Source organism: Coffea eugenioides, chromosome 7 (genome assembly GCF_003713205.1).
Source record: "Coffea eugenioides isolate CCC68of chromosome 7, Ceug_1.0, whole genome shotgun sequence".
Classification (NCBI taxonomy): Eukaryota; Viridiplantae; Streptophyta; class Magnoliopsida; order Gentianales; family Rubiaceae; genus Coffea; species Coffea eugenioides.
Window position 1 is genome coordinate 40,169,304 of NC_040041.1, and position 72,089 is coordinate 40,241,392.

At 36.7% G+C, this 72,089-nt stretch overlaps 2 protein-coding genes across 2 annotated transcripts; one reads left to right on the forward strand and one right to left on the reverse strand.

The window, feature by feature from the left end:
- Positions 1–28,993: 28,993 nt before the first annotated feature.
- Positions 28,994–35,396, forward strand: LOC113777642 (protein MODIFIED TRANSPORT TO THE VACUOLE 1). Its single transcript, XM_027322797.1, has 5 exons — positions 28,994–29,379; positions 30,238–30,981; positions 31,240–31,395; positions 31,784–32,716; positions 34,977–35,396. Exons 1-5 carry the CDS (start codon positions 29,173–29,175, stop codon positions 35,016–35,018), a joined length of 2,082 nt encoding a protein of 693 aa, XP_027178598.1. The 5' UTR covers positions 28,994–29,172; the 3' UTR covers positions 35,019–35,396.
- A 1,759-nt stretch (positions 35,397–37,155) lies between these two features.
- LOC113778422 (pentatricopeptide repeat-containing protein At3g57430, chloroplastic-like) lies at positions 37,156–39,426 on the reverse strand. The gene has a single exon (XM_027323828.1). It carries the CDS (start codon positions 39,238–39,240, stop codon positions 37,480–37,482), a length of 1,761 nt encoding a protein of 586 aa, XP_027179629.1. The 5' UTR covers positions 39,241–39,426; the 3' UTR covers positions 37,156–37,479.
- Positions 39,427–72,089: the final 32,663 nt, after the last annotated feature.

Sequence of the window (72,089 nt, forward strand, 5' to 3'; positions counted from 1 at the left end):
TCTACTCCTCCCCCCAATCTTTTGTCCGTCCCCCTTTTTAGACCTCCACGAAGCTTTTCTTTAGCCTTTTTTCGTAACCTCCACCCCCAAGCTCTCTCTCGGTTCCTCTCTCCGCCCTTTTCTTTTTCGCCGTCACACTTGCCCCCTTCTTTTCTTTCTTTTTCTGGTTCCTTGCCGTCAGTTTGATCTTTTTGCTCTATTTTTTTCTTTCTGCCCTGACCCTCTGCTTTCTTTTTTCTCCGTCCGAAGCCTCCCCCATTTTTCCTTTTTTTAGCCCCCAAAGACCTCTCCATTTTTTCTTGTCCACTGCCAACCCTTTTTTGCTTATTTTTTTCCAAAAACAAATCCTATCCTACAAGTGTCTAGATGGTGAGGTGTTGTCAAATACAAAAAGGGACACATGTCCCTATGCATGATCCCCACTTGCCATTTTCCTTTTTTTTTCTTCTTTTTTTTTCTTTTCCTTTTCCTAAAATTTAGTATATAAAAACTACTTTTAACCTTAAATAAAATGCAATAAGAGACCCAAAAACAAAAATAAATAAATATACTAAAAAAACTAAAATCGAAAACATAAAGCTAAACTTAAATCAATTAAATAAACAAAGTTTTAAAATCAAAAATTTGGTGTCTACATATCACTTGAGTATTTAGACATAAAAATACCTATTTTAAGTCTATCCTACAAATCTCTAATTTTCCAAGTTTATTGTATCCTCGAATCGATTATTAACTCCAAACGCGTATTTACTATTTTCAATTAACGAGATTCCAAAAATTAAATTTTGAAACGAGTCACTTTAAAAATATAACGAAGCTATAAATCCATATAATTAGGTCTAAAAATGTTAGAAAATAATATTCCGAGCAATTGGTCAAATAAATAATTAAATGAGCTTGAATTAGGAGTTTAAAATAGATGAATTTTGTGAATCTTCACATGAGTCTTGTATTACTTCCTCAAATCTCCAATAAATTTGTATCAGCGCGTCTTTCAGAAAATTATCGACGCGCAAGCGGTATACACTTACTTAGAACTCATTCACTTTTAATTCCTCAATTAACTTTTCTTTATCTACTATTGATCATTCTTAATTCTCCAATATTAATACACTCCCGATCCAAATATAGCCTCGAAAACGTGTACTCATTGTTCCGAAGAAATTTCGAAAGGTGAATTTTCCAACAAAACGCTTTAAAATATAAAAGAGGCTTTATTCCATATAAATGGATTTTTAAATGGTCAAAATAAATAATTCGGAGAAAATGAGTAAATAAATATTTAAGTAAACTTGTAATATTCGATAAATAAGAAAATTTTCGGGTCCTCACATCCTCCTCTCCTTAAAAGGAATTTCGTTCTCGAAATTCACACCTAGGACAATATCATTCTCGTAATGGTTTAGTCTACCAGATCAATCACTAACTTACGCTTTCCAACCCATGCTGCACAATTTCTATTCATTCAACTAGCAATCAAACCTTGATTTTTCCTCATTAGATATTTTAATTTCCAGATCATAGGGCAATATAATCGGCCTTATGTCTACCTCACATAGGTAACGTCTTCACTCTTAATGTTACAATTGCCGCCACTAATTCCAATTCATGAGTTGGTTACTTTCTCTCGTAATATATTAACTTTCTAGAGACATACACAATCGTTTTATCCTGTATCGTTAGTATACATGCTAATCTATCCTTTAAAGCATCTGGATATATCACAAAACTACCTCCTCCGCCCGATAGGACTAACACAAGTGCATCGGTTAAATACCTTTCACTTTTAAAATTCTTCCTCACATTTAAAATCCCAAATAACCTGTCAAGTCTTGTCCTCTTAGAAAATTCTTTGATCAAACCAAAGGAAAGGTTCGACTACCTCCAAGAACTCCAAATTTCGGTAGGATTTTCTAGTCGTTTCCTCTTAAACAACTTCCACTGTAGCTGAGTCAATAACAATTCCTTCCTTAGATATTGTATAACCTAGAAAGGCTATTTCCCTCCAATCGAACTCACATTTATCGAACTTAACGAAAGTTGGTGTATTCTTGAGGTTTGTAAAACAGTATCAAGTATCTTTCATGATCTCCTCAAACCTTAGAGTATACCGATATGTCATCAATAAATGCTACCACAGATTAATCTAATTACTATTTAAAACCCCGATGCATTCAGGTCATAATCGCTGCTAGTGCATTGGTCAATCCAACAGCGTAATTGAAAGTTCAAAGTGTCCCTATCTTGAATTAGAAGTGATTTTAAACACATTAGTTTCTAGGGTCCTCAACTGGTAATAGCTCTATTTTAAATTCAATTTGAATAATATTACGGCTCCTTGCCATTGGTCTAAATCCCCGGCTATGTCTAACACCGTTCGCATCTTGTTATAAATCTAAAAGTGTAGGGTAAGATTTGAACATACATGTAAGTCATAAAACCAATCAAAAGAGGAGTAAAGTTTCATATGTCATAAGGATCATAATAGGTACATCAAGTTGGGATAGGTTTATCAAACCATTTCAAAATGGAATGGGAAACAACAAGGTTATAGCAAAACGTGCCAAGTTACCAAGATACAAAATAACAAAAGACTTTCCCTTATACAAAAGATTAAATCTCCAAAAGTGTCAGTCTAGTCTAGGGTAAAGTTACAACTTCTATCCCTCGAGTAAAGTCAAACCATCTCGACTTGTGAAACCTTTACTATTTGGGTCCTCTTTACAGCTATTAGTATTAATTACTCTCATCAGACATTCGATTGCTTCGGGCGAAACTAATTGGCTATTAAGTATTTCTTCCTTTTGTTAGGGGCACTGGGGCAACTTGAAATCTGATTTTCGGTGCTACCACAATACAAGCACTTTTCCGATTTCTTCCAACATTCATTCTCTGTGTGGTTGGGCTTACCACAGTATCCACAAGTCGTACAAGAAGTCATGGCCTGACCAGCTTGAGAAGTTTCTTTGTATTTCATTTCCAGTTCTACGTTCTTATATAGCAACTCAATTTTCTCAGCATATTCTTATTTCCACCGCCATTCCCAGTAGTCAGCCAACTTCTTTTGAAACTCTACCTTCTTTTGAAGGAGGTCCACTTCCTTACGCATTTTTTCCAAATTTGTCATCTTACCGGTTGGTTCAAGTCAAATGCTAGCCTGCCAGGTAAATCAAAGGATCAAATAAGTAGCTATTTACAATGGAAGCTCGAGCCATAATACTCTTTCATTCTTTTGCTCATAGGTTATCTCGGAATACAAACTTTAATCATTCTCTGCTTAACACGGGTAAGCTCTTAAGTCTCCATGAGATTACTATCAATAATTACAAACTCAACAAGGAAAGGGGGCCTTATTCCTTAATATAAAGATTCCATGTCTCAGCTCACTCTTCAATACTTATCTACAAGATCATTCGAGAAGAAATCATAACCTCTTGTTCTCACTAGTGCCTTATTGTATCCTCTCAAATCAATCTCACTATTTCGAGGTTAGATTTTCCATGTGCTTAGATGGACGAACTTCAAGAATTGCTCAATTCCTCACACCTTTCTTGATGCTTAGGTTGGTTGATTGGTTTAGGGTTTTAGCGCTCCACTAATCATGCTAGGACATCAATCGTCTGGTTAATAGCAATAACAACGCGATTATTTTCATTCGTTTCTAGGGTTTTGATTCAGTCCAGCAGCCGTTCTATAATCGTCCCCTTGAGCTTGGGGTTGCTTAACCCCTCGCCCTCGATCCTTTTCACTCTTTTGGTCACCCATAAATTTAACATGTTTAAAGGCATGATATAAAGTGAGTGCACATAAACGGAGTTTGAAAAGTGATACCTTTATCACGCCAAACAAATACAAGAATAAAAGAGAAAACACCAAAATAATCGTAAATGGGTACAACCCAATCATGGATTTGAAATCATGAAGCAGTAACGTCAAGCATGCCATGAATAACGTTTAATTGCCTCAAAAGGTAGGAAACATAGTGAAACAAGATACAAAATGCAATGGCCTTTAAGCGAGCGCCACCCCGTCTATGTTTGGCAAAAACTATTAAAATAGTTTAAATCACTAGTTTAGTGATTGGCGGAGCCAAAAACCTTCACTACCTCCGTAGGATCATTTTCATTCTCAGCACTAGGAGTTTTAAATCTCATGTCCCTTATCGAATATCTTGTCATTCTCCACTTGTTCAACCAAGGTAACACACCCAACCATCGACTTATTCATCATGTCTTTAATTTCGGCACTATCCTAACAAGTCGGGTCTTAACTTTTTAAAACTTCTCACAAGGAGCCTCTGTCTTCCTCGCTCCTTAAGTATCTCAATCTCCACTTTAGAATTCTAGTAGTCTGGGCCTTCACAGTTGTTCTCAGTTTTCGATTATCCTCTCGAACTATCACTGTTTACTCAGATAGCCATCTCCAGTCATTGACCCCCGTATCATTCCGTTATTTGGATACGAGTAAACCCTCTGGCAATCACATGGGGTCCTAGTTCAGCAAGTTAGATTATATCTCCAATGAATTTTCCTTAGGCTTTTCTCAATAACGGATCACCGGAAAGCATCCCCGAGACGGTTCATTACTACCGTTACCTTCCATAACTTACAATTAAAATTAAAACTTAAATGGGTCCTAGAATACGAAATAAACTATATTTGGTCATCTCATACTATTCCACATATCTTTTATAAGATCGATACTCCCGGTTGTCCATTAATTCAAATCTAGGTTCTAAATTTCATCCCCACAAGCGGTCACTTAACTTTCCAACCAGTTCCACAGTCCGGCATTCTAAACTTTTAAACCTAGGACACACTACAAGGATTTGAAGCCTAGGCTCTGATACCAACTGTGACGCCCCCACTTCTCTCTAAGGCGAACCAAAGGGTATCCGCCGGACGCCTGCCTAGCTCTCGCCAGGACTAAAGCAATTTCTGTTCAAGCTTAGAGCGGTGCTAAAAGCCCACAACCAGATAATATAATACAATTAGTGCGAAAGCGTTCAAGTTTAACGATATATAACAATCACCCAATCCTTACATCGGGTTTCCATAATACAGTCCAAAATATACAATAGCCAAAAGTCTAGACAAAAGAGTTGGAACCCTATTACAAGAGTACACAAAAGAGAATTTTCTCCGAATCTCATTCCAAGCTCAAATCCTGTTAAGGAAAATAAATCTACAGGGTGAGCAAAATGCTCGTGAGGCCAAGAACACACATGCAAGCACATTGTTCAAGTAACAACCCCAATTTAACAAGTAAAACAACAATATTGCAATAACTAACAATCCGAGAGGAAAAGTAAATAGAAATAATTGAAGAATATCGGAGCTCTCAGGAGCTAATTCCACTTGCTTTGCCAATGTTATTCGTATACCTTCCCGCGATGACACTCCGTCAACCGGGTCGGTATTTCCATTCCGTAGATCACCACTTACTTCCCTCCATCCACCTGCACCTCCCGGGCCAGCAAGACATTTATTAGGCGATACTCCTCGAGTATGCCAAGCAAGACGTCTCATTAGGTCGAGTTTCATTATCTCATGGCTCGCCAAGGTTCCCAACCAAGCCCATGCCGGCTCGAGTCCAAGGTTGGCCTATGAGTTTGGGCGTCCCCCATTTACATTTGAGAGTCGAGGAGATTTACTCCAACGATGTATGCAGCCATAGCATACCATTTCATTTCATTCAATCATTCAATCATCTCATTTTATTCAATTAAGTCATTCATAATTCATTCATTTCATTTCAATCATGAGTCATTCATTTCAAATAAGAACGGGTGCGGTAAAGTACACACTCGACTCCATTTTTCAAAACCAAGTAGGCTAAGCATGTAACTCCGATCATATCAAAACTGAAAATTTTCCGAATTCCAAAGGAAAGGAATTTTCAAGCACTCCTTATTCCTTCGATATTACTTGAACATTTTATACTTGATTTTTCGAAATGAAAACTCGATCGCTCTTGTACTTTAAGAAACTCTAATTGAACCTCGATTTACGAGTAACTGAGATTCGTTTTCATGAAATTTTCTTAGATTGTACTAACATACAATCTTTCTTGATAATTGAGGCACGAGAATGATAATACATTATATTTTGCTCAGGTGCACTCGAGGACCTTCAAGAGGATCCTACAGTGAACACTTGAACTTCCAGAAAATATTTCTTCTTGATTTGCTCGGTGAGTGTCAAGTGTATGGCTACTTGAACTCTATGGACTTGATTCATGCTTGGATTACCTGATTACATGCTTAGCCTACTTGGTTTTGAAAAATGGAGTCGAGTGTGTACTTTATCGCACTCGTTCTCATTTGAAACAAATGACTCATGCTTAACATGTTTTGCCTGGTTTATATGACCTGAAATGCAGGCTTAAACCTGTCGAATGCTTTATTACATGACATGGTATGCTATGGCTGCATACGTCGTTGGAGTGAATCTCCTCGACACTTACATGATACATGGCGGACGCCCAAACTCATAGGCCGACCTTGGAACTCGAGCCGGCATGGGCTTGGTCGGGTACCTTGGTGAGCCATGAGAATCACATGATAAGTTTGATCTATTTGAGAGATCTTGCTTGGCATACTCGTGGAGTATAGCCTTATAAATGTCGTGCGGGCCCGATGCGGTGTAGGGTGGACGGATGAGAAGTAAGTGGTGATCTACGGTTTGGAAATATCAGCCCGATTGACGGAGAGTCATCGCGGGAAGATATACGAATGAACTGGCAAAGCAAGTGGAACTTAGCTCCTGAGAGCTACTATATCCTTGAATTGTTTCTGCTTACTTTCACTGGCTTTATTAATTACTTGTAATTATCTCTTGAACTGTTATTTGGGACTGTTATCTGGACTACGTGCTTGCATGTGTGTTCTTGGCCTCACGAGCATTTTGCTCACCCTGTAGATTTGTTTTCCTTAACAGGATTGGACTTGGAGAAATGTTGGAGAAACCCCTCTTGGCGTACTCTTGTTTTTAGGGTTTCCGTTGCACTTTGGAGCTAGACTTGTGATTGATGTATATTTTGAATATTGATGTATTTCGAGATCCCGATGTAATGATTGGGCAGATGTTGAATATTGATAAGCTTGAATGCTTACGCACTGATTGTATTTATGATATTTAATCGTAACGTCTAGTATTGTATTAAACTTGGACGGAAATTGCTTGAGTTCTGGCGAGAGTTGGGCAGGCGTCCCGCGGATACCCTTTGGTTCGCCTTAGGGAGAAGTGGGGGCGTCACAGTTGGTATCAGAACTTAGGCTTTAGATCTCTGTAGTGTATCCTAGGCTTAAACGTTTAGGATGCCGGACTGTGAAATTGGATTGAAAGTTAAGTGACTGCTTGTGAAAATGAAAATTAGAACCTAGGTTCGAATTAATGGATGACAAGGAGTCTTGATATGGTGTGATACATGTGGGATAGTATGAAGTGATCAAATCTTGTTTATTTAGTGTATTTGGACCTACCTGAGCTTTTACTCTTGAGTGTAAACTATAGAAGGTAATGGTGATATTAAATTGTCTCGGGGGCACCTTCCGGTGGTCCACTATCGAGAGAGAGTGACCTAAGAGAGTATTGGAGAAATGGTCCCATTTGCTGGACTATGACTTCATTTGAATTTCAAAGGACTTGCTCGAGCCCAAATAGTGGGGTGTTAATAGTGGTCGATCATTGGAAGTGGCTATCCGAGGAAACTAGAGTGATTCGAAGGGATGATCGAGAACTGAGGACAATTGTGGATGCCTAAACTAGCTAGCTCTGATGCCAGCTGATACGAATCTCGTTGGTGAGAAGATTCGCGACCCAAGATCGCTTGTTGGATTTGACGTCGGGTGCAAGAAACGGTGGCAGCGGAAACCCTACGACCCCTCTAATCCCCGTGACTACGAACTTGTTGATAGTATCTCAACCCGTAATCAAACGAATTAGTGAACCTCAGGCAAGTGTAGAAGGCGCCACAATTCAAGTGCGATTCTTGAATTGATAAGCCGAACAAGAACACTAGAGTATAATTCTAAGTTGTTCAAGGTTTGCTCGAAAGCTATGGAGAAAACTCTCTCAATATTTTTATCATAAAAGTGTCTCCCCCTATTGATGTAATATGGTGCCTTATATAGGCTACAAGTGAAAAACCTAATCTAGTAAGAAAATGGACTAAGGGTGTAGTGGATATGGGCCCTAATAAGGGAGGCCTAACCCCCGACGGATTGGGCCTCACGTGGCTTTCCTTCCTAGGCAGCCCACTCTAGCAAATAGTAATGAGTAAATTAGCAATCCTACCCTTGGCGATTCTACGTGCAATATGCACTTAGCCAATTATTCAATCTAATCAACTAATGTGGAAATAACTAACTATGATGCTAAAACGGAAATTAGGGTTTGGAAAAAAAACCCTAATCCTCAGGTGTCGCTTCAATGCTCATTATCGGACCGCGACCACCTTCACTTGAATGTATGAATCCTTCAAAGGACTTGTGTATGGCCTGAATAAGTACATTGAGTTGCTCACGAAGTTTCTTTGCGCGAGCCCGAATAATGGGTCCACTTGGGGCGAGCACGTGATCCTCAGCTCCTCGATTACCCGAGCCATTGGTGGCCTGCCCACGTACCATGATGCTATCATTCGTGTGCGGGTCCGATAAGGGGGATGATTGGTGGATGGATGTGACAGCCCCACCTTCCCCTAAGGCGAATCAAAGGGGTTAGCGGACTGCCTGCCCAACTCTCGCCAGGACTAACGGTTCAGTTTAGAGCGATCTGATATGTTCCGAAACTTACAAATGCGCGTAAACAGGTCAAAATCACAAAATAAAAAAAATGAAACCAGAGTCGGCCATGAATAGTAACCGACACGTCAAAACTCAATCAAACATCAAGCAAATATTTACATGTTGAAATTAAGCATATACAATCCAAAGTGGTATACAAAAGTTATTCAAAAGTTGATACATATACAGTTTGCCAAATCAAAAGAGAAACGGACCCAAAAGTACATTTAGGGTTTCAATCAATGAGCTACACAAAAGATATGTCCATCTAGCTCAATTCGGCAACCAACTATCAAATCCAGTCCAAAAGGATTTATTTTTCTGTAAGAAAAACAAAAGGAACAGAAAGGGGTGAGCTTGCGCTCAATGAGGTACCAGACATATAGCAGAAAAATCATGGCATTTCACATTTAACAAATCTGGTACACATGCCAGATGTAAAGTAAAGGAACCAATGATTCAAATAGAAAGGGTACAGGTGGCTCTCAGGAGCCAAATTCCCATTTGCGTCACCGAATCTTGATCGAAATAATAGTTGACACTCCGTCAACGCTAAGTAACCAATACCGTAGACTCCACTTTCTTCGATTCCTTCCACCTCACATTCCCCTACCCGGCCCGAAATCCAATCAGATCAGAAATGGTAATACTCGAGTATACCGGAATCAAGGGTCTCAATACCCAAAGATTCCAAAACAGACCACCGTAGTTTGTTATCTAATCGACCAGGCCCTTGTCGGCCCGACTCGAGTAACTAGCCACAGGTGTTGAGCTCAGAGGTCACAGAAAGGTCGTTGGATACAAGCTTCCAAACGACGTCAGAACAGATACAGATACAGATACAGATACAGATAACAGATTCAGATTTGCACCAAAAATTGGCATATGAACAGACAAGAGAACGAGTGTGATAAAGTACACTCTCGTCTCAAACAAAATAAACAGATAGTTCAGTCGTTCATATCACAAATTGCATGTACAGAAACCGAGTTCAACAACAAGTGAGGGGAGTGGTACACTCACCGGTTCAAGTACAGATACTTCAAAAGTTTTCACTTCAGATTGGCTTTAATCGCCAAGAAACCCTAAAATAAGCAAAGTAAACCAATTGAAGGTTTCACATCCAAAATCGAGTAAACGGAATGCACAAGTGAGGCTCGACTACACGTCGTAAGCCTTTCCATGGTAAGTACTGGTACAAAAGAATAAAATATGACTTTCAAAAGACCACTCAAACCTAAAGAGCCTAAGCGGCCTAGAAAATTGGACAGCATTTCCCCTAAATTTGCTTACTTTTCCAGCCGTCATGGCTTCATTAGTTTCCTCAGCCAGTCCCAAAGTCATACGAAATATAAATTCATCACAACAGCCGTTCAATAGGCTCAATGTCATTCAAGTACAAAATTTAGCTAGGAAAATGACCGAAAATGGAAGTCAAGCCCTAAAAGATTCAAATAAGCACAATAAGACTCGATTATGGGTCATAAACCAATGCCAAATACTACCAAAATAAGGTTCCATAAGCATACATAAGCATTAGAGGAAACCAGAAAAATCCGGAAATGGTGTTAAGTGTTAACCCAAAAAAACAGTTTTTGACATCATTTTACGGTTTTGGCACCAAAGGCACTACGATTATCAGATGAAGGTGAAAGATACACCGTTTCGAATCTAAGAGATAGGGATACAATGTTGAAGAAGGAAACTCTGTCCAGTTTCGAGTGTAACCAGGTCAAAAATGTAAGATACTACACCAGAACCGTAAAAACAGGTTCACAAACCGCATTCTGGTTCAAACATCATAAATCAGGGTACCTAAGTCCAAATCCAGTAATTCCAAAGCCATCTGAAAGCTAAGATACAAGGATACATTTCATCAGAAGACCTCAACAACCAATTCTGAAGCATTCCCAACCAAAATAACCACTTACAGACGCAACTATCAAATTCGGGTAAAACCAGGGCAGCAAGGGTAATTCCGTCTTTTCTCAAGCGACACTACTCCGATTGACCTTAAATTTTACAGGCATCTCTAAAATATCATTCCCTACAACTTTCATGTTTTAACACAAGGCCAATTCGGCCTCTAACTATGAGCTACAGTGCCAGGCAGAATGAAGAACAATGAAACCCTAACTTTTCAATTTTCTTTCCAAAACAGAAATTGCTTGCAATTAACCACTTTTTCCACCTTCTAGCTTCCTTAAATATCATTTCCAATCATCATACATGACCACATAATCATATTCATATGAAAACAGAAAAATCCCCAATAATTAAAAAACTTCACCAATTCAACCAAAAATCAAGATATAATCCATAAAATTGCATCTTATACCACCACCAATCATGAATTAAACATCATTAGAGGGAGGAGAGAGGTCCTTCACTACTCACCTTAGTAATACAAGAGAGAGAGCAATTAGACACCTTAGCTTTCCAAACAACTTCACCAATCACCTCACCAACCCTAAGTGAAGAGGTTTTATGGAACAAAAGTAAGTTTAAGTGGTTATTTTGATGGATTTGAGCTAAATGGAAGCAAGAACTTGGAGAGTTTTCTTTCTTTCTTTCTTGAAGTTGGCCGGCCAAGGAGAAGAAGAAAATGGTGAAATTTTGGTAATTTTTGTGATTTATTTGGTCAAATGGTAAAAGGTGAATAATGGTCATCAAGTCCAACCACTCTCTAAGTGACACTTGTCACTATAATTAATGCATCTCTATCACTTTGTTTCCTCTCTCACCAATCCAAATAGCAACCTCTAATTATCTCTTAGCACCCGATAAATTAAATCCAGTATCCAAAACTTAACCTAACTGGCCGAATTTTTCCGAACTTTTCGCACTAACGGGTCCCACGTCCGGTATAAGCTTTTAATTTCTCAAAAACTAACCGATACTAGAACAATCATTTTAAAACTATATTTACTTATAAAATTTATTTTTAAAATTTTTGAATAAAGAAAATGTGGAAAAACGTGCAATTAAAAGAAAATAAAACCTAGAAATTAAGAAAATTACGGGTCCTCACAATGGAGATAGTGTGAAGTGGTGATCTACTGGATTTTGATAATGTATTCCAAGGTTGATGGAGTGTCAACGGTTGCGAGTTAAGCGGCTAATGCAAGAGGAATATATCCTTCCACTTGAAAGTGCTACTTATTTCCTACTTGCCTGTTATTGTTTTGCTTAGTGGCCATTTTCTTACTTGCTCTAAGATTGGTACTTTGCTTGCATGACACTTGGAACCTCACTGGACTTTTAGCTTATACCTATATTTGTTTTCCTTAACAGGGTGCGGGGATGAGAGAGACAAGAATAATACTAGTTTTAATAGGAAATTTTAAACTTGTATTTGGCCGGCACTATATTGTGGCATTAGTTGTTCAAGTTCTTATCTTTTGGCTTGTACTTTATATTGTCTATTTGGAGGATTTGTAGTATATAAATGTTATATTGAAGAATTTTGGTGTCATTGATTTGGTAGTCAAAGAATAGTAAGTTCGAAAGTTATAGTCCTCATTTTAAGTAATTGCCTCCTATTTATACTTAGGGAATAGATTGAACTAATTGTATTTTGATCCGTTTAGTTGTGCACCTAAGTATGAATATTTTGTGAAGTTGGATGCTTTGTAATAATTTCTTGGGGAATTTCGTACTTACTTTGGAGTTAATGTTATCTCCGAAGTTAATGTGAGTGAGTGAATCCTGACGAGAGTTGGGCAGGCGGTCCGCTAACCTCTAAAGTACACCCTAGGGGGAGGTGGGGTCATCACGCCTCCTCTAACTTCTGACGTTTTGCTTTTACATGCTTTGGAGTGTGACTCTTATGTTTGGACAGCTGCTCCTAATAATTCTCAATCCGATCTAGGCGGTTAAAGATGGATAATATTTCTATCTGCATCAATCGCCTCATCTCTCCTTTCATGGCGTCCATGATCAACTTTGAGTCAACTAGATGGGAATTCGAATCTTCCTTGCTCGACATAGTTTCCTACAAAATAGGTTAGAAATAATACCTCACATTCTCAACCTTATGTGTATACCTCAAGCACCCATGTTTACACTCACTTTTTATAGTCTCACACTCATTCAATGTCTTGATGTCTTGAATTCACTCAAGATTTGGTTTCTCAAGGATTTAGTGAATATACACCAGCCAATAAACAGCTCAATTATGGCCTAGAAAGTGAAAGAATAAGGCTGGAAATTTGGACAACAATACAAGAAGGAAATTTCAAGAACTAACGATGCAAAATTTTCAAAGAAGGAGGTGATTTAATGTTGGAAAATTCAGACTCCAATTTCATAATTAAATTAGGAATTAGACATCTAAAGATTGTTGAAAAATAAGGCTATATTTCCCTAATTCGATTTGGAAATAATCCAATACAAGGAGTATCAATATGATTAGGATTAGGAAAGAAACAAAAGCAATCACAAAATTTGCAAGATTCAACTAGGATTATGTGACAGCCCCACCTTTCCCTAGGGCGAACCAAAAGGTTCGGCGGGCAGCCTACCCATCTCGCGCTAGGACTCACTCATACAATCGAATAAATTACTTCCAAAGTATTTAAATATCAATTCCACAGCTTATAACATAACTAAGTTCAGCTTACAACTGAACAAACAAAATACAATCCAACGTACTTAAGGTACAATCAAAGTTCGTCTTACAAACTTCCAAAATATCGAATATAAAATTTAACAACCCAAAACCAGATACAAAAGAAATAGGGTCACATCCTAACTGACAGCGGCTCCACTCGGCTTCTCAATTCCTGTTAAGGAAAACAATTGGAAAGAATGAGCTAATGCCCAGCGAGTTCCCAAAAAGGCATACAGTCACATAGAACAGTTCAAATTACACTTCAAGATCACAATTTAAAGCGAGTAAATAAAGTGATTAACAACATTAAGGGGTAAAATATGAGTGGCTCTCAGGAACCAATTTCTACGAATCATGATCTTATTTCACGTAGTCGACACTTCGTCGACTTTCAAGTTTTATCACTATGTAGAACTCCACTTACTTCATTTTCCTTCCAACGACTCCTACTAGGTCCGAACTCCAAAACACTTGAAATGGGTATTGTTCGAGCATACCATAGTTTTCATTTCAAAAGGAACAAGTCTAAATGCCAAGTCCAGTGAATATAAAACACTCTCCTATGACTCGTCAAATCCCCTCGACCAAGTCCCATGGCTGGCTCGAATTGACAGACTTACCTATAGGACTTAGGAATTTCCAAGAATTAACATGCACACTCAATCACTTATCGTCAATGGGATAACAACCCAGGCAACATCACAACACTTCAACAATTCAAAATACTATTCATCTCAATCACAACATCAAGTTCACATTTGCAAATTCAAGGCAAATAACATGCATGGAAACTCATCAATATATCAAAGCTCCGATTCCAAGTTAGGATCGTTATCACAGTTTTCAATCACTCCTATAAACACATAAAGAAAGACAATAAGTTTTGCCCCAATAATTCGCGAAACTAAACCCAGTTCACTTGAACTCGACACGTAAGCTCGAGTTATAAAAATAATATGTATCTAGAATAGTTTTCATCAAAATTCGATGCGTGAAAACACAAAATTAAGGGCAAAACAGTGCCGAGTTCACCAATGCTGCCCGGATAGTTTTTAGCCCAAAAATAGTGAAATAAAGTGATTTTTAACCGTTAAAGTTCATAACTTTCAACTCCAATTCAACATATAAATATAGTTTAACATAATACCAAGTCACTTGAGTGAAATTTAGTCAAAAATAACACAAAAATGTGGAAAATGAAGGTTGAAAATTAACCCTCTTCATTCGGCTAGCCCATCCAAAAATTCCTCAAGAATTTCACCCATAAAACAACCATTTAACCAATAAAAACTCACTCAAATCCATATGGGATTCATCAATCATTAGCCCTTAATTATCAATAGAAAAATTTCCAAGTAAATCCAACTCACAAATCAAGAGCTCTGCTAGTATTTTAACCACTAGAACATCTAGTGGTATAACTTCAAGAAATTTACTAGATCTACCATAGATCTTACTTAAATCAAGTAAATCTATCATTTTCATGGCTAGAAATTAAAGATTAAGGGTGATTTTTGGTTCTTATCTCAAGATCTAACTAGATCTAGTGTGATTCAATCTCAAAACTTCCTTCCAAGCTTCACCCCTTCAAATTTCCTCAAGAAAGGTCAAATCTTCTAGGTTGTTTGGTGATTTCTTTCACAAATTCACAAGGAGTAGGATGGATGGTGCCCCTTCTCTTTTGGTTGCTCTCTCTCTCTCTCTCTCTCTCTCTCTCTCTCTCTCTCTCTCTCTCTCTCTCTCTCTCGGCTCTCAACAAGAAAAGAAGAAAAAGAAGAAGAAAATGGTGATGGTTGATAGATTTTCAAGTGATCTTCAAGAGTAAGATAGAGGAGGAAATGGAGAGCTCTCAAGCCTCCCTCTCTCTCTCAAAATTTCGGTTGGCTCAAGGGGGAAGAGAGAGAATGAACTCTCAAGTCTAGTTTCTTCCTTTAAAGTGTGGTAGGGGGACCACCTAACCTACTCGCTTATATGTCGCATTCTCATGCGACATCTTATCCATAACTAGATTTTCCTCAACCAACATTATCCTATCATTTTTCTATTTCTTTAAAATCTCTACATGCTTTAGATTTCATCTTAAGACTAAATTCTACATCACCACTCCAAAGTTTCACACTTAATGCTAGCCAAACAATAACCGGACAATTAATAATAAAAAATTTAACTAAGATATAAAATGACATTTTAATAAATGAGAATACAAAAAATTTGGCAAAATCACATAATATAAATATTTTCATCATTATTATTTATCTTTCAAAAATAGTAAAATTTTTAGAACTCTCACATCCTTCTCCCCTTAAAAGAATTTTGTTCTCGAAATTCATACCTTAAATCGAAAATTCCAGATATCTCTTCTGCATCCCGCTCTTAAGAATTGTAAAACCTATTCCACACTAGATATCACGTAAGTCATGTATTCTTAATCTTTTCACGAGGAGAAAGATGATAATCTTTTCACGCGTTTTCGCTAATTCAATTACCTCATTAATAAGCCAATCATAAGTAATAAAGATCACCTCAAAAAATTTGTCAATCTACGTATTCCAATCCAAGAACAAATCATGTAATCCTTACTTCAATATCCCAATGGTCCCTAAGTACTCTCAATGAACTTTAATGTCTAGTATATCAAATTCTATAAGATCTTAACAATGCAATAATTTTGTCTTACTGGGCCTTAACCCCATTAATCTTTCAAAACGGTTAGAAAGAAACCTCAAGTAATCAATAACTTAAAAACAAATCACATCCAGTTCCATACAAATGTATACAAATATCAAAACACTAAACGATAAACCTTAAAGTCAATAATATCTTATCATAGTCCCCTAGTCACTTACTCCGATAAATTCAAACCTTACATCAGATATAATAAGGTTCTTGGATTCATTCCTCTCCACAAAGAAAAAATATAGCTTTATAACAAAAATCAAAATGTTTGAAGTTTTTTTTTAAGAGAAGGACATAAAATTTTCAGAATAACGCTCGTAAGAATAAATTCTTAAATTCTTAGTTGTTTGCAAAGAGACTCTCTTAGTTAATTCTAAAGTGGAAAGGTAAGATGGAGATGACATAAAATACTTGGTTAAAACCTTTTCTTTTATAAAAGATACGATCTTAATAACTCAAATTTCATGAAAATATCGCACAAGAGAATTACCCAAATAACTTAAAAAAGAAAAACAAGATCGAAAATTCTAAATTAATTTTACAAGCACATTTATAGCAAATTTAAATATCAGTATTTAAAAAGTGTAGAAAGACAAAGAAATATATTATCGAATGAAAATTTTTTGAATTTATCATCATTTTTTTTTGTCAAACTTCACACGTAGCAGATAAAACTAGAATAGAAGGTTTTAAATATGAAGTACTGAGTTTTTTTTTTCTAAAGTCAGGTATTGTCAAAAGATAGATTAAATTTCTTCCCATAAACTATCTAGGTTATATCTAAGACTCGAAGAACCAATTTACATTCCCTTTACTCTTGGATCATTGAACCTTAATTACTAATCATAGGACAAAAGTCTTTCACCAACACATAAGTAAAAGTTTACAACTCTTAAACTCGGATTATCTTCATACACATACCATTATGTTCAAGCGTAAATAGAGTACTAAGTCATCATTGCTAACATTCATTCGTCTCATGGACTAAAGTGAATCATCAAGTTATTTCGCATCCCAAACAATGACTAACTCACATCATGATCAGACACCAATGTATTCAACATATATCTTTAAACCGTACTCCTGTACTATCTATATGCTCAATGCCATTCTCTGGTTTCCATTTCTCACACAAGTCTAAGGCAATATAGGTATAAAAAGGCAAGGATCACGTAATCATAGATGCAATACTAGTCAATTTTAATCCAAAGTACAATTATCAGATTTCACAAGATTGATGCATGTGATCACAACAGGTACAAGTAAACATATAACAAGTCCAAATGTATCAGAAATTAAGCAAGTCTGTAGTGCTAGCATAATACACATTCAAGACAAGCATCAAATTTCAAATCGATCCACCATCGATAGAAACCCTAACCAGGGATTTACTCGCCTAGGCCACGACAATCTTCATAATTTCAATCTCTTCAATTTGTTCAGCCTTAGATCTAGCACTCAAATCCTTCATGTCCTAACCTTCGCCATTACACTTTATCAAACTTTAGCCTCTTCATTTTATCTGTTAGCTATCTTTCCCTTTAGTCAATCCAGTTATGGAACTCCTAGAACTATCCACGAATTCATTAGTACACTCTTGCTCCTCGATCACACTAATTTTAGGCTCTCGGATGCGATCACTCTGCATCTTCAAAACTCCCTCAGTTCTTACACCTGAAGATAGGCTCTCTCTTTGAAAACCAAGAATTTCATTTTCAAATTCGAATAAGCTTTTTTTTTTTAAACGTAAGAAGAGCAATCAAAGTAACAAAATCTTATCAAACCTAGGATTTACATTACCAGAGCCCAAGTTCGCAATTCTTCCAAAAACTCGAGGATTGCTTGTTCAAAGCATAGGCAAATTTAGGTGCGAGAATATATCAATGTACAATCAAGAATTGAGAGACTTGGTTAGAAAACTTCAACCTCTTTCTTGGGTCCAACATATATAAAAATCCAACAAAACTCATCAATTGCTCACTAATTTCTAATTTTAAAAATCAAGTGAAATTCACATACTTGTCAAGATTGGTATGTTATAAAGTACTTGGAGCACATAGGTGTTATTTTCAACCATTGTTTGGAAATAAAACTAGTACATCTTAGTTTTTTTTTTCAAAGCGGAACTTTTCCAGTAGGTAAATAGGTGAAAAATGTGTTTTATTCCTTTGACAACTCTTTTATTTTGGTTCAAAACCATCATATGTGGAATTAACTAGCAAATCTCGGTTTCTTATCTCCGATAGCTAATACCAATATTTGCACCGATTCCTTCATTCCTACAAGTACAAAGATAATTCAAAACTCATTCAATCTTTCACTACTAATCTCTCACATAATGTTTCCTTTCGATATAACACCGTATAATTACTCAGTTTTGTTTCCAAAAATCCCATATAAGAAACTCTCAAGTAACATTTCTCTTCAACCACTAGGATACAGAAGGTTCTCCAGTTCATGTACTATTCAATTAATCCCATAGTCCGGCATCCTAAACTTCAAGCATAGGATACACTACAAAGATTTGAGGCCTATAGCTCTGATACCACCTGTGACAGCTCCACCTTCCCCTAGAGTAAACCAAAGGGTTCGGCAGGCTGCCTGCCCAACTCGCGCCAGGACTCATTCATACAATTGAATAAAATACTTCCAAAGTACTTAAATATCAATTCCATAGCTTATAACATTACTAAATTCAGCTTACAACCCAACTAACGAAATACGATCCAATGTACTTCAAATACAATCAAAATTCGTCTTACAAACTTCCAAAATATCGAATACAAAATTTAACAACCCAAAACCAGATACAAAAGAAATAGGGTCACATCCTAACTGACAGCGGCGTCACTCGGCTTCTCAATTCCTGCTAAGGAAAACAAATTGGAAAGAATGAGCTAAAACCCAGCGAGTTCCCAAAAAGACATACAGTCACATAGAACAGTTCAAATTACACTTCAAATTCACAATTTAAAGCGAGTAAATAAAGCGATTAACAACATCAAGGGGTAGGATACGGGTGGCTCTCAGGAGCCAATTTTCACGAATCTTGATCTTATTTCACATAGTCGACACTCCGTCGACTTTCAAGTTTTATCACTAAATAGAACTCCACTTACTTCATTCTTCTTCCAACCACTCCCCCTACCGGGCCCGAACTCTAAAACACTTAAAATTGGTATTGCTCGAGCGTATCATAGTTTTCACTTCAAAAGGGACAAGTCTAAATGCCAAGTCCAGTGAATATAAAACACTCTCCTATGACTCGTCAAATCTCCTCAACCAAGTCCCATGACTGACTCGAATTGACAGACTTACCTATAGGATTTAGGAATTTCCAAGAATTAAGATGCACACTCAATCATTTATCGTCAATGGGATAACACCTCCGGCGACATCACAACAATGCAAAATACTATTCATCTCAATCACAACATCAAGTTCACATTTGCAAATTCAAGGCAAATAACATGCATGGGAACTCACCAATATATCAAAGCTCCGATTCCAAGTTAGGATCAGTATCACAGTTTTCAATCACTCCTATAAAGACGTAAAGAGAGACAATAAGTTTCGCCCCAACAATTCGCGACACTAAACCCAATTCACTTGAACTCGACACGTAAGCTCGAGTTATGAAAATAATGTATATCTAAAATAGTTTTCCTCAAAATTCGATGCGTGAAAACACAAAATCAAGGGCAAAATAGTCTCGAGTTCACCAATGCTACCCGAATAGTTTTTAGCCCAAAAATAGTGAAACAAAGTGACTTTTAGCCGTTAAAGTTCCTAACTTTCAACTCCAATTCAACATATAATCATAGTTTAACATAATACCAAGTCACTTGAGTGAAATTTAGTCAAAAAGAACACAAAAAATGTGGAAAATGAAGGTTGAAAATTAACCCTCTTCATTCGGCTAGCCCATCCAAAAATTTCTCAAGAATTTCACCAATAAAACAACTATTTAACTAACAAAAACTCACTCAAATCTATATGGGTTTCATCAATCATTAGTCCTTGGTTATCAATGAAAAATTTTCAAGTAAATCCAACCCACAAATTAAGAGCTATGCTAGTATTTTAACCACTAGAACATCTAGTGGTATAACTTCAAGAAATTTGCTAGATCTACCATAGATCTTACTTAAATCAAGTGAATCTAACATTTTAATGGCTAGAAATTAAAGATTAAGGGTGATTTTTGGTTCTTACCTCAAGATCTAACTAGATCTAGTGTGATTCAATCTCAAAACTTTCTTCCAAGCTTTACCCCTTCAAATTTCCTCAAGAAAGGTCAAATCTTCTAGGTTGCTTGGTGATTTCTTCCACAAATCCACAAGGAGAAAGATGGATGGTGTCCCTTCTCTCTTGGTTGCTCTCTCTCTCTCTCTCTGCTCTCAACAAGAAAAGAAGAAAAAGAAGAAGAAAAATGTTGGTGGTTGATGGGTTTTCAAGTAATTTTCAAGGGCAAGATGGAGGAGGAAATGGAGAGCTCTCAAGCCTCCCTCTCTTTCTCAAAATTTTGATTGGCTCAAGGGGGAAGAGAGAGAATGAACTCTCAAGTCTAGTTTTTCCTTTAAAGTGTGATAGGGGAATTATCTATGTGTCACATTCTCATGCAACATCTTATCCATAACTAAATTTCCCTCAACCAACATTATCCTATCATTTTTCTATTTCTTTAACGTCTCTACATATTCTAGATTTCATCTTAAGACTAAATTCCACGTCACCACTCCAAAGTTTCACACTTAATGCTAGCCAAACGATAATCGGGCAATTAATAATAAAAAATTTAACTAAGATATAAAATGACATTTTAATAAATGAGAATACCAAAAATTTGGCAAAATCACATAATATAAATATTTTCATCATTGTTATTTATCTTTCAAAAATAGTAAAATTTTTAGAGCTCTCATATTGATTAAGATTCACACGAACAAAGCAACAAACAAAATATTTTTATGGATGAACAGTAACTCGGGATCAATAGTGCGATAAACAATAATCTAGGAACAATAATGCTAAAATAATCACTAAAGTAATTATTATAGTAATGCTACTGTATTTTTTTTTAATCAACAAAGGAAGGTAGCCATGAAATTAACACAATCAAATAATGAAGAACACAAGAAACAATGAGGAAACACACAAGAATAAAACAAATGGATGATTTAAAACCCTAAAGGCAAATAAACCCTATTTGAAATTTTTTTAAAAAAAATTAGGGTTTAGTAGTAGAACAAAGGGAAACACAAGAAATTAAAAGAGATATAATCTGTCACCTTAAGCCAAAACTCTAATGCCAACTAATATGAATTTCCCTAGGATGAGAGAAATACGCAAACCCATAGGAAAACTCCAGTTCGTAAGGAGATAGGTATAGACGAAATTTGGGTAGGGTGCCACAACTTGGGTGAATACCAAACTGATACGACACTCAATTCACTCAAAGACACCTTCAAAGTGAATCAAGATTTGAAATACTGGAGTTTTTACTCTGGATTTTAGAAAATCTCAAAGATTCAATATCATAAAATCACTCAACTAAATAACCATGTTCCATGCAATGTTATTTAAAAGAAGTAACTTCCTAGAATAAATGTATGGATCAAACCCTAATAACCAAACAAACTTGACCCAATAACTGGCCCATTAAACTCAAAGGCATAAGACACATTAGCCTTTTCATTGTCTAAAAAATAATCAAATAAACAACTTAGTTTAAACCCAAACAATAATTAATTAAAATGGAGAAATTAGGAAAATACTAAAAATCACAATATGAATTCGCGAACTAGCAAACGGCTTCTCTGACGTGCCCACGTCTTATCTGACACAAGTCTTCTGCTCACAATTTTTTTTGTGTTCAATCATAGGGTGTGCTCGTGGCTTATAGTGCGAAATCTTTTGCCTCCTTCCTTGAACAAACTATTCAGTTAATTTTGCTTGCTCCGCATTCGTACAAGGAGATTAATTCAGAAACTTCAGAGATTTCATCATCAGGCACCTCATCTAATTCTTCAGATCTAGGTCCAGCTATTTATCTGGCAAGAACTCAAGAAGAAATAGTGGTTGATCTTGAATTTGAAGAAGAAGGAGAATCTGCAGAATCATCCAAGCCAACTATCAAAACTAAAGTTAGTACTCAAACTTTGACTATTGATGACGTCCCTCTAGCCAAATGGGCTAGGAGATTCCAAGAATTCCAAGCATTGATGTCTACAAAAAAGTTCGTCTAGGACAGCAGTTTTGAAATTCTTTCAAAATCTGTTGCTAGACTCACAGGCACTCTTAAAGATTAGTGGAAAACATTGGGAGAATCAGATAAGGTTCATTTTATGACCCACCAAGACTTCTCAAAAGTGCTTAATATATTACACCAAGTCTTCCTCCCTGATATCATAACAGATAAAGAATTGAAGAGGAAGGAATTCTTTCAAATAAGGAGTTATTCTTGTGATTGGAGGGATTTAGACAAACACTTCAGAAAGATCATTCAACTCTTCTATATTCTTGGAGCAATAGGCTTTCCTAAACTCATTGCCGAAACTTTTGGCTAAAGGAGCAAAGATCTACAGTCGTCATAAATGTGAATATATTCTGGGAATGTCTACTGGACAAATAAGACAAGCTATTTTCCTTACTCTTGAAGACATATGTCACAAGAGGAGAATCATGCATCAATATCTCAAAGGAGACTCTTGCCTAAATCAATCTTGTAGAAAGCTAGAGGTTGAAACAAAAGGCAAATGCATTTCTTGTAAGAATCCTAGATGCAAATTCAAGAAGATAAAGGTATTCTCTTCTAAGTCCCCTCTATTTAAGAAGAGATGGTGATTCTTCAAGCAAAAGTAGAGAAGAACTAAGAGGAATACAGATAAATGTTTTATCTATCATCAAAAGAATCATTATGTTAAAAATTTGTCCTCAAAACAAATGGGGTATTCATCTTATCTCTGATATCCAATAGAAAATTGGAATTCTTTTAGACAAGGATGAAGATTTTGAATCCATTTTTTCTAAAGAAGAGAAGTCATCCGACCAAACAATTTTTGCTCTACAAGTTCCAGAAGAAATGTCCAATTACTATATTTGTTTGGACTATCCGAAGCAAGGCTCTATCTCATCAGCTAAATCACAGCCCCAAACTTTAGTTCATATCCTTCCAATCAAGTACGATAAACCCATTCCAACTGTTGCTTTCTTTGACACAGGAGCTGCTATATCAATGATGAACCAGTCTATACTGCTAGAAGAACTTTGAAAGTTTGAAAAGCATCAATTTAGGACTACTAATGGAAAAGTCTTTTGATACTAAATTAGTCACTCAGCTGCCTATATTCATCCAAATTCTTCGAGATTGCAAAATCTAGACCAAGATAATTGTGTGTGATTTAATAGGCAAAGAAATCATTATTGGATTTGATATTAATGGATCCAAAGGATTCCATATGATGGAATCAAATCCAAAAAGTTTTTCAAGCTGTTTATTGAAGTTCCCCGAATACATCTCCAAATGCTTAATGATCAAGTGAAGGAATTCAAGAGGATGATTGTGGAGCAATCTTGTACGAATTCTCACGTTGAGTTTTTGCAAAAGTGTTCTAATCCCTTATGGAAAAATTAAGATTTTTTTCATCAAATTACCCTTCAAAAAGAATGAAGATATCAACCCCACAAAAGACAGTCATTCTAGAATGAGTCTAGAATAGTCTAGAATGGTTATCCATGGCAGAAGTAGAATCTCAAGAATTGTTGCAGTTTGATTTGATTGAATTATCTAATTCACAATGGGTTTGAGAGGCATTCTTTGTCAATAAGAGGCCTAAACAAATTTGAGGAAAATGAAATTGATAATAAATTACCAACTACTCAATCTTTTCCTCCAGGATGATAAGTTCTCTCTTCCAAATCGAAACACTTTGTTCTCTCATCTTACTCAGGCTAAATGGTTTTCAAAATTCGATTTGAAGTATGAATTTTGGCAATGGGATATTTCTATAAAAAAAAACCAGCCCAAAACTGGTTTTTGCATACCCAATCATCATTTTCACTGGAAAGTTATGCCCTTCGGATTAAAGACAGCCCCTTTACTGTTCCAAAAGGCTATGATCAAGATTTTTCAGCCTATACTCCACTTAGATCTTATCTACATTGATGATATCCTTTTTTTAGTCCCACAATGGAAGAGCATATTCAACTCATTTACCAGTTCCGCCAAATTGTGAAAGACAGTGGAGTCATGCTCTCAGAAAAAATGATTTTGGCCCAAAATCAGATTTCTTTTCTAAGAATGGAATTTTCAAATGGATCTTTCAGCCCAGGAGTTCACATTGGCCAAGAGCTACTTAAATTTCCATATGTAAATCTCACAACCAAGCAAATTCAACAATTCCTTGGAATTGTTAATTATATCCAAGATTTTATTCCACATGTAGCACACCTCATCAGTCCTCTAATAAAGTTACTCAAGAAAAATCCGCCACCATGGGGGATATCTCAGACTGAAACAGTAAAAAAATTAGAGGTTCGGCTTCAAGACCTCCCAACACTCCATATTCCTGATAAGGAAAAAGAATTTTGCAAACCAATGCAAGTGATAAATATTAAGGAGCCATTCTCTTAGAGGAAGTTGATGGAACCAAGAAAATATGTGGATATGCAAGCAAAAAGTTTAAAGAATCAAAGCAACATTGTTAATCCACCTTCAAAGGGATTTTAGTAGTAAAGAATAAAATTAAGAAATTTTCATTCCATTTTATTGGCCATTTGTTCTCAATTGAGATGGATATGAGTTCCTTCCCCAAAATGCTCCAATTCAAACCGAAAACACTTCCACATCCTCAACTCCTTAGATGGGCCATATGGTTTTCTCTATTTTCTTTTGATGTCAAGCACATTAAAGGAAACTCTAATGTGATAACTAATTTTTTTCAAGACCAGGAGACCTCCCTCATCCTATCATGATGTTTTCTCAAGCCTCTAGTTCATCTTCCTCAAGTCCGCCTAAATACCCTCCAAAATTCTATTCCCTAGCTATCCCTTCGAAGAATCTGAGTTCATAGAATAGAGAATCATCCATGAGCTAGAAGTTTTTAGAAGCTATTGAGGATCAATCCTAAATGCTTATAGAATTCACCCTGAATACCCTTTTTCTTAGATTTTACCTAAAGATTTCCCTCAATCACTTTTATGGATGTTTTGGTATTTGTGTCACCAGTATCACATTCTTATGGAATTTCAGTGTTCCCAGTTCAAGAAAAATCTATCCCCAAACATTGATTCAATTCTTAACTTGGTTTAAATCCCTATCTTGTTAGGATAGATTGTTTCACCAACACTTAGGATATATGATTGTTCATAGGAAACTCCATTTTGATGGTACAGAATTACAGGCTTTGCCCTTATTCTCTATATACCATTATCTTTCCCACACTGTCCAATATCAAGAGGAGGAATATTCAGAAGCACAGAGGTACATCTTTCAAGAAAATAAACCATTCCTTCTGAGATATGGCTAGGTATGCATGGATCATGGAATTACCCATCAAATCATCTGCATTGGGAAAATGTAAGTGATAGGAACTCGACCCAACAAGAACCTGTCTTGAAGAACCAAGTTGATCAGGTAGTGGAAGGATCTATCTTGATTAGGTTATGGAACAATAACTACCTTGCTAGACCTAAAGAGAACCTATCCTTAGAAACCTAGTGGATTGGTTATTGGTTTAAAAGAACAAGATGATGTGATCATCTTGCCTTGAGCACCACAAGTATCCAAACTAAATACTTGATACAGTTCAAGAAGAAACTCGAATTCCTTCAAGGAACTCCATAAAAGGAGACAACTCACTTTTATTAATTCATCTCTCAAAAAGTTGTCTTACAATGGAATTTGAAAATAATACAAGTTTCCTAATTCGACTTTGGAAACACTAACAAAACACAAAACCTAACATGAAAAGACTACCTTATTTTGGCCCAACTTGAGGCTTAACTTGGCCGATTATTTCAGCACTAATTAATGACTAAATTAACACTAAAATACTGGAAAATAACATAATGACTCAAAACTTAAACATCAACAGAAATTCTGCATTAAATGTGACTCCTACACCACTTGAATGAGATGAACGCACTTCCAATCTTCATTCTCAAGTCCCTCAATATGTTTTGGGACAATTTCTTGACTTTGAACCATGCAAGCCAGAAGACTTCATGCATGTTAGACATGCCCGTTTCTAACTCAGTTTGATAGATCCTGTGCTTACATCATTCCCCTCCTCTTGAAAGCGATTTGTCCTCAGATCAAGATTTGGCCAAAAGAAACACACAACCACTTTACCGGCACATGCAAGATTCCCAAGTCCCATTTGATTTTGGTCATTTCCACTTGGAAAACATCCAACCATCAGCCTTTTTTGTGGACCAATGTTCGGATAAGAAAATCAAGATAAGACCTGAAAAAAGAAGGCGAAAAAATAAAGCAAGAAATAGGAGAAGACATGAAGATTTCATTATTGAGCATAACATCATTGACCTGAGGTCCACACCTTCCACTACTTCTGATTTAGAAGACATGTTAAAGTGATGAGTCACTGTCTTTTGTAAAATAATGGAGTGGTGAGTCATAGTTTCATTATAAAAGTAATCATCATAGCTTATGTCAACAAGCCAATATTGTATCAAAAACTCTATATAAGGAGTAGAATCCTTCTTCAAGGGACAGAGAGCTCTATGGAGCTTGTAATTAACCCATCAATAAAAATGTGCTTCACGATTAACTATGTTCCTTTCTTTCTTCCAAGCCTTTTCCTCATTCATCTATCTTAGTTTTGGTTTTGGCAAGTTGATATTATTCATACACTTGAAGGACAAACTATTTTTGGTGAAGTGCAGGATCTAATGTATGCCATGAAAGGCTTTTTGATGGTCTAGCTTACCTCCTGGGACATGTCTACTTCTTGTGTTTCTATAGGCATCCCTAGATGGTATCAAAGCCATAATAAGGAAAGGATGGATGAAGGAATAGGTAAGGAAGAATTATGGCTTCAAATCTTATATCACAGCTTACTTCTGATCCCTCTTCTCTTTCATTTCATAAGTCTACTTCTGATAGATTAGATTATGTATATGAGGTAACAGTAGAACCAGAAAAAATAAACCCAACTGAGCTACCTATAATTAATTCTTGTGCTACTTTTGTAAAGCCTTTTACTCTCCTTTGAGAACAATAAGGTCTCTCATCAGGCAAAATCCAAAAGGTGTTAAAGAATATATTCAAGTTTCTAAACTTGATTAACATCACATTCCGACCACCAAAAAAGAGCAGTTTATTACTTTGTATATTGCTCCTAATTTTCTCCTGCAGTGGAGACAGCAAGGATATACTAATGTTCATTTTGGTGTAGTAAGGCTTTCACTCTCCTTTCATGGGCAGAAAGGTCTTCCAGTAGTTGCCAGAATAGCCCTATTAGATACAAGATTTGTAAACTATCAACATGATTGCATAGCTACTGTAGAGACAACATTAAATGCCAAGACAGTGTTTATAACTCTATTTCCTAATTTTAATATGTCTCTTTCTGATCCTCATTTGTTAGATGCACTGAAAGTATAGGTCCAAATCTATGGAGTAGAACAAGTCCCAGATGCATTTGCAGCAACTCTCCATTATCAAATGTGTATAGAATTCAAAATCATGCATTAGATCTCACTCCACCAAGAGAAGAAGATGCTTTGTTGATCCAAGTTGACGAGAAACACTCAGCTTCATGCACTCATGTTCCTTGACAAATTTCCAGATCATAACTCATACAACTTCTCCCTGAGGCATGGGTTACAAATTATGAACGGCTCCATCAAACTGTTAACTAGCCTATTGAGTCTTCCAACTCAAAAATGGTTAAACGATCGGATAGAATTATGTCAATTCAATTTGACCATTCTCACTTAAAGAAAACAAGTTCCTCAACTTTCCCAGCTATTTCTATGCTACGAGTGTCTGTACAAAGCCCATATTCTCTATTTGCCCAGGTTGGAGCATATGAAGATTTGGAAGGGGCAAATAGGGAGGATCTTATTATGTATTTTGAGCAACAAAGAAATCCCATTTATTATTTCAAAGATCCATTTAATGGACACTGTTTCTTTGATATTTGTTATTGCAAGGACTGTGCTCCAGACATGTTTGAAGAAGAAGATAAGCCCAAAAGAAAGGAAAGATGGATAATTATTCCAGATGTCAAGCATCACCTAATCTAGATGATCATCTTCCAGGGTTCCAGACAATCCACAACAAACTTGATGCATCCTTTCCTAAAATACCTGAATAATGTTAACCTCCCAAAATTCCTCTTTCTCCATCAAAACTATCCCCTTATTACCAAAAATGCCTTTGAAATTCTTGAAAAAGAAATTTTGAATTTGTAAAACATACTACATAATTTTCCTTTTTTTTATTTCTTTTTTTTTTTTTGGTTACCTGGAATATGCCCCAACCCGAGCCCTTTGGACTCGAGCCGAAATACCAAACCCAAGGGCAACGTCGCAGCCCCACGCAACATTTATCCAGACAAGTCACAAGGTGCCCCAGAAAGCAGTTTCAATCTCGAGATATTTATATCCCAACGGATCGCTGTTACCATTGGACCAATCCCTTGGGGGCTATTTCTTGTTTTTGGTTACTAGTTGGGGCGATTGATGCGAATGTTTGAAAACCACATTGTTCACGTATGGGCCGGGCCGGGTTAAGTACATCATTTAATTTGGCGTCAGTGAACAGGTGTATTTGACTATTTTCCCCCATTGTCCTTTTCTCAATTTCAATCCTTCGTGCATTTCACATTCCGGTGAGAAAACAAATAATACAAGGAAGTGAATCACGCACCCTCGGCCCCTTACCCCGGGCCCCAGACAGAAGGAAAAAATAAAAATAAAAAATATTACAATCTTTAAGCAACTCTCCCATTTCAGTCCCAATCCACGGTTATTTCTCCTGCTTCAATCTCAAACCCAGATCGGCTGATTCATCGGACCTATCTCCGATTGGTCAAATTCCCAATTGGATTGAGTACTGACGCTAGTGATCATGGATCAGAGCAGGAGAGCGGTGGAGTCGTACTGGAGGTCGCGGATGATCGACGGCGCTACCTCCGACGAGGATAAGGTCACTCCGGTCTACAAATTGGAGGAGATTTGTGAGCTGCTCCGCTCGTCTCATATCGGCATCGTCAAAGAAGTGTCTGAATTTATCCTCAAACGCCTCCAACACAAATCCCCCGTTGTCAAACAAAAAGTATTGAATTTTAATAATTTCATCAAGCTTTCGTTTCTTCAATTCCTACTTTTTTTTATTTGATGTTTGGGGTAATTGATTTTATTCACATATGGGTTGCAATATTGTGTTGCATGTTAATTCCTCATTTTTTACGGCTCCCACTAGTTTTTGGATCAGTACAAAATTAGATTACGGTTAGTTTTTTCTTCGATATTTGGTGCCTGATGGTGGAGCCATGCTTCTTGTTTGTGAAATATTTGTTTCTGTATGAATAATTAAGTGTTCTCTAAATAGATATGTGAGGTAAGCTTCTATCCTTGCATTAGGAAAAATCAGCTTAAACAAAAGAGGGGGCATTGTTAATTAATTTTGACATGGACAAGCATTGCAACGAAATGCTTCATTGAAATTTACATGATGGGGTTCACTTAGTCTGGTTTCCTCTTTCTGTTTTGAATTTTTTTAGTTAATGTCGGCCAAGTTGTTTGAGTAGTTTCCAGGTGACTTAATTGAATTCAATAGATTGAAGTATTGCATGAAAGACTGAGAAAGCTTTGTAATATAAGGGAAGAGAAAGGGCCTTATCTAACTATGAAGGAAATCAAGCAACGAGTAGGCCAGATGATGTCAAGCCTTTGACTATCATTGTAAGACCGTGTATGATGATAATTTTGCTTGGTTGATTATTTAGCAAGTGTGAACCTTTTACAACAATACGTTTTGAACAATCAGTGAGCCGTGATTTTGGTTTTGGCATCCAGTAGATATGAATTCATTTTCAGAATTTTTTTGTAGCTGCATAAATTTGTAAAAATAGAAAATTGAGTTGATGTATTGCAATTTATGACATTTACGAAGAATCATTTGTTTTTCTAGGCTCTAAGATTGATCAAATATGCTGTGGGAAAGTCGGGTGCAGAATTTAGGAGAGAGATGCAAAGGAATTCTGTGGCTGTGCGACAGTTAATTCACTATAAAGGACAGCCAGATCCTTTAAAAGGTGATGCTCTGAATAAGGCTGTACGTGAGACAGCCCAAGAAGCTTTGTCTGCTCTATTTGCTTCGGAGGATAGTAAACCTTTGCCTACTGAAAGTCTTGGCAGTCGGATTCAAGGATTTGGAAATACAAACTTTGAAATGGCAACAGAAGATAAGAAGTCTTTTCTTACCGAGGTGGTTAATATTGGAAGTAGTACAATAAAGCAGGGATTTAGTAGTTTAACGCAATCCCCATCCCTCAAAAAGAATGACACTGGGACATATAGGAGTCCAAACCTACGGAGATCATTGACTACAGAAACTGATTTTGAAGATCGATATGAAGGAGTTAGATCTCATAGTGAGAGCCAGAATACTTCTAGGCTTTCTAGTAATGCTGGTTCTGGAAATTGGAGTCAGGATGTTAGATCGTCCCAATTAGATACAATTAATGCTGATTCCAGTCCAAGTTATGAGAAAACTCATGAGCATAGGCTATTGGAAACTATTGTGACTTCTGGTGGTGTGCGACTACAACCCACACGAGATGCCATTCAGATTTTCCTTGTGGAGGCATCAAAATTGGATGCTCTGGCTTTATGTCATGCCCTTGAATCAAAGCTGCAATCTCCCTTGTGGCAGGTTGGTCATTTATCCATTCTGTTGATTAGGGGATGCATTTCGATTGATACAAAGGAAGATATTGTCAGTGTAATACTTCAGTGTAATACTTCTATCTTTGTTTTTCTGAATGAATTTCTTGTGCCATCCATCTCTTGGCTTTGTCCTTCAAATTCTGGTGGCTAAAATTTCTAATAAGATAGAGCAAATTGGAATCCTTATGGTATTTTGTTACAGTTCTTCATTGTATGATTTTTTGATAGCTGCAACTTCTATCAGGTTCGCATGAAAGCTGTTTGCGTTCTTGAGGCCATATTGAGAAAAAAAAATGAAGAACATTTTTCTACCATGGCACTTTATTTTAGCGAAAACAGGGATGTGGTGGATAAATGTTCTGAATCTCCTCAGGCTTCACTTAGGGAAAAAGCAAATAAGGTATGCTTTTGTGCAGTATACATCTAGTTTCTTTTTGCTAGTTTGCCAAAGGAGAGTCTCGCACTGCAGAACTTTCTCTTCTTTTTGTTTTTTTTTGCTTTCATCCCTCTGAGATGTAGTTGGCAATGGATGAACTGTAAACATTGTTACTGAAGGGACCGTCTAAGAAACTTCAATTTAAGAGAGTGCAAGTGTTAAAATTGTGACTTGTCAATTCTGCTAATGTTGATCTGTCCTAGATTACATTGCATAGATGTTCTGTTTCTTACTCATAGATGATGATAGTCCTTGTTACAACCTATCAAACTGCAAGTTTTGTTTGCATTTTGTTATTGCTAGAACATGGAGTGCATACTTCAGTCTATGAATATGTGAGTATTTTGGACAGGTCTTGTGCCTTTTGGATGGTGAACAAACTGGTGGACTGGGCCATCAAGAGAAACCATTGAAGGCTGAAGCAACTGCTGTTCAGATGCCAGACTTGATAGACACCGGTGATGCAGATGACCTTTTTGGAACTGATGATTCAACAAAGATCCAAAATGCTTCTAGCACTACAAATATCTCGACTTCTTCTACTCCTTTGATTGATAATTTATTTGGAGAAGGCATGGGTACTGATTTTGGTGTTAGTGAACAGAAAAATGATGATGACCCTTTTGTAGATGTGTCATTCCACAACAGCAGTAATAAGGAACATGAAGCTGATATATTTTCTGGAATGGCTCTTGATAGCTCACGCATTGCTGAAACCCATGTGGCAGTTAATGAGATTAGACCTGAGTTACTTGATATTTTTGGTCCCAACTCTGAAGTTTCCCAAGTCATAGACATTCCTAACAAAGACGTAAATGACATAATGAGCACGTTGTCTATAAGTGGAATTAACTCAGCCAATGTCAAGCAAAATGGAACCTCCTGGGGAGGACAAGATTCCACAGTAAATCCAAGTCATCAGGTTTCTAGTGATGCCTTCAACAGCATTCTTGCTTCCCAAACCACCGGGACAAATTCTGATCCCATGTTTGCTTTGGGTGCTACACCATATAATATGCCACCAGGTTTTGTTATGAATCCATCATTTACTCCTCAGCAAATTAATTATACTGCAATGGCCAGTCTGCTTGCCCAACAGCAGCTTCTGGCATCCATGTCAAACTTCCAGCAGCTTGAAAAATTGCAGCCAAATCCTGGTGCTGGATCTAATGGGAGCTACTCTTCACCGCTCCCAGACATTTTTAATCCTGCTGTCCCAAATCAACCCACTTCAATGATGAGTACTTCAAAGAAAGAGGAGACAAAAGCATTTGACTTTATCTCGGTGAGTTGGGTATTAATCCTCCTTATTAGTACCTTCATATATTTTCAGAGTTTTATGTCTGCAGCATGTTGTGAAGCTTATTATATGAAGTTTGTTGGGCTAGTAAATGTTAATATTCTGATATAATTGTTGTCCACATAATTACTTGTTTGACCCTTGTTTACCTCTAGGTTAAAATAGGCCTCCCAGTGAACATGTTCTCCACTTTGTCTACTCTAGGTAAATTTTGGGGCTGAAATGGAGGAAATGAAACTGTCATAATTTGTAGGTGTTTTCAATACCTTAACTATTACGTTAAATCATATCCACAGAATACACATCATCTCCACCTTCGCAGCCGTAATCAGGAATCTTACACTTAGTGAGAACTACAGGTGCTAAATTTCATACTTCCTTTGTGGGCATCAATTATTTTATGTATGAATTCGGATATGTCAATTATGGTCATTCTTACACTGAAAGCAGCGATCAAAGCTCTAATTTTTTTGGGGGAAACATAAGCATTTTTCAGATCTATGCGTTTGGGAAAGGCAGAAAGTATAAAGGAATTACGATATTTTAGACTGTCTTGACTTCTGACACTATATTTATAGTTAATTTGTCTTCCTCCATTTCTTCCTTTTTCTCCATAGTGGAGGTCAAACATTAAAAGATGCTATTTCCATCTTAACATATTACTAATAAAAGTTCTTATCGCATTAGTTACTGGAAACTAGTTTGATTTAACATTTTGTTCTCACTCTTTCTTTTCCTTCTGATCCTATCTCCAGACAAAGTATTTAAAATCTTTGCTTTCTTTTCCTTCCATATCTGTGCAAACAAGATACCAATTTCCCTTTTGTTTTCCATTAGATAATATCCTTTCCTGTTAATCCAAATGTTGGGTCATATACTTACATTTACGCCAAGTCTATTGGGAGACCTTGTGAAAATAAGAGATCTGCAATAGCAGTAGCATATGACCAATGAACAAAGAAACATACTTTTGGTCATTGCAAATCCTATCCAGCTGTTAGATACAAAAAAACACTAGACAAACATAGGGTGTTTCAATTACGTAATGAAGAATTAAGGTGGCAATAGTAGACTGAACTGTGTTCATGGCAGAGCAAAACATGGAACATAATTCAGTTGGTAGGCACTGGTGTAATGTTTTGATTCTTTATCTGTCTCTGTTCTTCTTCAACAGTCTAAAAAATGACCTGTTTAGACTTTGCTGATTTTAAGGTAAAGCTTTTTTCTCTATGAGAAGATAGGAGGTCTCAGTCTTTTCAGGGTCCCCCAGTGCCTCTCAACAGAAAGCCCTGTTTTTGGGATGTGACATTCACAAACACCTGCACATGCATGCACACACACACACAGGTTGAGATTGAGAAGGTTTCCTATTCTTTGGTATTTAGACGACCGACAGTCCTGTGGGAAATGGCATATAAATTTTGGTCTAAATTTTCAGACACAGTCGTAGACCTATATTTCATCGTATAATTTAGGGTTTCTGACCCAATTCATATGTACATGTTTTAATTTTCTATACCGTACAGACAAGAACACATTGATTGGCCTTTTTTAAGGGATATGTTCATGTTTGCATACAAGTTAATTTATCTTTATATCATGTTATAACACTAAAAGTGAAAAAAATAAAATATACTACATTTATTAATGCTTTTCTTTTGAATAATTATGTAATCTATAGCCTTTAAACATGGTATTGTTTATTATTAAGTTTGTTTTTCTTTGTAATCTTGACATGCTTTTAGCATTTAAATACGAAAAGATTTCAGTGACACCGATGGTCTCTACGGGGTTGGGTATGATCTGCTACTAGCCTAGCGAATTATCATTGGTGGAGAAATGTGTGGTGGAGAATATGCAATGCGAGATTATATGTAGTTTGGGCTTTAACAAGGCTATAAGGTCGGGACCTTTTTTAATCTATTTAAGTTACTTTATCGAATGTGGAATTAGTTTGTGCATCTTGATTCATGTTATAATGTTGCACCATCTTCAACTCTTATCGAGATCCGGAGTTTTTCAAGAAAAGGTCCCATCGTTCAATATCATGATTGGTCAACCATTGGGATTTCTTGGCATTATATTGGCTTATTTTTCAGAGAGACTTGAGTTGGTTGCACACTGTGGTTCTCTTGGGCAGGAATTGGAAATAATTAGCCCCTTATGTTCAAAATTTTAATGGAATTGGCATCATTTTGGATATTTACATTTGTATTCACGTGGCCCACATTTGTTCCTACTGCAGGACCATGTGGCTGCTGCTCGCGATCAAAAAAGAGTAGTTTGAGTTTAGAGTTTTTTCTACTCTTGAAGGGCATTGCTATAAATGAGAGTAGCTAATTTGATAATATAGCAGGAATTGGCAGCTTGAAAGAGAAACTCTCCATGATACTCTTATCTTCGGTACCTCAGTCTCGAACATTTTGGATTCTTGATAAAGATGTGGGGAAAGCATCCCTGTTCTAGTTGAAAGGGCGAGGCCAAAATTGTTTTTGTGGGCGTATAAGCTGTATTATGGTGTATGATGAGATCGTTTATCAGTCTGTGCAGTTGGGTTCAGATTTTGTAATTGTGCAGTTCTGTCTTTTTCCGTTGTACAATATTCATAATTATCTTGTTGAGGTTAAACTTTTTTCCTATGTTATCTTTCCGGTTATCCACGCCATGTTTTGGTGCCTTTATATTTAAACTAGAAACCTCCTGTCATTTGATTTATTCCGTTAATTATTATGAGGTGAGATAGATTCAAGTTGCAAATATGCTTCAAATGGTTCGAGTGTATTCCTCAAAAGTAACATAGGACACAAAATATACTAGTGCTCTATTTTCGTTGCACAAACTCCAATCTAAGCGATCTCTCTATGGGCATAAAGGCAGATTATCATGCCCTAGCATTCAGAAAGAGTATACCAATGAAAAAAGTTTTTTATAACTGAAACGTAAAAGACACTATTTAAGCTAGTTCAGATATATTAATCTAGCGGAAGTTAGATGAGTAATCTTACTTTGCGTTCTTTTTGGTTCAAAAGGAGAGATTTCAAACTTTAAAAAGGAGTTACAATAGAAATATTAATCATTTAGGAGTGATCAACACTCAAAAATCTAATCATAAAGTAAATATTAATTTAAAAGGGGCAAGAGGGGAGTGGAGAGGAGGAAGGATAAGAGGAAGAGGAAGGAGAGAAGAGGGAGGCGGTGTTGTTGGTGGACGGGGGTGGAGGAGTAGTGGGTGGGCATTGTAGGGGAGAAATAAAATTTTTAAAAAATTCCAACAAAATTTTGAATTTAAAAAACATCTCCAAAATACATTTACAATAAAATTCTTCAACATACATGTAAAATTAATTAAAAACACCAATAAAAATGCTTAATTTATTTGGACCCTTATAGTTTTTACTAGAAAAATAAGCTGCACGAACAGTATATAATGCTTGCAAACAGCCAGAAAACACCATCCATATGCATAACTATTTGCTGAAGCCCCTATCAAACAAGGAGTTTTAGAATTCAGGATATAGAGCAACTCTGCACTTTTCGGATCCAGTAGAAAGATATGCCACAGGATCCTCAACAGAGTATACAAGAGCATGGAACAGCTGAAAATTGCTTCCTGGATATCCGATGCTTGTGATGAATGCAAATTAGTCAATTGTAAAGTTCCTTGAGATACATTGCTGTCAATGCTGTGTGATACCGGATTGCATTGCTATAAAAAATTTTTGTTGAAGTCCTCCTTTGTTCTGATCATCTTCTCCATCAGCATCACTTTTTCTCAAGTAATCCCTTTGATAAGTTCTAATTGTCTATATAATTATATCATTCTGTTTTGATACTTTCGGATTAGTTCTTATTACTCAAAAGTCTAGAACACCTATCACGCATGCATCTAATCTAGCGGATACTAAGCACCACTTATTAGTCCATTTAAGCATGTTTTTTGCAACTATGCCAAAGCATCTGCAGTTCTTGCCCATCTGATTCCTAAGAAAATGTTAGAGATAATGGGGATGAAACAACAGAAACCATAGCCGCTGAGAATTTTTCCTGACAAGATCTGCAACAACATTTTACAATGCAATTGCATAGGAATGAGCCAAGACGATTGCATAATGCAATTCAACACTACAAACCATAATTGTATGACAATAATTAGCAATACTAGTAACAAAGTGAGCCTAAAATGCAGTAAAACTGACCCAAAAAATTAAAAATCTTGTCTGTTGTTTGTGGATTTATTAGTTAATGAACGTCCCCTTATAGGTCATTGCAGATGGATCTTTTTCTCTCATAATAACATGAAAAGAACAGGACTTTGTCAGTAGAGAACTTGACAGATATAGTCTCAATGCTTGCTAAATTATCTTGAAGAAAAACATCAGAAGACAAATCCAAATTTGTCTTTAAGATTTATAGGCTGTATTAATATCAGTAATGACCAAATAAATTACAAATTTCCCCAACCGCACAAAATGGTACTCGGTTCCATGAGACGGTGTGGTTTCTAAACAAAAATACAAGCATAATGTACAATCACTCATATGCAATTGGACTACCATCTCATATAGGAATACGTTCAAATTCAAAATGAAAATGTAAATTAAAGGTCATTCCACTTGTAGACAAGAGTTTGGGACGAAATTCTAGAGCTGTCACGTTTAACTTAAGACAAGCTATTACCTAAATGATTGTGCACACGCTCATGTGCTTGTGTTAGAGAGAAAGCTTTCATAGCACAGTGAAAAGAGTAATCACAACAAATCTTCATCCCCTGTCCACTTCAAAGTTTTGAGTGTATTCACCATCTCTTCAATCCTAGAATGTGAGAAATCACCAATAGTAAACTTTTCAAGATAACCATCCACATCAATCAGGCTCCAACCTGGCTCCTTCTTCAACCCACTGCCCTTCAACATTGTCCTTGCCTCTGCTACATCAGTCCACATTCCATCTGAAGCATACAAGTTTGAGAGCAAAATATAAGGTGAAGTAGTAATTGGCTGAAGACCTAGAAGCTGTGAAGCCACTCGTTTTCCAGTAACAACATCCCCATGCAGTCGACACGCTGAAAGTAAGCAACCTAAAACAACAGGATCATGCCCAAATTGATACTTCTGTACATACTCTTCAGCTTCACTTAATCTTCCAGCTCTCCCTAATAGATCAATGAGGCATGAAAAATGTTCAATATCAGGGGGGATTGCATAGATCGTATCCATGCAATTAAAGAAGCCTCTGCCCACATCCACGAGCCCAGCATGATTGCAAGCAGACAGAAGTCCGACAAATGTAACAGAATCTGGGGTCATGCCAGCAGCCTTCATGCACTCAAACGTATCTAGAGCTCTTTCTCCAAGTCCATGGCTTGCCAAACCAGCAATAATGCTATTCCATGTCACAAGATTACGACTAGCCATCTGATTAAAGACATTATATGCATATTCAATACAACCGCATTTGGCATACATGTTTAGGAGAGCATTACCAATACCAGTATCCTCATCTGGCCTTTTTCTGATCAGATGCGCATGAATCTGCTTACCAAGCCGCATGGAAGCTAAACCAGCAGATGCAGCAAGGGCAGTTGCATAGCTGAATTCATCAGGTAGAGCAACTCGTGTTTGCATTTCTCGAAAAACACTCAAAGCCTTCACGTGTTCTTCACAGTGAGAAAAAGCAGTAATCATCGTGTTCCACGAAATGATATCTTTTTCTTCAAGTAATCTAAATACCTTTTCAGATGCTTCTATTAAATTAAACTTTGCATACATTGTAATTAAGATATTGCCAGTTGTAGCCATAGAATCAAGCTTGTTCTTTATTATTTGGCAATGCAGTTGCATTCCTCTCCACATATCCCGTGGACTAGAGCAAACACCCAGGACTCCCATGAAAGTAAAGCAGTCAGGAATCAGACCTTTCTGACACATAATCTTATACATTTCAAAACCTTTTTCGGGCTGCTTATTTTCTACCAGCCCAGCAATGACAGCATTATAAGAAACAGAGCTCAGCCAAGATGCACCATCAGAAAATACCAACATGGCATCACTACATTCCCCACATTTCATGTACATCGAGATCAATGAGTTTGATACAAAAGAGATAGATGAACAGCCTAACCTCACTGCTTGAGCATGAATTTGTTGCCCAAGTCTAGCCTCCAGGAGGCAGGCACAAGAACTAAGAGCACTACTAAATATAAACTCATTGGGCCACAATTCTGTTCTCATTTTTCTGAAAAGATCAATTGCCATTAAATGCTTCCCAGCTTGGTCATAACCAGAGATCAAGGCGGACCAGGTAACGAGGTTTCTTTCAGGCATTTCGTCGAACAGTTGGTGGGCAAGAATGAGCTTGCCACACTTAGAGTACATATTAATCGTATGGTTAGAGTTGATAATACATAGCATGCCTGCTTTAATAGCAACTGCATGGAGTGAAATCCCATTGTGGAATGCTTTGGTTTTAGAGCAGTGGTTCAAAAGTGAACCGAGGGTTTCTAGAACCATTCACTGCAGGTTGTCAACTCATTTTATTGCCAAGTGGTTACAGAAAATAACGTTTGTCATGCTTATCATCCCTCTCCTAACTCCTTATCAAACTAATCGTCAATGTGGCTAAGGAACTTTGAGATTGATTTTCTTCGTCCTCCTTTTGGTTGTTATTTGCACGTGAACTGCTTCTGGATGAGAAAGAAAGACAGCCAGAAGTATGAGTGGCGGTGTCGCGGGCCCTTTTTTTTATCGAGTAAAAAACTCAGGGAGCCCTTGAACTATTGTATTGTTACTTTTGACCCATAATTTAAATTGCATTTTTTAAGGATTTTCGGTGACTTTAGACATAACTTTGGCTGGATTTAAACGTCATATTTTGTGAGAACCCAAAAATTTTCACATTTTTTCAGTATTATTTTATTTTTTTGCCTACATTTTATACTTTCCTTGGAAATATTCAAATTTCTATGTATTTTTACAAGCAAGTACAGTTTTAAATTCATTTTCCTAGTAGGAGTTAGTGTACGATAATTTGAAGTGCGTTATAGACGTGGGACCCGCTAGTACGATATAAGTTTGGTGATTAAGTGATTTTTGTGCTAAATGTTATTATTTTACAAGGTGCTAGGAGATAATTAGAGGTTAGCTAGATAAATGAACCATTGGAAGAAAGAAGATAAGCTTGAACCATTAAAAGTGTCAAGTGTCGCGACACGATTGGAAGTTGGACTTGCCTAACTTTCTTTACCTTTACTAAAACCTTAATTTTGACCAATTTTTGTTTCATTCTTTCCCTTCTTGGCCGAGCTTCTTGAAGAGAAAAACCAAGGGAGAAAACTTCATTTGCCAACTTCAATTTGCTTCAATCTTGAGTTCTAACCAAGTAAGTTGCAAAATACACCATCAAAGTTGCTAGATAAGGAGAATTAAAGCCTCTAGTAGAGGGATTTGTGAAAGGAAAACCCAAAGTTATCATCTTTCTTGAGGTGTTAAGGTACTTTGCTTACAAAATTCCTCTTTGTTCATGCTAATGTCAAATTAGTGGTTTGTGGTAGTTAAATATGTTATTGTATGGAAGATTTTATGGTTTGAGGTAACGTTAGATAAATTTCTGTTTTTTTTTTTGGAATTTTTCTGTTTTTATATGATAGTTATTGGTTGGCCATGAATGATGGCTTGATATGGTGTAAAATGAAGCTTTTATATGTTAGTTGTGGTTGTTTGCGAAAAATTTAGATTTTGTGCGGAAATTCCAGTTTTAGGGTTCCAATTTGCCCTGTTCTGCCTGGTTCTGTTTGACTATGTTAGAGGCCGAATCAGGCTTAGGTTAAAACGTGAACCATCTAGGGTATTTTCGTCTTCTTTTATCGAGGCATATAAGTTAGAATTCGGCCGAAACTTGTACCCTTGGAAAAATAAAATTTTCGACTAATGGAAGTACGTTTTCTTTGTCATTTCGACTCAAATGGAGATTTTAAAATTTTACGAGTGAGCATAAGTGTTACAAATATTTTACTTCTGTTCGTTGGTTTAAATGTACTCTTTTCACTACCAAAACTATATTTATAGTTTGTACTAGTATGTATTCGAATTTTCTTTGAATCACTTAAATCTTTGATGGTTGAAGCATAATATGTTCTTTTAGTTATATTAGGGTTCCTTGGTGATTGAGAGTGTTATCCGAAAGGATACTTTAGACGTTATTTTGCGTAAATAGGTGAGTGTTCCTTGTTTGTTATATTTTCATTGACTACGTGGCTTGTTCTTGATGATATGACTTGTTATGAATGAATGATAACATGTTAAATGTTTTCAATGATTGCTTAAAATGAGTTTGCTAAGCGAGTGTGTACTTTATCGCACTCGACCTAAATGAAATCTGAAATTTTCAATGTTTAAGTGATTAAATGCTAGTTGTGCATGAATGTAAGCCTCTTGACTGAACTGGGCCCTGCCCTTCGTTACTGATCGACTCGAACCAGAAGCGGACTCGGTCGGGTGATTTAGTGACCCTGGGTGGATGTTTGGTATACTCGAGTATTACCTTGTAGTCTGGTGGAGCCTGGCCAACGTCCAGGAGGGGGTGAAATGAAATGAATGAACGAATGTCAATGTAAATGAAGGGTTTTACTTATCAAAATGCAATTTCAAACGATTGGAGGAATAAGGAAATGAAAGGAGAATGAATGAATGAATGGCTCCATGTGAGTACGTATCCTTTTAATGAATGTTATTATTGCTTTATATTGTCATGTTTCTTGAATTACTTGCTATCTATGGTTAACGTATTGAACTTATTGTTTGTTTATGTGTTTAAAACCTCACTGAGCTTTTAGCTCATTCCGTTAGTTTTGTTTTCTTTAACAGGGGATGCGAGTAAGGACGAGCGCTCTGTATAGACTAGCTTAGTCTAGTTCTTTTGATTCTTTTGTAAGGGTTCTCACCCTAGCACTTAGCAAGGGTTGGATGTATGAGGAATTGGGAATCTTTGTATATTTGAATTTTGTAATTCCTTTGGAGATAGGAATGTATATAAGTTTATGTTTTCAGTTTGGGATCGGTATTCGCTTGTTTTGTTAATTTTATCTTCAATTCCTTGAGGTGAATGACTGAGTTCCGGCGATAGTTGGGCAGGCGGTCCGCCGAACCCTTTGGTTCGCCTTAGGATAAGGTGGGGCTGTCACATATTTGTCTGTTCCTAATTGAAGTTTCGGAACCAGCATAAAAAATCCTAAAAAGAGCTAACCTTTCAATTTCTTAAACACAGCATTATATTTTTCTTTACAAATATCTGAAAATCGAGTTTTATCCAAAAGATTTTGACTGTGAACCTTTTTAAATAACTGGAAAAAACACTATATGCGAGGCATGGTGCAAAGCTGAAGCTTTTAAATGATTGGAAAAAACGCCACATGCGAGGCATGGTACAAAACTTTTGGCCTTTTTTTAAAAACAAGTTTTTCAAATACAATATTACAGTAATATACAATAATTCAAAGAACATCTCGTCCATACAATATATTGAATATTTCAAAAAAATTTTATAGTAAAAATTTTTTATATATACTGTTACAATAAATTTTTTCAAAAATACCCCCAAAAATAGTTAAACCAAACGGAACCTTGATTTTCAGAGGATTTATAAGGAAAAATCTAATGGTGTGCTTAAATAAATGAATGGTTATCTTTTTTTAGGGTTTTCGATGCTAGTCTCGATGCTTCAGTTATGAATGGTAAAAAATACCCTTTAAATCTGGCCAAATTTATATCTAAAGTCACTGAAAGTCTTTAAAGTGTACAGATTCAATTGTTTAAGGGCCAATCAAAAATAAAATTTAGATGATGGGTTAAAAGTAAATAACGGCAATAGTTTAAGGGCTCCTAAGCTCTTTACCCTTTTTATTTTTTATATTACTTTGGGTTTGCAGTTATTGCTGACACAAAGAAGCAGTAGGTTTGGTATTGTGGTCGTTGGGCTCAGAGATGCGTTGGTATTACCGTTTCGGCAGATCTTTCCAATTTACATTGGACCCTTTATTGTATTTTGGAGTTTGTCTTTTTATTTTTTTAGGGGTATATTGGTAATGTGGGACTTGTCACCTCTGGTTTCATTAACCGGAAATCAGCATTTCATTTGGAAAGATGGACACCCCACCTCCGTAAGTGAGCTTCCGTACATTCTTGCCTGGGTTTCCCCATTCTTTGCTGGGTTTTAAGTGATTGTCATGATGGAAGGGGTTACTTTTGGGTGTTCATTTGTTATTAGCTGACATGTCATGTTGGTGGATATTTTGCTTTTGGTTCTTCTTGTTCGTCTTCTTCGACGTTTGAGGTGAGCTCTTTTCCATTTTTATTAAACTATTTTTCCTTTCCTAGCTTTATATTTGTTTTGATTGTAGTTTTAGCTCTTAAACGAGCTTATGCATGCCTTGCTAAATGTAAATTACTATTTTCATGTACTACGCCTAATTTGTTTCCTGCATTAGTTTATTTTTGCTTATATTGCTGTCTCGACTTTCAAATGCATTCATGGAAAGCTTGCTGAATATACGTTAGTGTAATTCAATTGTTGTTTTTGTTTAGATTTTTTTGTCCATTTGCTATGTTTTTATTGTTCTGTTTGGCCTTCTTCTTCGATTTCACAACTCGAATGTGTTCCCTCTATTGTTCGTGGCAGAAAAATAAACAATTCACTGACCAAATTGGTTTGTTAGATTTTTGGCTCATTTTAGCATTATTTATTTTTTGTTGCAGTTTACTCTTTAAAATTACCTGATTCAGTGCTTGCCGCAGTTGTTGCTGAATTACTTAATTTTTTAGCTCCGTTTTTGTATTTTCAGTACCTTTTTTGTGTTATTGGTGGGTTGTCCTCTCTATGTTATTATCATTTTTTGCTTTACTGTGTGTTACTCTTTATTATTCTGTATAACTTTTCTTGTTTGTTTGCTACTAGTTAGTACACTGTTGACTCTTTTAGCCTTGCTTTGAGTAAATTTTACACTTCCTCGACTTCATTTTTATTATGCAGCTTGTTTTTGGCTCCTTCATCTCATTTGTGGTTTTTCTTTGGTGCGGTTTTTGCTTCAGGTATTTAATCTAGCACATTCCCTTTTTTTAAAAAATGCAGTTCATTCCTATTTTGCCTGTTACAGCATGGTGGTTGAGCTTTTTCCTCTTGATGTTGAACTCCATTTAGTTTACTTACTTTAGTATCTCTATAATCTTAGCTCAAACCATGCTTGTTGACTGGGCATGTAAGCAGTCTATACTCACACTGCGCGTCGCTCGGCGAACTCCTCCTAGTTATTAACATATAGGCAAAAGAGCCTTCAGCTTCTTGAAGTTTCATCGTCCTAGGACATTGGCGTGCACGTGCTTCTCTTTTTTATTTATTAACATATAGTCAAAAAAAGGCTTCGGCCTCTTCAACTTTCATCGTCCATTGGATGCTGTCTTGCAAGTGCTTCCTTTATTGTGATTGTCCATACACGCTTCTTCAGTAAAATTGCTAGTTTGCTAGCCTACTTTTTTTTTTTTTTAAACATTTTGGTAAACCAAACAGCGTCATATTCCTCTTTCTTTCTGGTTTTCAGACGTAGCAGCATCATGGAACTCTGGAAGACCAGTTCTATTGCTTTTGTCCTCTGGACAAAACTCCACCTTCATGAGACCCGAAGATCTCTCCTCAATTTTTGGTGTTTGATTGTACCTGCAAGGGGTTGCAATCGCAATTGGAGGGTCCAGAGTTTTTTCTTTTGAGAAGTTGTTGTTTAGAATTTGATGGATGATGGGTTCAAGACAGAAAAGGAGCAGGTAATCTTCTTCCCCTTCCACTCTCGGTTTCTCTCATTTCTCCCTCCTATTCTTCTTCATCTCCCTCCCTCCCTCCCTCCCTCGAGTAATTAGGGCCAATTTTTTCTGTTTTTCTCTCATTTTTCCTGATATTTCCTTTTTTCCCTCGTTTGTGTCCTTTTCTGAAAGGACAACAAAAGCAAAGGTCAATATTTCATCTTCACTATCTAATGTGAATTTCTGGAATGCATATATGGTATTTTTCTTCCCTTTTTTCCCATCATTAATGTCTCTGTTTCATTTCCATTATATCAGTGATTTTTTTTTTTTACTTTTTTGGATCTCTCGATCTCTCTGACTAGAAGACAAACTTTTAATATGGTTTGATATGATGAATAATTGATGATTAGTTAGCTTTTAGATATTTATTTACTTTTTCTTTGGCTTTTTCGTTCTTGCCTTTCTTGGATTTCTTCTGCAACAGGAAGGAAAAATGGCTATCTATGAAAGACAACTGGTGAGGGAAAATGTAAGTTTTGTTTTATCATTCTGAGGGTTTTTTTTTTTTTTTTTTTAAATTGCTATCTTCAGACCTCAAATGATGGGATGTTTTTCTTGTTAGTCATTTTCTTTTGGCCTTTGCTCTTTTCAAACCTCATTTGAGTTTTCCTTTTAATCATTTTTTGGGTGTCTTTCATGCAAGTATTCTATTGATCTCTTGCTGAGAAAAAGCAATCAATATGGTAACTAGAGAGATTCGTTTGTTTAAAACAGATTTCTTCATCTTTGTAAATAAATTTTGTTTAAAAGCGATCCATATTTTTGGTATTTCATTTGAAGATCGAGGGAGATTATGTTCCGTACCAGCCAGTGTTTTCTTCATCTTTTTAGAAAGGTACTCCCGTCCATCTCTCTCATGCTCTGTCCATTTTCATTCCTTAATTGATGATTGTCCCAGTCAGCTGAACGATTTTTCGGGATTTTTTGAAATTATTCTTTTTTGATATTTTTTGGTGTTATATGTTGCTACCGTATGATTATAGGAAATGTCTTGTGGTGTATTGGAAAGGATTGACAATAATATCATTTTTTTTCTAAATTAAAAAAAAGAATTAAACTTCTCTCTGTTGAAATGGTGTTACTCATATGTAGTCTATGGGGTATGAAATCTGTTTAGGATTTCTGTCTTTATTAATTGATGGTGTTCATGTTGCCGTTGAATGAGGTCGTATCTGTCAAAAAATTTAGCAACTTTATATTTCCTATATAATTCAATCATCAATGTTTTTCATTTGTTACCAAGATTATGATTGGCGTAGCTGAACAAGTGTACTCAGTATTCCTATTAAGTTTCTTCTTCTTCTAGGTGAAACAGATTTTAATATTTCAAGAAGATAAAGCTCTCCATTCTTGTGATTTAATAATAATTAACTCTTGCCTTCTGGACTGCTTACAGATTTATGTCACTAGATTTATTCCCTATATTGGAAGGCAATAAATTTTTTGCTTCTTTCATGGATGTATGCTTACTATTGTTTTAAGTGGTGGTATTTTAATCTCTATTTGTTATGTCCTGTCTACTGTAATTCAAATGAAAGATCATATTCTTAATTTTATGTTTCTCAGATACAATTGGAATCTTTCAGGTTTTGAGTCTGGACTAGAGGTTGGAGTTTTTCGTATCAAACTGGGCTTTTTTTTGTTTTTGTTGGTTTTGATAAATTTTTTTTATTTTATTTTTCCCCATACTTTTTTTTGCACCTGGAGCTGGATGCTCTGATGCTTTTGCTCTGCAAGTTGGAGCAAGTTGGTTTTTGCTCCCTGCTGTTTATTTTAGAAACACGCAGCTATCATTCATTCTCTTGTCCTCTATACAAAGTGTTTATTATACTTACGTCTGGTTAAATTTAGCCTTCTAGGAGAAGTCATTGCTTGATCATGTTGTATTTAGTAGTAAGCCATTAGGCTATAGTGCTTTTGAGGTTAGAAATACTCTAATCTATTGGTGTTTGACCTATGCTCTTTTTGTCTGTAGCCCATCTGCCAAGGACTGCAAACTTTGTCTGAGGCATGTTTGTGCTATCTTTTACATCTCATATTCCGTATAAAAGTTATTAATTTTTGGCTTCCAGGTTTTTTATCCCTATATCGTGTCCTTCATTTCCCTTTTGCTGTTCTTTTTTCTGTTTTAATGCCTTTGCTCAGATTCTCCTACTCTTTTTGTAAATTTTTCACTTAATTTGTGTGCTTTCTACGCCTACTTCAAATTTAATTGCCTACACTTTCCCAATGTTTTAGTTATAATTACTAGATATTGATTACAAATGCTACAAATAAATTAGATGGTGATTGGTTACTGGTAATTGCCTATTGACCTTTTAATTTGGACCTTGCAAAATGAGACTAACATCTGCTACTTCGGCTGAAACATGTATTCGAAAGAGAAAATAAAAAACCTATATTACTAAAAACATATTTAGGCCACATGGAAATTGGAGTTTGCCAGTTGAAATATGTTTTTTTTTTTCTGTTTTATTTTGTTATCTTCCATTACTCTTTGTCTTCTTATAGTATGCTTTTATATTTTATCCTATGGTTTCAGTAAAGTGCAGCCTGGTTATAACGCACCCATGTACAAAAAATTAATTCTTTGTCATGTTGTGTTTATTAGAATGCAATTTTTTTTTTTTCCGAAACAATAATTGGTTGTATTACTTGACAAAAGATTTACAAGTACGAGCAAAGGCTCGAATGAACTTCACAAGCGGCTTTACTTGCCACTAAGGAAACCAATGTTCCTCATCTAAAATAATGCCCAAGGCATAGTTACTAAGCTTAGTGCTTAGTTGATTGTTATCACTATGAACTAGACAAAAGGAGCACTTATGAAACAAATCTCTGAGTTGTAAAATATCGTCCACAACAGTAGCTAATCTGATATCGCTTACGCCTGCTGTTCGAACCTGATTGAGGAGCTGTCGGTTTGGCACTTGGAATTGCACATCCCTGAATTGCAAAGTCGCAGCTTTACACATTGCTAGCTTCAGTGCAGTTGCTTCGTCTAGCAGTCCTGAACCTGAACTGCTTTCTCGTAGTGTCCAACCTCTTTTTGCACCTTGATTTCCTTCCTGCAAAGTAATCCCAATACCGAAGCAAGACTTTGTCATATCTCTAGTTATTCCTATCCTCAATATCAAGCACCCGTGTTCCGGATTTAGCTGCTGAATCTGTTGATGTAGAGCTTCTGTTTCATCTGTGCTCATACTAGTTCCATTCCTATCTATTTCCCCAAGTTCTAACCATTCCTGGTGCGCCTTCTGAATTGTCTTCCAGGGATGACTTTTCTTACCATTGAACTCCACCTCATTTCTATCTTTCCATATCTGCCAGAGAATATGAACTGATAGAGCAATATGTTGCCATCCTTCTGGTCTGGTTCTTGCATCTGAAATTTCGATCCACCATCTTCTGAAACAGCCTTGGTGTTCCATCATACCTTCCCATTGGATGGGGGCTAGCTTCCATGTCTGTTTAACTTCGCTGCAATTCAAAAGGGTTTGTTCAATAGTTTCCCTGTCTTCTCCACATCTGTTGCAAGTGGGATCACCTGCTTTAATTCTACGATATATGATGTCTCGCACTGGCAGTGCATTGTTGAGGCATTTCCATAAGAAAACCTTCTGTTTCTGCTTCACCTTCAGTTTCCATAAGTCCTTCCATAACCTTTGGGATTGATTTTCCAGACTTGTAGAACCCTCCAGCTGATTCCTTTGCTGCAAGGTATCTTTGTTCATAATCAGTAGCTTGTACCCTGAGCTGACTGAATAATGGCCACCAGCCCCTTTTATCCAAAAATTTGTGTCCTCCTTTCCTGCTAAACTAACAGGGATTGTCATATTAGAATGCCATTTGGCTGTAGTTTTTTTAGAAAATAGAAGTGTTCTTTTTGGTTGGTGCTTTATACATGCTATTCTCCCCCTCAGTCGTCTTTTTTCTTTTTTCCATGGACTTTGAATCCTGTATAAGCTATGTTCCTAGTATTTACCTCCTAGCTTTGCAACATTAGTCCTTTACATGTTATGACCTCAAGCTCTTAGACTATGGGCAAGTTTTTTTTTTTTTTTTTTTACTTTAAAGTATTTTCCTTCCTAATATCTCTTTTGCTCTTTCATCACCAGCCTCACCTATCTAATAAGGCTGGAAAAAATAACATTGCAACATCTTTTATACCATAAGTAAATCATCTTTACTTACCGGTTGTATATTACGTAGTAGCTATTTACTTGGTGGTAAAAATGTATGGAGGGTATAGTTTTTTCCTTGGTTAGAATTATTCTCGTGTACTGATGTTTTACCTGTGCTGATTTTTCTCATAGTTCTCTATTTACCCGACAGTGCTAACTCTGTGCAAGGTATGTTAGTGCTTTCCTTTACCTTCTATCTGTATTCTGATAGTGAATCATTTGCTTGTATTCTCTTTGTTATGGCTGAATTTTTGTGCCTTGTAATTCCCTTTTTCTGATTTGTTCATAATCTTTGCTCGAGCCCTGCTGCTTATTCTATAAATTTGTTCTTTGTTAATTAGTGTTTGTTCTTCAACTTCTCAATATATAACTGCCTATGTTCTCTCTTTGTTTTGGTCATACGTAGCAGTTACTGATGGTTAACATTAGAGATAAACTGAATAATAACTAGTAATTGGCTATTAGCTATGAGTTTTGGCCTTTTCGTTGTTCCTTTATTTATTTTTTACTTAGATTCATCTCTAGCAGTTTTGTTGACTGCTTAGAGTTGCATGATTTGCCTGCTGCTTCCCCGTATCAAGTCAATATATGCTTCCCGTCATTTACTTTTAGGACAATTAAGTTACTATCCATTTTCTACTTCTTATCAATTTTTGCTGTATTTTGGTGTTTCAATTCAATATATTCATTTTTTGTTGCAACTTGGTTTTTTAAGAAAAGTCAATTTTTGTCATGGTGTGTTTAGTAAATAGCTATTTTGCTATAGTATTTGTTTAGATTTGAACTATCCTTGTATATTGGTTTTTGACATGTGGTGTTTCTCCTTTGTCAACTTTCTCTTTGTTGCAGGGCTTGCAAATCCTATTCGAGGTGTGGTTGTTATCTCTTCTTCACCTAATATAGCAATCACAAGTTTCCTTTTTTCATTGCTGCTTGGTATTCCTTCCTTGTGCCTTTTACTTTCTTTTAGCCAGTTTGTTTTCTTAGCCTTGGCCTCAATTTTCTGAATTTATTTGTATATTCTTACTGCCTGATAATTGGTGTATACTCTAAAGCCATTTATGTTTTGGCTATGTTTTGCTGACTAATGTTCCAGAAAATTTGGGTGGCTGTTGGTTATTGGCTATTGACCTCTAATTGTAGCCTGTTTTTAATTACTTTGATTTAAACTGCTTCCTGTGATGGTTGTGTGGCAGCTTTTTTTCTACACTTACATGCAATGATATGGCATCTCTAACTCTCATCCAGAACACATCACATATACACACTACTTGTGTTTATATAAGCACCTCAGAAGTCAGAAGAACACTTGGCTTCCCAAAGCTAAAAGCAAACAAAATGCTACTGTACGCGCGTGAATCTCAAATACAAACTTCTGGTACCGTGTCACTTTGCTACACAAATTTTGCAGAGCAAATCCTACTCGACAAAATTATTCACGTGAAATGCACACAAGTGTTTGCTTTCGAACTTATGTGCCTGCGTAAGCTAATCAAGGACCAATTTCCACTGTTTCATTTATTTGGAAAAAAGATATGCATGAATAACATATAATTTAAGCTCCTGTCTTAATGCTTATTTTTAGATCACCTCAAATTTTTTGCCTCAATTTAGAATTTAATTTGATTGGGATTGTGGTTCTTGATACTTTTACCAATTGTTATGTTATAGAAGCAAAAAAATAAGAGATATAAAAAAAATGAAGTTATCTTTAGTTTTACATATTCTTAATAATTCTCTACCATTTATTCTGAATTCTCTTGTAAATAGTTTTCTTTCTTTTATGCTTTAAATCATATATACTTTACGCTTATAATAATTAGCCATACTAAACTAACTTCCATCATATATAACAAATAATATAAAACAAGTACAGATTACAATGGTAATATAAGAAATCAAATTTATATTAAAAAACATGCAAAGATTAATCCAAAACTTTTTGTCTTTTTTAGATTTAGATTCTTATTTTTCCACCCAACTAAATCCTCATTGTGACAACCCCACCTCCCCCTAAGGCGAATCAAATGGTTCGGCAGACCGCCTACTCAACTCTCGCCGAGACTCACTACAAACCTTAAATGAAAAACAGACTAATTCCAATGATTACATCTAAATATGCCAAAATAATAACACGTTTACAATATTTCATTGCACAAGTACATTCAAGGATACAAATCTCAAGTCAACTACATCGAGTTTCAAATCTTACAATTTCCCAAAGATCAGTTAAAAAATATCAAACTATACAAAAGACTAGCCTTCACTAGTATTTTCTAATCACTTCCTTCACGTCACTCTCCTGTTAAGGAATAACAAATGGAATGGGATGAGCTAACGCTCAGTGAGGCCAAGAAAAAGCAGGCAAACAAATAAGTACAACTAGCATTAAAGTTTATACAAAAAGACAGCCATGATATTCATATAACTCACAAAGGAAAACAAAACACGCACGGTGTGGCGATACTACTCGAGTATGTTTTCCATGGATCACCAAGCTTTTTGACCAAACCCTTGCCGGCTCGAATTACACGGTTGGCCAATGGGTTGGGGTGCTCTCCAGAAGTATAATTGGTCGATGAGACATCGCTCTAATCGATTTAAAATTATTTATAGTTTTGAGTTAACATGAGAGGTACCTCCCACCCGAATTGGTGTGGCACATACTATCGCTTAGAGAACTAGATCGATGAAACATCGTTCCAATCGACTTAAAATTGTTTATAGTTCTGAGTCGACATGAGAGGTACCTCTCATCCAAATTGGTGTAGTAGCTTAGAGAACTGGGTCGATGAGACATCGCTCCTATCGACTTAAAATTGTTTATAGTTCTGAATCGACATGAGAGGTACCTCCCACTCGAATTGGTGTGGTACATGCTATCGTTTAGAGAATCGATTATAGCACTAAAACGATATGAGAGGCATCTCCTACCCGAACAGGGTGTGGCACATGCATCCGCTCAGAGCTCACAAGTTAAACATATTCATGTACAAATACCAATCATATGTATTCATGTAATAAGTATCACGTAATTACAAGAGAGAGAGGACGAGGGCGATAAAATACACTCTCGCCTCGGCAAGTTTACGTATCATGTATAACATTTGTACAATTAATATTTCAATCACATAAGCATTTAACATGCACTTGACACTCACCACTAGCCAAGGGCAAAACAAGAGTGGAGCGAGAAGCCAAAAGAACTCTTCGAAGTTCTCGTGAACACCTAAGACATATACAATTATAGTTACCTAGGTGCTTGACCAAGGTTAAAAGAAAAAAACATTTTCTCACTACTCACTCTCAAGGTCACAAGTTCGAGCTAAATTAATGAAGGTTTTCTAGCTAAATCGTTAAAATAATGCTCAAGAAAGCTCGAAGGTGGTTTTTGATTCAAGTCGTGGTAAGTAATCTCATATCCAAGAGAAAGTACCATTTTCACTTTCAGTATGAAAATTGAAGAAAAGGGTAAATGATTTTCATTTTCCAAAACTTTAAGTCTCATGTCCAAACCCAAAAAAAACAAGGAGTGTGCACATTATCCAAACTAATGGAGTTAAAACTCATTTAAAACTCCACTCATTTTCATAGAAAAATATCAAAGTTAAGGTTCAACTTTGAAACTAGTGAAATTCACCAAGAATTACTCTAGTCGAAAAGCTCCCTTTTTTTTTGGTTTCAAACTCATGGAAATTGAGGCCATAAGAATAGGGTTGAAGTCTATAATTCCAGTATGAAGAGAAGTGTTATAAACAAGCGAAGTTATAGAGTCAAGAAGAATCACAAAAAGGAGATTAATCCTTTGGAAACTAAGATTCGAAATGGAGTTTAAATTTCAAAGAGACCTCATATTAAACTGTGAAACTATACTTAAAACAGTCCAACAATTGCAAAGGAAGGTGGAAAATTCTTAAAAGAGCAATTTGGTTGAAAACAGAAAATTTCTAGTTTAGAGTGACACTACTTGGAAATATCGTATCTAGAGTTCCTTAAGTCCAAAATTGAAAGCTTTATACCGTTGGAAACTGGGTTCAAAGTACTAAAAATTCCTAGAAGACACTTTTCCAAGATTCTAAACGAAAAGCATTCATTTTTCAGCCCAAATTCGCTGATTTAAACAAGCAAGACCGAACCAGTCTTGGTATTCAGCGATATTTGAAAATTCGGTAAAATTCATAGAAAGTGAATCAGTCTTTAAAATTCATAACACAATAATAGTTTCAAACAAAGTTTCAAACACAATAAATGGAACTAAATTTGGAGTTTTGAGCATCAAGATATAACAGTTCAAAGTCAACTAAATCTTGCAAACTGATCAGTGAATTTCCAGATTTGAAGAGCAATCTTTGGGGCATTATTTGGATACCGAAATGGCATTGAAATTACACCAAATTTGGTACACTTAAACTTGCATATGGAGACTACCTATCTATCAAATTACAGGCAAAAAATCACGTGGGAAGGCAGTTAACAAAATGACTAAAATTCATGAAAATTTCAAAGAAAATCTGCCAACCCACTCTTTTTTTCTTTCCAAAGGCTTTTGTCCAATGAAATCAATCCCAATTCACTTCATTTTTAAAACCAAGGTTCCAGAAACATTTGATAAGCATTTTATGGTTAAATGACACTAAAATTTTCGAAATACCTCCCAAAACAGGTTAGACCATTCAGCCAACAAGGAAGGAAAAACTTCCAGTTACCCAGCTTTGTAGCATTTTCGAAATCAAGTCATATATAACCCTATACAAACTCAAATTGAGAATGGTTCACGGCGTTTGAAACTAGGTTCAAAATGCTACAATTTATCAGAAAGAGTAGTTTCCAAAATCAGTTCACAAGTGAGAGAAAATCAAGCCACAAGATGCAGCTTCTCCATTGCTCTCGGACAGACAGTCACAACAGGACAGTCAACTTTGCAGGATCACTAGGGTTCACTCAGTTCGAAATAGCAAGTGATTTTTATACTGTTAGAAAGTTATGAATGTCAAGTTTCAAATGCTGCTAACGGCACTCAATTTCGAATTTTGTACAGAGAGTTATGTTCAAACAAAGAGCACTATCCGAGAACCCCAGCTATACGTTTTCCAGATTTGATTCTTGCCAAAGCTCAAGTTTTATGCAACCAAATGAACAATTTTTGGAAAGCACTTTGTACCCACAATATGCAACATATATCCATCAATTTCATAGCCAACCAAGCATCAAAATTTCGAAATAAAAAGTGAACAACATGACCAGAATTTTCGGCCATCACACTAACCAAATTTTTCCAACTTTATCTCCATTTCCTAACCGTAATCCTTTCATTCATCACACAAATAACATTAACCAAGCAACATATCCTCAAGGAAGCTACCTACAAGCCTTTTCAAGACCACTAGCCTAGAGATTAAAGCAAAGTAAATGGTTTTCTCAAGTCCTCTAACCTATTTTGTTGCTTAGGGTTGTAAACCCATGAAAATTAACCTTCATTCTTGAAGAAATTGGAAAGATCAAAGGAGATGAAAGTTACCTCTTCAAACCCTAGATGAAACTAGAATTTTTCCACCAAAAACTCTCCAAGAAAGTCCACAAGATACTTCTTGCTCCAAGATAAAACTAATCTCCAAAGTGTTTGGAAGTTGGATGGTGAATTGCAAGTGAAATGGAACCAAAAGAGTTGAGTTTTCTTCCTCCCCTTTTTCTTCTTGTTTCAGCCGACCTAAGAGAGGAGAGAGATGAGTGTTTGTTGTGTGAATCTTGTCTAGGAAGATTGGAGGGAAAAAGAAATAAAAAGGGTTGCCAAAGTCAACTTTGAATAGTTGTCGAATAGTGTTTCGTACTATCACTTTTCTCTCTTGTTTGTTGCATTAGTGCACTAATTCTCCAATGTAATTCCTTTAACACTGTAATTACTCACTCTTACGAGTCTAGTATTAATTCTCAAATCCCCACTTAGTCGTTCCGACGCGAAATATCCGAACTTTCGACTCGCGTGCGGTAAAAGCTTAATTTGGACTCACTCACCTCTAATCTTTCAATTAACTTTTCTTAGTCTACTATTGATCATTCTTAATTCTCCAAGATTATTGCACACCCAGACCGAATTTACCTCAAAAAACGTGTGTTCACTATTTCTCGCTAAACGAGCTATAGAAAAATTAAATTTGCGAACAAAACATTTTAAAAATATAAATGAGACATTTTTGCACACAAATGGATTTAAAATGAATAAAATAAATTATTTAGAGTAAACGGGTGATAAAAAATTAAATGAGCCAGTAAAATGAAATAAAAGTACAAAATAAAAATTCGGATCCTCACATTCTCCCCCCCTTAAAAGAATTTCGTTCTCGAAATTCATATCTTGATCTAGAAACAAACTTTGGATATTTCTTCTGGATCTCCTCTTCTGCTTCCTAAGTCGCTTTCCCCATTTCATGATTTCTCCATAAGACCTTCACTAGGGGTTTGCTTGCATCTTAACTCCTTCATTTTTCGATCAGAAATCTTCACTAGCCTTTCTTTATATAACAATTCTCATCAAGTCCTATTCCTCCCATTCAAAACTCATACTTATAGAACTTAACAAAAGTTGGTGCTCTCTTAGAATTTTCAAAACTATTCTCAGGTGCCGTTCATGACCTTATCATAGGTCTAAATGTGTGGAACAATAATTAAATATATATATATGCCGTAAAATCAATTAAAACAAAGTAGATTTTCTATATATTATAGAAGATCGTAATAGTTACATCGAGTTAGGATAATTTCATCAAATCATTTTAAAAGGAAAGGGGGAACAACGAGATCATAGTAAAATGTACTAAGTCGCAATATACAAAACAACAAAAGGATGTCACCCCACATACAAAATTACAACATTTAAAAGTGCCGGTCTAACTTAGGTAAAACTACAACCCCTATTTGTCGAATGGAGTCGGATCCATCCCTACTCGTAGACTTTCCATTATTTGGATCTTTCTTACAATCATTAGCATTAATCACTCCTTCTGGCACTCAACTGATTTGCAGTGGACCTAGCAGGTTGTTAAGAATTTTCTCCTCCCTTAGAAGCTCTAGGGCAATTCAAAAACTTATGCTAGGTACTACCGCACCTCAGACATTTTCCTTGCTTTCTCCAGCATTCGGCCTCAGTGTGGTTAATCTTACCACAGTATCCACAAGTTACGTAAGAAGTCACGGCTTGACCAGCTTGAGAATTCCCTTTTTGTTGACCTCGCCTACTCTGATTTCCTTTTGGCGGGCCTTCCCTTGATGGATTTCTCCAAGCATCTTCACTCCTCCAGCCCCGTTTTCCATTTGAAGGGGTTAGGAAGTCTTCTCGGGCTGCTCAGGGGTATTGCTTGGTTTACCCCTTTTTCTAGCATGAAAAACCTTAAGATGAGACTTAGCATTCTCTACCTTCTGTGTCTTATCCAAGACATCTGTAAAAGTAGTAATCTGGATAGCTACTAGGAATTCTTAGATTTCTACATTTAACCCCTGAATAAAGCTCTTTTTTCGTTCCGTGACCAAAAAAGTTCAGGGACAAATTATAAAAGTTTAGTGAATCGCTCCTCATATTCGGCCACACTTAGTAACCCTTGTTTCAACTTAATAAAGTCATTCTCCCTGCTCTCTTGTATTATAGGCGGAAGGAATTTGACATTGAACTCCCTCTCAAAATTGGCCCAAATCCAAGGGATTTGTTTTCTTTCCCACTTCGCCCTTACAACATTCCACCACGAGCAAAATTCACTTGCCTTTTTTCGGCATAATCTAAAGCAGCAGAAATCTCTACCATCCTTTCAAACCAATTTTCTGCTACCTCGGGATCAGACCCTTCATGAAACCTAGGTGGAACGAACTTCAAGAATCGCTCTTGGGCTCTATCCTCACCTCTCTCTTGGTTCCTAAGTTGGTTGACTGGTTCATGTTCTTGGTGCTCAACTAAGCGCTCGAGAACATTGGTCATGCGATTAATGGCCGTAGCCATTTGGTCACCCTCTTCATTTTTAGGATTTTGGTTTAGTCTAGTTGCGGATCCCTCACCTCTCTCGGATGTACGGGATTGCCGAACCCCACGCCCACGACCCCATCTATCCATTTAGCAAGATTCTAAGCGCATAATAAAAAAAGAAAATATAAGTGCATGAATTGGAAAACATGTACACATTGCAAGAACACTGTAAATCAAAGCATAGATATTTACATAAGTTAGAAGTCATGTCACATGTCAAGGTGCATAAAACGAGTTAATAGTATCAAATACAGGACATAGACAACTAAGTGTCACAAAATATAGGAGTACATGCAGGCAAAATACAAAAGGCCTCACGGGGTGCACCACTCCTTGTGAGACCCCAGTCCGTTCTTAAGTTTGATATTAGATTATATTCATTATTTGTGCGGTAACATTAGGTTTTGGGACTAATTTGAAAACCCTAAGTTGGGGTTAGGATTGAAACCCTAACTTTTGTATTAATTAAAAGTTCGAGTGGTGATTAAAGTTAGTTATGTTAGTGTGTGTTTTAGTATAGGTGAGTATAAGATTTGACCCATTTTAGATAGATTAAGTGAGTTTAAAAGTTAGGAAAACCCTAAACTAGAAAAGTTTCTAGTGTTATGATTTGTTGGAATTCTAAGTTGGGTTTAAAACCCTAATTTTGTCCTTGAAAAAAAGATTGTTATTTAATTGCTTTCATGCGGGATTAAGTATGATTAAGTATAGGTGATTAAGATAGGAAAGTGATTAGTGAAGTAATTAAGTGTGATTATATGTTGTGGACTAGATTAAGTTATAACCTATGGAATTAATTGAAAGAGTCCAAAATGTTTGAGGGCAAGAGTGGAACTAAAGCTAAGTTGAAGTGTAAGGGTTAAAAAGCAAATAAGGTACTTTTATGTGATTGGTGGAGAGAGAAAAAATCTTCTTACACTTTGACCATCTTATATATATCATAGGATTGCAAGATTGTCATAAGAAAACAAAACAAAATAAGAAAGAAAAGAGAGGAAGAGAGAGCCGAGAGAGAGAGTAAGAAAGGAGAGGAAATTTCCTTCAAAATTCTTCAATTTCTAGCTTCCATCTTGTAGTTGGAACTTAAGGGAAACAACTTGGGGCCTTGTTCTTGTAGCTTTCTTCATTTACAAAGCTTTCTTGAAGGTAAGACATCTTTCTTGGAAGTTAAAGTTGGGAAATTAATTTTGAAGCCATGAAAGTGAAGTTTTGTTGTGATTATGCATTTTTATGGGTTGTATGATGATTTTTGAGTAGTTTAATGGTTAATTTTAGTGAGTTATTGCTGCTGGAATTTCGGTCAAGAGATGAAAGAATGAGGGTTTCTTGTTAAACATTTTAGTTAGCTCTAATCTTGTGTTATTGAACTTGTAGTGGTTGTGTTTGATGATTGGTTTCATTGGTTTGGTGAGTGAGTGGTAAAAACTGATTTGGATTAAGAAACCCTAGGCTTCCTTAGGTTGGTTTAGCTTGGCTAATGTTTAGTGAGTTAGGGTTTGGTTAGTAGGTTGTTAGATTAAGTTTAGTGATGCAAATAAAGTTAGGTTAAAGATTATGGTTAGTTTTCCGCAAGTTGTAGCTTTTGAAGTCGTTGTGGTGCCTGCAAAATTTCAGGTCAAACAGATCTATGTAGCCGGAGTTATGGCCAAAATAGTTGCACCTATTCTAAACTCAGAATTCTGCTGCGATTCTTGTTTTAGCCTCTGACCACGTTCTGTCCGTTTTGATAACGTATGAACTGGGTGTTGACCTCTTCATAAGAAATGTAGATCTTGGTCTTAGCTTCGAAACGGTATACAGTTCATCCAAATCCGAGTCCCGTAGCTTCAGTTATGACCAAAACAAGATCGGTTGTCAGAACTGCCTTCGAATTTGGACAGTTTTGACAGGAATGTTTGGACCTGTTTTCCTCCATGCTCTGTATTGATTCAGCTTTTAGTCCAAACACGAAACCTTATGGATGAGCTTTCTAACGCCTCTGGAATTTCTTGATTCCGATTTCTGAGCCATGAGTTACGGTCTTTCAAACAGGGCCTGTTTGGTAAACCGAAATGAAATGGCTGAAACTATTTTGTGCATTTTTGACCAATACCTATTGAGATCTAGGTTGAGATGTTTAAATAAAAGTTGTAGCCCTTCCTCGTAGCTTCGAAACGGTGTCTCACCCACCTTGATCCGATATCCGTAGCCTAACTTTTGATCAAAACGGTTTGAGATGGCAGATTTGGCCGTTTCCATTTGCCGTTCCGCGCGCGCGCGTGTCCATTTTGCCGTTTCCGCACTTGCATGTGCCGATTTTGCCGTTTTGCTTGTTTTGAGCATGTTAGTGGCCGTTTGTGATATAATGTGATGCAATCTTCCATTTCAGACCGTGGTGAGTTAGGCGGAGCTGGTGGGACCTACTAGCTAACACGCACGAAGTGATTTCTGCTCTTGTACTACTTTTGTGTTTTGAGTAAGTATTCAAGCCGTTTAGGTGTATAAACTGCTTATGTGTTTTGATGTGAATAAAAGGGGGACTTAGGTGAGGGTGTATTTTATCACACTCGACCTAAACCCTAGTTTGTACCTATGTTTCTCCATGAGATATGCATATATGAATTATTTTGGTGCTGAACCCCTTGAGTTTGAAACTCGGGGTGACTTTCGTGAATTTGTGAAATATGATGAAGTTGTGGGCCCGATCTCAAGACCTAGACGGACTATTCGAGTCGGCCGGGGTTTGGTCGAAGTCAGTCCAACCTAGTCTGCGGTCACCAAGTTCGTAGGTTCCAGTTGTGAACCAAGTTTGTGACCCGAGCTTGTGACTCAAGTTCAAGTTTGTGATTTCGTTCGCTCGAGCAAGTTTGTAAGGTGACTGGCCAGTGAGGGTGATAGGTGTTAGGTGGGTGTACAAGTGGAGTTCTACGGACCATGTTTGTGGTCGACGGAGTGTCGGCAGGAGGTCCCGCATGGCAAACGACTTGGCTTTGGAGCCAACCTGTATCCTTCCTTTGTATTGTTACTTTTGCACTTGACTTGGCATTTTGTGAAATAGTTGTTTATTTTAATGTGAAATTTACGTGTTTACCCCTGTTTACTTACTAAGCTTCTAGCTTACCCCTTTTTTTTGTTTTCCTTAGCAGGGGCCGACACGGGGAAACTTTTGGCACGGTCACTAGTATAGCGAGGCTTAGTTTGTAATAGTTAGACGTTTAAGATATTTGTTTTTGTTTTGGTGGTTTGTATAAGGACCCACCTTAGGGTCCACTTTCTGTTGGTTGTTGTTATAATGTAATATAGTGGTTTGGATAGCTGCTTTTGGAGGATGTAATTAAAACTCTTTTGGGATTGTATATATTGTACATAGTACCCTTTTGTTTATTTAGCTTTTATTGCTTTAAATTTTGAGTCCTGACGCGAGGTAGGCAGGCGTCCCGCCGATACCCTAGGGTTCGCCCTTGGGAGAAGCGGGGGCGTCACACTCCTACTATCCTAGGCAGGATCAAAAGAAGGAAAACCATAAACCTAGTTAGGGACAGAACTAGAAAAATCCATGATACCAAGCCAAATCATTCGAATGATTATAAATTCAAGATTCCATCTAAAGGGCTAAACTACTTTCTAAATTCTTAGGCTAAAACTTCTAATGAATACAAGTTTTCTCACTAAATTCAAGATGAAAGTTCCTATACAGGTTAGAGTAATAAGTCAAACCAAAAGGAGTGCAAAAGATGTCTCCTTTTCAAGCTCAAAGTGGGGTCCTCAAGACATTAAATCATAGATTTATAAGGATTTAACTCCAATAAAAAATGAAAAACACTAGCATTCAACATCACTCTAATTAAACACAAACACTTCCATATTACTCGTTAAAACATCAAGCTCCAAGGTCACATTGCACTTAATACACAATCAAATCCCACAGTCCGGCAACCTAAACTTTTAAGTCTACGATATACTACAAAGATCTGAAACCTAAATTCTGATACCAACTGTGACGACCCCACCTCCCCCTTAAGGGAACCAAATGGTTTGGTAGACCGCCTGCCCAACTCTCGCCGGGATTCACTACAAACTTTAAATGAAAAAATGCCAAAATAATAACACGACTATAATATTTCATTGCAGAAGCACATCCAAGGATACAAATCTCAAGTCAACTACATCGAATTTCAAATCTTACAATTCCTCAAAGGTCAGTTACAAAATACCAAATTATACAAAAGACTAGCCTTCACTATCTTCCAATCACTTCCTTCACGTCACTCTCTTGTTAAGGAATAACAAATGGAATGGGATGAGTTAACGCTCAGTAAGGCCAAGAAAAAGCAGGCAAACAAATAAGTACAACTAGCATTAAAGTTTATACAAAAAGACAGCTATGATATTCATATAACTCACAAAGGAAAACAAAACATGTATAGTGTGGCGATACTACTCGAGTATGCCAAGTAAGACCTTAAAAGATTAAGTTATAATATTTTCCATGATTCACCAAACTTCTTGACCAAGCCCTTTCCGGCTCGAGTTACACGGTCGGCCAATGGGTTGGGGTGCCTCCTAGAAGTATAAATGGTCGATGAGACGTCGCTCCAATCGATTTAGAATTGTTTATAGTTCTGAGTTGACATGAGAGGTACTTCCCACCCGAATTGGTGTGGTACATACTATTGCTTAGAGAACTGGGTCGATGAGATATCACTCCAATCGATTTAAAATTGTTTATAGTTCTGAGTCAACATGAGAGGTACCTCCCACCCGAATTGATGTAGTACATACTATCGCTTAGAGAACTGGGTCAATGAGACATCGCTCTAATCGACTTAAAATTGTTTATAGCTCTGAGTCGACATGAGAGGTACCTCCCACCCGAATTGGTGTAGTACATGCTATCACTTAGAAAACCGATTATAACACTAAGACGATATGAGAGGCACCTCCCACCCGAACAAGGAATGGTACATGCATCCGCTCAAAACTCACAAGTTAAACATATTCATGTACAAATACCAATCATATGTATTCATGTAATAAGTATCACGTAATTACAAGAGAGAGAGGACGAGGGCGATAAAGTACACTCTCATCTCGACAAGTTTACGTATCATGTATAACACTTGTACAATTAACATTTCAATCACATAAGCATATAACATGTACTTGACACTCACCACTAGTCAAGGGCAAAATAAGAGTGGAGCGAGAAGCCAAACGAGCTTTTCGAGGTTTTCGTGACCACCTGAGACATATACAATTATAGTTATCTAGGTGTTCGACCAAGGTTAAAAGAAATGTAAGTCCCAAAGACAACCAAGAGGGGGGGTGAATTGGGTTGATTAAAATCTTAACCAAATTTATGCACTTTTTCTTTAATAAAAATTTACCTTCTTTTCTAGTAAAGATCAACCAAGTAGATTAGAAGACAATAGCAATATTGATCAGAAAAACAAGTTTATATAAGCAATGAGAATTTTATTGAACAAAAAGTAAAATAGGAAATCAAACCAATTGTCTACCAAGCTTTCCTCAAACTTGAAGACCAATCACAAGGTTGAGCAACTTCTCTTTGATGAAATATGATAAACTAGATGTACAATGGAGGGAGCACTTCCTCCTTGCCCTAAGCCTCACTTAGTCAAGCTAAGAAGTTTTACAAACACTCAGATAACCCTCAACAAAACTACACTAATGAAACTTTCAACCACAAGAGAAAAGCTCACCAGAAGTTCACACCACTTAGAGAACAAATCTTACTTTGGAGACTATTTTCTAGCTAAAATATCTCTTGAGATCTTGTAGACCAAGTGTGCAAAAGTCCTTACTTCGTTCAGAACAGTTTATTTTTAAAGGGGAACAGAAATGGGCTTCATTAAAGCTTCCAACGGATAGAAGGCAGATGAAGAGTCAGCTAGCCGTTGGGGCTTTCGGACGTCCGACGATCAAATTATCGTCCGAACCAATCGTCCGAAAGACAGCCAAATTGAAGTTCGGACGTCCGATGGAATTTTATCGTCCGAGCTTCAGTGTCCGAACGTCGTCCAGAGAGTTATCAAATCTTCGAGGAATTTTTAGGACGTCCGATGATCTTGATGTTCGTCCGAAGCATGCGTCCGATCCTTCAGGACGTCCGATGCTTCCTTGCGAGCGTCCGACAGTGTCTTGGCAGAGAGTCATCAAAGCTTTGTGGAATTTTTAGGACGTCCGACACGATCGATGTGCGTCCGACAGAAACTCCTTCCTGATGTTCTTCATCCCTTCGGACGTCCGACAGATTCCTTTCGGCCGTCCGACATGAGTGTCCTGTTTTTGCTCACGACATATTCGTACCTGATTCTTTGATAGGCAACAACACTTATATTTGAAGAAAGTTAGATAAAACATTTCAAGGAACCAAGACTAACAAAATTGTCATACTTAAAAGACAGTATCTTTGATCGGAACAAAATAATGACTTAATTTGTTTATATTATTCCAATCTTGTTTGCCACATCCAAAGCATCGTAGTCTGGAGTTAATCGAACATATGCTTACTTTGTTCCATCAGGCCTGATCAAAGTGTTCACTTTCTTGGTCTGTATAAACATTTCAACGAACTTTTGTGATCATCAAAACCAAGAATAACATTCTCCCCCTTTTTGATGATGACAAAACAAAAGTTTGAAATGAAATTTGATGATTGCATTATAAGCTCCCCCTTTCTCACGAACTCCCCCTTATTTAGTGAATCATAAAATTTTGAAAATTTTGAAAAAGCTCCCCCTCACTTGGCTGCCCATCCGAGTTAAACAATTTTCCAAAAATATGACAATTAAGCATATTAGCCAATCCAAATTTAAACAATCAATCCAACATATCCAACATCACCAATCATCAATCATCAATCAATACCAATCATCAATCATCAATCAATCCAGTCCTCTCCCCCTTTTTGTCATCACAAAAGGGCAACCAATCACATCAACACATCCACAAACACATTCATCAATGAAAACCAAATTCATTGCACCAAAATACTTAAACATCCATAAACACAGTCATCATTCAAAACAGTACCAACAAGAGAAACATTAAAAGAAGGTTACAAATGTTGACCATTACAAACACATAAAATAGACAAACAGAATGCAAATGTCCTAAGTAGTGAACTATGTGGATCCAGGAGTTCTTCGAGAGAGCTGATATTGGGAGAGGTCCTCCTCTTCAGTTTCTTCATCAGCTTCAGCATCCACTTCAACTGGTTCCTTGCCTTTATCTGCTGTGAAAGGACCATGAGGAGTCACAGGAGTTGATGAACCAGGGTCTGGAATTGATGAGCTTGGATCAGTGGGGTGTGGCTCTTTGTCATGGGACACTTCCTCAACCACAGGTGGGGGAAAGAGAAGGTTCTTTTTGTCTAGAAAGGCAGTTTGTTGCTCAGAGGACATGGTGAGCATTAGGCCATGTTCTAGAAGAAGAACATGCTGTTTGAGTTCATGAAGAAGCTCAATCACTCCATCATTGGAGGAGGAAGATGCCTTAGTGGCAGATTTCCTAGGATGAATGGGAGTGAGTGGAGTAGATGAAGGATCATGTGCAGCCTTAGACCTACGTTCACTGGACAATGCCTCTTTATAAGACCACATATTATCTTTAAAAACAAGATTTTTCCTTTCAAAGTATCCTTTGGTAAAGGCATAAGAAGATGCTTCTTTGGGACAAACACCTAAAATTGGAACTTTGAAAAACTCAAAAATCTTTTGAAGAAACTTTCCATAGGATAGTTTTCTGCGAGAGTCAGTGGTATAGCGAAGTAAAAACTTGCACATGACAAAACCAAAATCAATCCGAATTTTTTCTCGAAAACAATAAAAGAGGTACAACTCCATTTTGTTTGCATCAGTTCTATGGCCATCAGTAGGCACAAGCAGGTTTGAAATGATAGAAAAAGCAATTAAATTCACAGGGGCAAGATCATTCAGTTTAGCATCAGCAGGGGAGGAAAAACTTCTTTTAAAATAGGTCAACATTTTAGCCCCATCAAAATGATTATCAGCATTAGGGTGCTCTTCATAGGAAAAGAAATTTGCAATTTTATCCTTGCACCCACGTTCAATGGTAGTATTTAAAATGGAATTCACAATTTCAGAGTCAAAGATTAAGTCTACCCCATTAACCCTGGAAAAGATTTCAGTTTGGTCAGACCCTTTCCTAAGATTAGCAAAAAATTGATGCAGCATTTCAGGATAGTAAACATTTGGCATAGAAATGATATGCGACCATTTCTGAAAAGCAAACAACTTCAGAATGGTTTCTAAACCTATGAGACGAAATTCAGAAGGGTTTACAGTACGTTGAGGGATGACACCTTTCTGGGATATCAAGGAGTGTTTGTCTCTTGCTGTATCATCAAAGAATGTAGGGAGTGGGGCTGATTTTGGAGGCGGTTGAGCAGAGGTTCCCTGTCCAGATTCAGGCTGAGAGGTGGGTTGTGGAGTAGGCCGTGACATTTGACCCTTTATGGCTCCTCTCTTGAAGCGTTTGGATGAACGTTTGACCGTAGGAAGATCCTCATCCTCATCCCTGAGTGGATGCTTGCGTCCGGCAGTAACCTTTCCTCCTCTCAGATTCACCATTGTGTGAAATGTGTGGAATGAAGAATGCAAATCATGCACACAGTGGTAGGGAAGTGATTTGCACAGAAATTTTGGGACAAAAAGGCTTTAAACAAGATTTGGCAGAGCGGTTATGAAAAAGTAGGGTTTTGAAGGAAATTTGGGAATTTGTGAAATGTTATGCGATTCGGGGAAATGATCAGGAGAAATGAATCGCAATCAGTCAGAAAAAGTTTTGTTTGAGTCAATTTGAGAATGAGAGCTTCAAAATGGTACGAATTTGAGAGTGAGGGAAGAGAGAGTTTTCGTCCGAGAGGAAATAGAATAGGAAGAGTCTGAAGCAAATGAGAAAGAAGGTTATTTAAAAAATTGATCCGTTGCACTGTCGGACGGCCGAACGACGTTGTGCGTCCGACAGCTGCGTCCGAACAGGCGCAATCTGGAAAATGGCTGAAGAACATCATCGGACGTCCGTTCATCTTCTTTCGGACGTCCGAAGACCCAAAAATTAAGATGATTTTTCGATTATTCCTAATTTTGATCTTAGATGAATGAACTGATCTAATGGCAAAGCTTTTGTAAAAATATCCACAAATTGATCTTTAGAACAAACATAATTTACACATATTTCACCTTTTTGAACAAGATCACGAATAAAGTGATGCTTTATATCTATGTGCTTTGTCCTAGAATGATGAATAGGATTTTTGGTCAAATTTATAGCACTAGTATTATCACAGAATACAGGCATGCAGTCATACAACAATCCAAAATCATTCAAGGTGTGCTTCATCCATAAAAGTTGAGCACAACATGCACTAGCGGCAATATATTCCGCTTCGGTTGTAGACAGAGAGATTGCACATTGTTTCTTGCTAAACCAAGAGACTAAACAATTTCCAAGAAAATGACAAGTTCCACTAGTACTCTTTCTATTCACACGACAACCTCCAAAATCAGCATCCGAATAACCATATAGTGCAAACTCATTAGATCTAGCATACCAAAGACCATAGTCTAATGTACCTTTCAAATACCTAAAAATCCTTTTTACAGCATTCAAATGTGATTCTTTTGGACAAGATTGAAATCTAGCACACAAGCAAACAGCAAACATAATATCAGGTCTACTTGCGGTTAAATAGAGTAGGCTTCCGATCATACCTCTATAATGCTTTTCATCCACATGATTACCTTCTTCATCTTTGTCAAGCTTTGTAGAAGTGCACATTGGAGTTCCAACTTGCTTTGAGTCCTCCATGCCAAACCTTTTCAGCAATTCCTTGGTATATTTTGCTTGATTTATAAAAATTCCCTCAAGAGCTTGATGTATTTGAAGTCCAAGGAAGAAATTTAATTCTCCCATCATACTCATTTCAAATTCACTTTGCATAGTGGTGGAAAACTCCTTACATAGATAATCATTAGTAGCACCAAAAATAATATCATCAACATATATTTGCACAATAAGAAGGTCATTCAACACTTGCTTAGTAAAAAGTGTGGTGTCCACAACACCCCTTTTGAAACCATTTTCAATCAAAAAACCACTTAGTCTTTCATACCAAGCTCTTGGAGCCTGTTTTAGACCATATAAAGCTTTAGATAGTTTAAACACATGACTTGGAAATTTTGTATTTTCAAAACCGGGGGGTTGATCCACATATACTTCTTGATCAATGAAACCATTTAAAAAAGCACTTTTAACATCCATTTGAAACAATTTGAAGCCTTTAAAGCATGCAAAAGCAAGAAGCATTCTAATAGATTCTAATCTAGCTACGGGAGCAAATGTTTCATCAAAATCAATTCCTTCTTCTTGTGCATATCCTTTAGCAACTAATCTGGCTTTATTTCTTACAACAACACCTTTATCATCCAACTTATTTCTAAAAATCCACTTTGTGCCAATGATAGGTTGATTTTGAGGTCTATTAACAAGTGTCCAAACTTCATTTCTCTCAAATTGATTAAGTTCCTCTTGCATTGCCAAAATCCAGTTTTCATCCTTTAAAGCATCATTGATATTTTTAGGTTAAAAAAGAGAAACTAAAGCAAAATTCTCAATCAATTTTCTAGATGAGGAACGAGTGTTTACCTTCTCGGATGGATCACCAATTATAAGCTCTTTTGGATGATTTTGGCTGAATTTCCAAGCCTTGGGAAGATCTTTGAGTGGATCATCATTTTTGTCTTCATCTTCCTCTTCTTGATCATTATGAACTTCATTTTCCATTTCAGTTGCTGGTGGTTTAGAGCTTCCTTCATTTCCAATTGATAGCTTTTCCATTCCTTCTCGAACACCTACATCATCATCCTCACACGAACTTTTGGAATTATCATCATTGGTTTCATCAAATGTTATATGTATAGCTTCTTCAATCACAAGAGTCCTTCTATTAAAAACTCTATATCCTCTTTTATTCTCACAATACCCCAAAAATATTCCTACATCAGATTTTTTATCAAACTTACCAAGATGTTCCTTTAGATTCAAAATAAAGCATTTACAACCAAATACTTTGAAATAACCAACCGTAGGTTTCTTATCAAAAATCAGTTCATAAGGAGTTTTCTTTAAAATAGGTCTCAAGAGTATTCTATTCATCACATAACATGCAGTGTTTACCGCTTCAGCCCAAAGATATTTAGGCAACCTACATTCATTCAACATAGTTCTAGCAGCCTCTTGAAGAGTCCTGTTTTTCCTTTCTACAACACCATTTTGCTGTGGAGTCCTTGCAATAGAGAACTCATGTGTCTATTTCCATTCATGATCACAAAATTCTTGGAAAACCACAATACTTGATTCACGTCCCATTATCACTTCTAATCCTAACAATTTTAATCAAGCAGATTTTGCACTTTTAGCAAACAAATGAAGTAAAATTCTTGCGAAGCATCATCTTTATGAGCAGAAAATATTACATGCCAAGTGTATCTAGAATAATCATCAACAACTTTACAAAACCAATGATTCTTTTACCTCCAAGCTAGTCAATTGAGTGGGACCAAAATAAATCAGATGCAAGAGTTCCAAAGGATTTAGAAAGTAGATACACAACATCTTAGGTTAAAGGGAATTTTTTGCGTTGCTTCCCAAATTGACATGCCCATCACATAATTTTGTCCTTATCAAAACTGCATTTTTGGCAACCCCCTAACCAACCTCCTTTTTCGAAATTTCTTAGTAAATCCATGTTAAAATGACAAAGTCTTCTAATGCCACAAACCCAATGCATCTTCATTTGAAGCTTTAAGACATTTAAAGCTAGGAAGCAATCAATTTTATCAAGAACCACAAATATAATGTCGTATGAAACTCTTTACCTTTGAACACAACTTATTATATTGGAATATCAAGGCACAAGCATTCATTGTTTTTTAAACAACACATTCAAGTCTTTATCCACAACAATTGACTAACCACTAAGCAAGTTTATACTTAAAGTTATCAACTAAGAGCACATTCAGTGGACAGAAAAGTATCACCTACCTACCTCTACTCACCATTCCAATTAGTCTTAGCTTTCACATCAATCACCAAATGTCACTTTCCACTTGACTTGATTCAGCTTTATGAACAAATTGAGGGATCCACCCGCTTCCATATGCCTTGAGCAAACCGCCTATCAATAAAACCATTTGGACTTGTTTGAGCATTTTTCCGGAAAAGAGAAAGTGTTTGGTACCCATTTAAATTTTTGGGTCCGCAATAGTTAGCATTGTATCTAAACTAACCACATGCCAGTTTCATCCCTTTGTTCAGATTTCTTTTCACATGCCAATCACCTTTCAAATGTGGGCCATTCTTTGACAACAAAAACCACACATAATGGAAGCAGTCCTTTAACATGTACTGGGTTTGACATATCTCAATCCACCCTCTCTATATGTTGTGCAAACCATGCTGCATTATTTGTTGTGTGCAAATGTTCTTTGAAAAGGTAGTTAGGATGTGTAGCATGAACATGCTTCCTTTTGATAAACTCCTGCTTTCTTGCTTTCAAAGTCTCATCCAAGTTGTCCATTCTTTTTTTCAAATCACCATGTCTTTCCTTCAGCATTTCACAAATATTTGTCTTTCTATCAAGCTCATTTTGAACATTACATCCGGCTCTTACAAGACTTTCATTGTCAGTCTTTAGTTGTTTATTTTGTTGAAAAAGACTTGCATTTTCTTGAATGAGAAAAGCCATTTTCTGTTTTAACTGCTTGTTTTTATCATAAGATTCCTTCAAGGCATTATGCAGTTTTTCAACAAAGGATTCAAGATCATCATCTTCATCATCATCACTTTCAGATTGAGAGTGTGTGGAAGTTACCTCATTATTTCCAATAGCCATGAAGGCCATTTGAGCTGATTCTTCTTCTTCTTCTACTTCCCCTTCGGAGTTGCATTCATTCCAAGTAATCTGAAAGTTGTTGAATCTTGGCTTCCGATAAGCTTTTCCATCTTTCATCTTCTTCATGGGGCATTCGTTTGCATAGTGTCCAAGCTGTCCACATTCGAAGCATTTGTCCAACTGTTTCTTGTTGAAATCCTGTTTTCCTTTGTACTTTGCGATAGATGGCTGATTCTGGAATTGATTGCTAGGTCCTCCCCTTCTAAACTTTCTTTTATTCAAGATTCTCTTGAAGCCTCTGGTGATGAGAGCAAGATCATTATCATCACCATCCGAGTCTTCATCATCCAAGTGAGCTGTATCATCTTCACCTTGAGTAGTCTTTAGAGCAATGTTTCTCTTTGCTCTAGCATCCTCTTCCTCCTGCACTTTAGATTTCAGTTTCAACTCATAAGAGGTTAGTGAGTTAATGATAGATTCAATAGGCACAGAACTTAAATCCTTAGCCTCCTCTATTGCAGTCACTTTATTTTCCCATTCTTTGCCCAACGCATTGAGAATTTTCCTGTTCTTCTCTCCCAAGGTGTACTCTTTGCCCAACACCTCGAGATCTTTGATCAAATCAGTGAACCTGCAATACATTTTGTCAATATCCTCAAGAGGTTCAATTCTAAATGATTCATATTTTGTGACCAAGATAGCCTTTTTCTGTTCTTTAACGTTGTCACCACCCTCATGGATTTCTCTTAGTTTATCCCACATTTCTTTGGCCGATTTGCAGCCTTTTACTCTAATTGATTCATTTGAATCTAGGGCACTATAAAGAACATTCATGGCCTTGGCATTCAATGTGAGGTTAGTCCTATCTTGAGCATTCATTTCAGCTCTCATTTTTTGCCGAAGCAACCCTGTATCTGCATCAAGAAAGTTAGCTTCATGCGGTCCTTCACTCACAATAAACCATAGTTCAATATCAATAGATTGCAAAAAGATAATCATCCGTTCTTTCCAGCTAACATAGTTGGAGCCACTGAACATGGGAGGCCTAGTAACAGATTGCCCCTCAACAAACATAGCATGACTGGTTTCGTCATTCTTTACTTCCAAAGCCGTTAGAGCTTAATCTCAAGGAGACCAAGCCTCTGATACCAATTGTAAGTCCAAGACAAACCAGTCATGCTATGTTTGTTGAGGGGCAATCTGTTTTACTAGGCCTCCCATGTTCAGTGGCTCCACTATGTTAGCTGCGAAAGAGACGGAGTGATTATCTCTTTGCAATCTATATGATATTGAACTATGGTTTATTGTGACGGTGAAAGACCGCATGAAGCTAACTTTCTTGATGCAGATACAGGGTTGCTTCGGCCAAAAATGAGAGCTGAAATGAATGCTCAAGATAGGACTAACCTCACATTGAATGCCAAGGCCATGAATGTTCTTTATAGTGCCCTAGATTCAAATGAATCAATTAGAGTAAAAGGCTACAAATCGGCCAAAGAAATGTGGGATAAACTAAGAGAAATCCATGAGGGTGGTGACAACGTTAAAGAACAGAAAAAGGCTATCTTGGTCACAAAATATGAATCATTTAGAATTGAACCTCTTGAGGATATTGACAAAATGTATTGCAGGTTCACTGACTTGATCAAAGATCTTGAGGTGTTAGGCAAAGAGTACACCTTGGGAGAGAAGAACAGGAAAATTCTCAATGCGTTGGGCAAAGAATGGGAAAATAAAGTGACTGCAATAGAGGAGGCTAAGGATTTAAGTTCTGTGCCTATTGAATCTATCATTAACTCACTAACCTCTTATGAGTTGAAACTGAAATCTAAAGTGCAGGAGGAAGAGGAAGCTAGAGCAAAGAGAAACATTGCTCTAAAGACTACTCAAGGTGAAGATGATACAACTCACTTGGATGATGAAGACTCGGATGGTGATGATAATGATCTTGCTCTCATCACCAGAGGCTTCAAGAGAATCTTGAATAAAAGAAAGTTTAGAAGGGGAGGACCTAGCAATCAATTCCAGAATCAGCCATCTATCGCAAAGTACAAAGGAAAACAAGATTTCAACAAGAAACAGTTGGACAAATGCTTCGAATGTGGACAGCTTGGACACTATGCAAACGAATGCCCCATGAAGAAGATGAAAGATGGAAAAGCTGATCGGAAGCCAAGATTCAACAACTTTCAGATTACTTGGAATGAATGCAACTCCGAAGGGGAAGTAGAAGAAGAAGAAGAATCAGCTCAAATGGCCTTCATGGCTATTGGAAATAATGAGGTAACTTCCACACACTCTCAATCTGAAAGTGATGATGATGAAGATGATGATCTTGAATCCTTTGTTGAAAAACTGCATAATGCCTTGAAGGAATCTTATGATAAAAACAAGCAGTTAA

What these genes read in the sequence shown, in the direction of transcription:
- LOC113777642 (XM_027322797.1), top strand. Translation starts at nt 29,173, where the DNA reads ATGGATCAGAGCAGGAGAGCGGTGGAGTCGTACTGGAGGTCGCGGATG. An exon ending in TGCAATCTCCCTTGTGGCAG is followed by an intron (nt 30,982 to 31,239) that starts GTTGGTCATTTA and finishes AACTTCTATCAG; the next exon opens with GTTCGCATGAAAGCTGTTTG. An exon ending in TTAGGGAAAAAGCAAATAAG is followed by an intron (nt 31,396 to 31,783) that starts GTATGCTTTTGT and finishes TATTTTGGACAG; the next exon opens with GTCTTGTGCCTTTTGGATGG.
- LOC113778422 (XM_027323828.1), bottom strand. Translation starts at nt 39,240, where the DNA reads ATGGTTCTAGAAACCCTCGGTTCACTTTTGAACCACTGCTCTAAAACC.